At 49.0% G+C, this 71746-nt stretch overlaps 2 protein-coding genes across 3 annotated transcripts in view; one reads left to right on the top strand and one right to left on the bottom strand.

Annotated features, from left to right (window-relative positions):
- The window catches only part of cyp27a3 (cytochrome P450 family 27 subfamily A member 3), a 110175-nt gene extending 102985 nt beyond the window's left edge, over nt 1-7190 (top strand). For both annotated transcript variants that reach the window (XM_085986816.1, XM_085986815.1), the window contains one exon: nt 2722-7190. In XM_085986816.1, the coding sequence (XP_085842942.1) occupies nt 2722-2838 (117 nt within the window). In that variant the 3' untranslated portion in view covers nt 2839-7190. The remainder of the gene's footprint in view (nt 1-2721) is intronic.
- Nucleotides 7191-16187: 8997 nt separating this feature from the next.
- cyp27c1 (cytochrome P450, family 27, subfamily C, polypeptide 1) lies at nt 16188-68558 on the bottom strand. Its single transcript, XM_085986814.1, has 9 exons — nt 68137-68558; nt 60843-61033; nt 51913-52112; nt 37279-37488; nt 35213-35376; nt 33548-33714; nt 23070-23148; nt 19315-19518; nt 16188-16804 (listed from the first exon to the last, which is right to left on the bottom strand). The coding sequence occupies exons 1-9, from the start codon at nt 68428-68430 to the stop codon at nt 16688-16690; spliced, it is 1626 nt and encodes a 541-aa protein (XP_085842940.1). The 5' UTR covers nt 68431-68558; the 3' UTR covers nt 16188-16687.
- Nucleotides 68559-71746: the final 3188 nt, after the last annotated feature.

The raw sequence follows: 71746 nt of genomic DNA, 5'->3' as shown, positions 1-71746 counted from the left end.
TCACACAAAGTCCAGTGGAAATCTGGAACTCTCCCATCAAAAAGCTATTGAGGGTCAGTTGAAAAATGTTAAAACTGAGATTGCTAGGTTTTTGTTAAGGGTTACGGAACCGAGACGGGTAGATGGAGTTAGGTCGCAGATCAGCCGCGCTCTAATTGAATGGCGGAACAGGCTCGAGGGGCTGAATGGCCTCCTCCCGTTCCGCTGCAGGGACAAGCAAACCCGGCGCGATAGTTCTCTCCTGCTCCTGGAGGTTCTAACGTTTCGCAAGGGCCAGCTTGTTTCCCTGCCCCCAACCCCCTCATGTAGAGCCGAGGCCCTGAGCTCAGGAACCCCCTCCCTAAACCTCTCCGCCTCTCTCTCTCCTCCTTTAAGATGCTCCTTAAAACCTAACCTCTTTGACCCAGCTTTTGGCCATCTGCCCTAATATCTCCTGATGTGGCTCGGTTTAAAAATGTTTGTTTTATACCCCTGTGAGGCGCCTTGGGATGTTTTACTATGTTAAAGGCATGATATAAATACAAGTTGTTGTTGTGTTGACTGGCTATTCAACCACAAGAGTCATCGCAACCAAACCCCGATCCTGTTTTTAACTGACGTGCGCACACACACACACACGAGCTTCCAGCATGGGGTGGCTGGATAGCAGTCCCTCCTTCCCTAACCCAGGACCGCAGAGATCTCTTGCACGCACCCTACTAGCTCCCTGGCTGCGATCACTAACTCCTCACATCCTGAGGATTGAACCCGCGACCTTCCAAGAGCCATCGAGGGAGCTGAAATGATTGGGACAGATAATCCTGAGTGAATTCAAATCCCACCCTGGCAGTTTGCGAGTTTTAGAAGGCTAGGCTGGTGGGGTTAGATGACGAGGGGTGGGGGAGGGGAGGCTCGTGTGGAGCATAAAGAAAAAGACGTGCATTTATATAGCGCCTTTCATGACCTCAGGACGCCCCAAAGCGCTTTACAGCCAATTAAATATTTTTTGAAGCGTAGTCACTGTTGGAATGTAGGAAACGCAGCGGCCAATTTGTGCACAGCAAGCCCCCACAAACAGCAATGAGATAATGACCAGATCATCTGTTTTAGATGTTGGTTGAGGAATAAATATTGGCCAGGACACCGGGGAGAACTCCCCCTGCCCTTTTTCTTATTTGTTCATGGGATGGGATCCCTAATTACCCTTGAGAAGGTGGTGGTGGCGAACCGCCTTCTTCGAAATAGTACCGTCCACCTGAGAGAGCAGACGAGGCCTCGGTTCAACGTCTCATCCGAAAGACGGCACCTCCGACAGTGCAGCACTCCCTCGGTAGTGGCACTGGGATTGTTATTGTCAGCCTAGATTTTTGCCGATGTAGTCAGAAGATTAAGTTACTCGGAGTTGAAGAATTGTGTCCTACACAGTCGGAAAAATGGGGGAGGGGTGGTGGCCGGGGGAGGGGTGGTGTCCAGGGGAAGGATAACACTCATTGGGGAGAAATTGGGTGAGTAGCGCCACCTGTTAGCGCCTAAAGAGGCAGTCAGTGGCTATAGCGCCACTGGCTGCGTCTCCCGCGATATTCAGTAGGGGCGCTAATGGTGGCGTTAGGCATTTGCGCTGCGCCGCCACCGATGACGTCATCGGTGTGCGCAGCGCCCCATTCGTGGCCCGTTCGCGATATTTGGTAGTGAACGCCGCAGTTGCGCCGTTCGCTACCCACGCCCGGTTCACGGGGCCTTACTGTGCCGGCAGCGGCGCAAGTTAAGGTGGAGGTGCGGGGCGGCCGCTTTTTTGGCGGCCGCCTGCCAGCACCTCCGTCCTCGGCCTCCTAACCACCCCCCCCCACCCCCCGCGGCATTGCCGGTTGTTTCCCGAGAGCCCGGCACTTCTCCTTGGTGCCGGGCTCATTTGCCGGCACTCGCGAGCGGGGATCGCGCTGTTGCAGGCACCTCCCCCTTAACAGTGGGAGGAAGGCCTGCAGTACCGCAGCGTGCCGTGCCGCAGCATGTGGCGCTGCGGCCCGTTACGCTGCGATAATCAGTTTCAGCACCCTAAGGGACGCGGAGCGCCTCGAGCCTCGCCCCGTCTCCCTCGAGGGGCACTGAAACTGAATTTCTGGCGATCGGTATCACTCCGATCGCTGCGCTAAATCCTGCGCTCAGGCGACTTTGGCACCACTTTGGCGCCCCAACCCAATTTCTAGGCCATTGAAACTTATAAAATTCTAACAGGACTAGACAGACTAGATACAGGAAGGATGTTCCCCACGGCGGGGGAGTCCAGAACCAGGGGTCACACTCTAAGGATAAGGGGTAAGCCATTTAGGACTGAGATTAGGAGGAATTTCTTCACCCAGAGAGTGGTGAACCTGTGGAATTCTTTACCACAGAAGGCAGTTGAGGCCAATTCATTAAATATATTCAAGAAGGAGTTAGATATATTTCTTAAGGCTAAAGGGATCAAGGGATATGGGGAGAAGGCAGGGACAGGGTACTGAATTTGGATGATCAGCCATGATCTCATTGAATGGTGGAGCAGGCTCGAGGGGCCGAATGGCCTACTCCTGCTCCTATCTTCTATGTTTCTAACATGAGGGACAAGAACTGTACCACCGGCATTGCAAATAATACGTCGGATAATAAAAGTATTCTCCCTTTAATTGGGAGCGTGAATGAAGCTTTGTCAGTGCTTGGCTTTAGTTCCTGTTCCTGACCTCCTTTCTTTCTTTGCCTTCTCTTCAGCTAATCAAACACTTCGAAGTCAGACCAGACCCTTCCGGAAAAGTGGTCACGGCCAAAACCAGGACGCTGCTTTTCCCTGGCGCCCACATCAACTTGCAGCTCATCGACAGGAAGTGACCGTCCGTCCGCCCGCCTCACCAGTCCCGCCCCATTAACACCGCCCGGCGGTCCTGCTCTGGAGACAAAGGAATTACCCTCGGCCAAATTGGTGAACAAACACGTCAAGGGAGGGGAGGGTGAGGGTGACGAATTCCCTCGAGGGATTCCTCCGTTCATCGTTCCCTCCCTTCCCCCTCCACCCCCCCCTGTAACTTTCATAGAACCTCATAGCACAAAAGGAGGCCATTCGGCCCATCGCAACTTTAGCAGCGGTTTTTTCCCTCCGGGTCGAGCGGGAGAACCTTATTTGGGGCAGGAACAGCTGGGCTCACTCATCCGTCCATCACAGACATCTTCTCTCGCTCTTATAGGAGCAGGAGGGGGCCATTCGGCCCCTCAAGCCGGTTCCGCTCCATCCGATTAGATCAGGGCTGATCTGCGACCTAACTCCATTTCCCCGTCTTGGCCAAGACACCACGATAGCAGCACAGATTACATAGAAACATAGAAGATAGGAGCAGGAGTAGGCCATTCAGCCCCTCGAGCCCGCTCCGCCATTTAATGAGATCATGGCTGATCATCCAAATTCAGTACCCTGTCCCTGCTTTCTCCCCATATCCCTTGATCCCTTTAGCCTTAAAAAATAGATCTAACTCCTTCTTGAATATATTTAATGAATTGGCCTCAACTGCCTTCTGTGGTAGAGAATTCCACAGGTTCACCACTCTCTGGGTGAAGAAATTCCTCATCTCTGTCCTAAATGGCTTACCCCTTATCCTTAGACCCCTGGTTCTGGACTCCCCGACCATCGGGAACATTCTCCCTGCATCGAGTCTGTCTAGTCCTGTTAGAATTTTATAAGTTTCAATGAGATCTCCTCTCATTCTTCTAAACTCCAGCGAATATAAGCCCAATCGACCCAATCACAACGCAGCAGGAGATACACTCGGCCCATTGCACCCAGGGTCGGGCAGTCAGTACACCGGGGCTATCCCACTCCCTGCCCTGCCCTTTTTCCCCCCTATCCTTTTTATACTCTTCCATTTCCCGAATACTTACCCAGTTGCCTTTTTGAATGGCGGCGTTGTACCTGCCTCGACGCTCACTTGCAGCAGAGTCCTTCCGTGTTTTAATAACCCTCGGTGTGCGCGCGCGTCTCAAAAGAAGCTCGAACGATAGTCGGTTGCCATGGTTACGAGCGTTCGGGCTAAATGGCACCTTTTAACACTTTTTACGTCCGTGTTTCCGCCAGCTGGTTCGCGTCAATAAAAACCGTGGCTCAGCTTCCAAGTGCCATTTTAGCTTCGCCGGAATCACAAGATCTTAGGCCCTGTCAGTCACGCCGTCTGGGCATGACTCGCCCAGTGTCGGCTTAATACCTTAACCACTAGCCACACGTGGCTAACCGGGAACCCCGATGTAGCTCATTGCATTTCTCATCGAGTAAATAAAAATAATGAGTAATCGATACTGTCGTTTGGCTGTGTGATCTCTGCGCTCCGATTCGCACAGCCTATGCATGTGGACTTTCACCTTTCGGTGCATCGGTTGGCAGAAAGCGCGAGTGTGACTGTTTTTAAAATCATTGTGAGTGCCTTACTTCCTCGGTTACTGAACGATGGCAGATGTTTGTTAAGCAAATATACACGTGTGTGAAGTACATTTACCTGTATTGTGTGAGAGGCGTTTTCCACTATAATTAATGCCGGTGGATCAAACGCTGTCGCCGTAGCAACAACCTGTGGTTAGTCAGCGATTACTGCTGGACAGCACAGGACTCGGGCTGCAGGCTGCAAAATTGGGGACCAGAAGAAGGAACTTGCCTTTATATAGTGCCTTTCATGACTTCAGGACGTCCCAAAGCACTTTCCAGCCAGTGGCGTACTTTCTGAAGTATAGGGAAACACAGCAGCCAATTTCTGCATAGTAAGGTCCCACAAACAGCAATGTGATTAACACAAACATCGGAACAGGAGTTAGGCCATTCAACCCCTCGAGCCTGTTCCGCCATTCAATGAGATCATGGCTGATCTGTGACCTAACTCCATGTACCCGCCTTTGGCCCCATATCCCTTAATACCTTTGGTTAACAAAAATCTATCAATCTCAGATTTAAAATTAACAATTGGTCCAGCATCAATTGCCCTTTGCTGGAGAGTTCCAAATTTCTACCACCCTTTGTGTGTAGAAGTGTTTCCTAGCTTCACTCTTGAAAGAACAATAGAAAACGCTGGAAAAACTCAGCAGGCCAGGCAACATCCATGGAGAGAGAAATAGAGTCAATGTTTCAGGTCAAAACCCTTCGTCAAGACTGAAAAAACACAGGAAATGAAACAGATTAAAAGGCCAGTTTGGGGGCTGGGAAATGGGGGATGAGAGAACAAGAGAGAAGTGAAGAGACATTCAGAGGTATTCAAAAGCAGACGAGATGGTGATAGGACTAGTGGAGACAAAAGACGGTGTGAAATGCGCTGGCAGAATGAGAGACAGCTGCCATGTGGGAGAGAAAAAAAGGGGGAAGGGCACAAAACAAAGGTGTGGATAAAAAATATATAAAAATGTAATAGGGGCCGAGGTTATGATCTGAAATTGTTGAACTCGATATTGAGTCCGGAAGGCTGTAAAGTGCCTAATCGGAAGCTGAGGTGCTGTTCCTCGAGCTTACGCTGGGTTTCCGTGGAACATCGCAGGAGCCCGAGGACGGTGAGGTCTGAGTGGGAATGGGGCGGTGAATTAAAATGACAGGCGACCGGAAGCTCGGGGTCACCCTTACGGACTGAATGGAGGTGTCTGGCTCTAATTTTTAGGCTATGTCCCCTCGTCCAGCACTCCCCAACCAGCGGAAATAGTTTCTATCTACAAAAGCAACTTGAATTTATGTAGTGCCTTTAATGTAGTAAAATGTCCCAAGGCGCTTCACTGGAGCGTTATAAAACAAAATTTGACACAGAGCCACATAAAGAGATATTTGGACAGATGATCAAAAGCTTGGTCAAAGAGGTAGGTTTTAAGGAACATCTTAAAGGTGGAAAGAGAGGCGGAGAGGTTTAGGGAGGGAATTCCAGAGCTTAGGGCCTTGGCAGCTGAAGGCACATCAACTAATGGTGGAGCGATTTAAAATCAGGGATGCTGAAAAGGCCAGAATTGAAGAAGCGCGGAGATCTCGGAGGGTTGTGGGGCTGGAGGAGATTACAGAGATAGGGAGGGATTTGAAAATGAGAATGAGAATTTTAAAAATTGAGGCGTTGCTTAACCGGAAGCCAAGGTAGGTCAGCGAGCACAGGGGTGATGGGTGAATGGGACTTGGTGTGAGTTAGGACATGGTCAGCCGAGGTTTGGATGACCTCAAGTTTCCGTAGGGTAGAACGTGGGAGACCAGCCAGGAGTGCGTTGGAATAGTCCAGTCTGGAGGTAACAAAGGCTTGGATGAGGGTTTCAGCAGCCAATGAGCTGAGGCAGGGGCGGAGTCAGGCGATGTTCCGGAGGTGGAAATATGATGGTGCAGACATGTGGTCGGAAGCTCATTTCAGGGTCAAATACCCAGGTTGCGAACAGTCTGGTTCAGCCTCAGACAGACAGTAGGGAGAGGGATGGAGTCTGTATCAGTTCCCCTTAATAACTTGTAAACTTTGATCAAATTGTTTCTTAACCGTCTAAATTCTAGGGAATACAACCTTAGTTTGTTTCATCTCGCCTTGTAATTTAAACCTCGGAGTCCAGGTATCATTCTGGTAAACCTACGCTGCACTCCCTCCAAGGCCAATATATCCTTCCTAAGGTGTGGTGCCCAGAGCTGCTCACAGTGCTCCAGGTGTGGTCTGACCAGGGCTTTCTTTATATAACCGTAGCAGAACTTCTACCCCCCTGTGTCTAGTCCTCTAGATATAAAGGCCAGCATTCCATTAGCCTTTTTGATTATTTTTTCCTATTCATGACATTTTAATGATCTCTGTACCTGGACTCCCCCCAAGTCTCTTTGGACCTCCACTGTTTCTAGGTTTTCACCATTTAGAAAGTATCCTGTTCTAGCCTTTTTAGGTCCAAAGTGGATGAACTTTCACGTGCCTACATTGAAATCCATTTGCCACAGTTTTGCCCATACACTTAATGTATTAATGTCTCTCTCTAATTTTATGCTTCCATCTACACTGCTTACAATGCTTTGTGTCATCGGCAAACTTGGATATGTGGCTCTTGTAGTGTGTGTAACCTGTACCACCTTAAGAGGATACCTTAAGGTGATGGACTACTTTTAGATGGCTCCTGTACATTGTAGTACCGGTGGTGACCACACCGGTCTACAAACCCTGTGGAGCAAAGTGTATCCCAGTTCAGCCCTGACCCTCAACCACTAAAGACCTGTTTAATTATTTCTGTAGTCTGTGTCCAGTTATTCAGCATAACTACATTTGAAAACACAGACTCAACAGTGGCGACGAGTCTGATCTTACCTAGCGGCAGTTGCATCAAAGGAAGCTTCGACTCTGAGACGGGCATCGAACAAGGACATCCACCCTCAACATCCTGCTGGGCACTGCATAGCACGGGAGGCCATCGGGAACCCGGGTTGGTTTCTGGCCACGAAGTCTAACATCAGTGAACATCCCTTCGATGACAGCGGCGGGTAAGCCCGATCGAGCGGCACGGGGGGGGGGGGGGGGGAGGTCGGCCGAGTTGTCAGTAAGAGAAGGGGAGGGAAACGACGAAAAAGGCGGAGAACACGACCGCAGCCGGTGTCAGGGGCAATCGGGGCAGAGACGCGCAGCAGCCAGAAAGGCGTTTATGTCCACAAGGACCACGGGAGCGGCGGGGAACAAGAGCAGCAGCATCAGGGAAAATAAAGGACCACTGGGAGGCGAGAACGGCAACAGCACGGTAATCACCATTTTGAGTCGGCGCGGGAAGAAGACAAGCGCGGGAAAAGCCGCCAAGCGCGGGAAGCCGCCATTTAAAAAAAATAAAAATAAAATAATCATCATATCCGAAGGAAAGGAAACTCAACAAGGATGCCAAAAACGGGTAACATCACGGCTTTTGATAGCGATGTGGAAGATTGGGCCACTTATGTGGAACGCATCGAAGTTTACTGTACAACGAATGAGGTACCGGAGGATAAGAAAGCACTAACCCTATTAAACTCGATGGGTGCGAAGACGTACGGGTTATTAAGGAACCTTGTAACACCAGATAAACCGGTAGGAAAGAGTTTCGCGGATATTGTTACTATCCTGCAAGAGCATTTAAACCCCACGCTGCTGCTGATAGCGGAACGATTTAAATTCTACAAAAGAATTCAACTTAAAGAAGAAAGCAACGCTGAATTCTTAACCGAACTGCGCAAGTTATCAAAGTACTGTCAGTTCGGTACAGGACTAGCAGACGCACTGAGAAATAAGTTTGTGTGTGGGCTCCTAAGGGAAGGTACCCAGAAGCGACTGCTAGAGGAAAAGGATCTTACGCTGGACAAAGCTTTCAGCATTGCAGCATCGCACGAGGCAGTAGCACGAGGCGCTGCAGAGATACAGCAAAGACCATTGGAATTCAGCACCAATGAAATGGCATTGGGCGCAGTAAAGTGCTATCGTTGCGGAAGGACAACGCATGACCAGAACCAGTGCTGGTTCAAAGATAAAGAATGCAGGCAATGTGGCAAACTTGGTCACATAGCGAGAGTATGCCGGTCAGGAAAGAAGACCAGCAGCAAATAGTCGCCACAGGAGAAGTACAAAAATGTACACAAGGTGACAGAGAACAGTTCGGATGAACAGAAGATGGATTCAGACTCCAGCAGTAAGGAACTGGGTTGTCTAAAAATACATAATGTGGGTAACGCAGCAGACCACCAAACTATCTGGGTCATGCTTCGGATAGCAGGAGTCCAAGTGAAGATGGAATTGGACACTGGATCGGCATTGACGGTCATGAATAAGCAAGATTACAAAAGGTTATTCTCGCACATTCCCGAGGGATACGGAGATTGTATTGAAAACATACACGGGGCAAATAGTATACCCCATCAGAAAGATAAAAGTAAATGTGGTCTACAATGGTAAAGAAAGTCAGGAAATGGACTTGTATGTGTTACCTGATGGAGGTCCGCCACTACTGGGATGGGAATGGATCCGGAGAATAAATGTGGACTGGCATTCCATACAAGCACTGACTGTAGATTCCTGTAAAGAGGACGACGTCAAACCTAAACGACTGTCCAAAATATTGGACGATGCTAAGGAGGTGTTCCAACAGGGACTGGGAACACTGAAAGGAATTACGGCAAACATCAAGGTTGAAGAACATGCAAACCCAAAATTTTTCAAAGCCAGACCGGTACTTTATGCGATACGACCTGCTGTGGAAGCAGAGCTGGAAGGGCTAGAACGTTCAGGAGTACTGTCAAAGGTGGACTGGAGCGAATGGGCCACACCCATTGTTCCTGTCATGAAGCATTCGTTGAGCAACAAGCTGGGGGAACCTGGGAAAGTTCGCATCTGTGGCGATTTCAAGATCACTGTTAATCCGGTTCTTCACACGGTGCAATATCCGCTTCCGTGGATTGAAGATATCTTTGCTTTGCTGTCTGGCGGGAAACACTTCACCAAGATAGACCTGGCGCAGGCTTACCTACAGATGGAAGTTGATGAAGCGTCACGCCAGTATCTCACGATCAACACACATAAGGGCTTATATCGGTATAATAGACTGGTTTTTGGAGTGGCATCGGCTCCAGCGATTTGGCAAAGGGCCATGGAGCAGGTATTGCAGGGAATTCCAGGCACACAATGCTACCTGGACGACATCCTGATTACAGGAGATGATGATAAGGATCACCAGATTGAAAGAATATGGGCTCAGAGTTAATCGCCAGAAATGTGAGTTCTTTCAAAAGCGAATCTCGTACTGCGGCCACGTCATTGACCAGGAGGGGCTCCATAAGTCACCTGACAAGATCGAAGCTGTTGTGAAAGCTCCTGCTCTGGAAAATGTATCCCAGTTGAGGTCGTTCCTTGGGTTGGTTAACTATTACCACAAGTTTCTTCCAAATTTATCCACGGTGTTACACCCGCTGAACACTCTTTTGCAAATGGGAATACCATGGAAGTGGAGCGATGATTGTAAGCGGGCTTTTCAAAAAAGCAAGGCACTGATCACCTCTAAGGAAGTGTTGGCTCACTTTAACCCAACGCTACCTATTCGCTTAGCTTGTGATACTTCTCCATATGGTATTGGGGCAGTGCTCTCACATAAATTTCCAAATGGCTTGGAAAGGCCAGTCGCGTTCGCATCCAGATCATTGACCTCCGCAGAGCGCAACTATGCTCAGATAGATAGGGAGGCTCTCAGCCTCGTGCGGGGAGTTAAGAAATTTAACCATTACCTGCAAGGCCAAAAGTTTACGCTGCTGACAGATCACCAGCCGTTGGTTTCCATTTTTAACCCTAAGAAGGGTGTTCCAGTAATGACGGCGCAGAGGCTTCAGAGATGGTCCCTTTTCCTAGGGGCACATCAATATGATATCGAATTCAAAGGTACAAAGCAACATGGTAATGCTGATGGGCTGTCGCGCCTGCCACTACCTACAGCGCAAGAGGCACCGGCAGTTGACCCTGTCGAGATATTTCACTCGACCATCATCGAATGCTTACCAGTCACCAATGCGGGTATTGAGAGAGAGACCCGAAACGACCAGACACTGTCTCGGGTCTACGACTTGACAGTGAAGGGATGGCCAGCACATGGCGACCTACTGTTACCAGCATTCTCAGCCAGACGAGAACAGCTGTCCGTATGTCAAGGAACATTGATGTATGGAACAAGGGTGATTATTCCTCCTAAATTAAGGGAGAGAGTTCTGAAGGAATTGCATGAAGGTCATCTGGGGGGAGTCAAGATGAAAAGCCTTGCTAGGGCTTATGTGTGGTGGCCAGGTATCGACAAATAGAGGATAAGAACATAAGAACATAAGAAATAGGAGCAGGAGTAGGCCAATCGGCCCCTCGAGCCTGCTCCACCATTCAATAAGATCATGGCTGATCTGATCCTAACCTCAAATCTTCTATCACTCTGCATCCACCCGAACCCATGTGATCTCCCGGGAGAGGCGAAAAACCAGATAAAGACCCAATGGCCAATTTGGGAGAAAAAAATCTGGGAAATTCCTCTCCGACCCATCTAGGCGATCGAAATTCTTCCAGGAGATCACTCTGTCCCTATATTTTCTACAGTACTTACCTTCTGTAAAGGCGATCTCCACCCCAGCCAGGAACAGGAATAAAACCATCTCCTGAAATCTAACAGAATTAGAACACAGTAGGAGCAGAACAAGGCTACACGGCCCCTGGGGCGCTCCACTACCCACAGGGCCATGACCATTCCGAACCCAGACTCATGTCCAATTTCCTGCCCGCTCCCCGTAACCCTTAATTCCCTTTACTTCTAGGAAACTATCTGATGCGCTATCAATTACTCATAAAAGACTGAGAGTTAGAAGAGTAACTAAAGGCTTTTATTAACAACAGAATGGAGGTCTGCCTCGAGTGGTCGACCGGTCCAGGATACAAGGGCTGGGGAGCAGTCACCTTTATACTAGGACCTGTGGGAGGAGTCAGCCGAGGCATGTCCAGGCATGTACACAGTGGAATACAAACAGGACAAACAGGAATACAAACAGTGGTTTACCACACTATCTATTTCTGTTTTAAATTTATTTAATGATGTAGCTTCCACAGCTTTCTGGGGCAGCAAATTCCACAAACCTACCACCCTCTGAGTGAAGAAGTTTCTCCTCATCTCAGTTTTGAATGAGCAGCCCCTTATTTTAAGATTATGCCCCCTAGTTCTAGACTAAAAGTTGCTCGGTGCCAAAAAGTTCAAAACGCACCTCCAATTGCACCGCTGCATCCGTGGGAATGGCCTTCAACCCCATGGCAACGTGTGCATATCGACTTTGCAGGTCCATTCATGGATTCCATGTTTTTGATAGCAGTAGACGCACATTCTAAATGGCCAGAAGTGATTAAGATGTCGACCACTACCTCGGAGAAGACGATCGCAGTTCTAAGAATCATATTTGCAAGGAATGGGTTGCCGGAACAAATATGTTCAGACAACGGACCACAGCTCGTGTCAGAATTCCAGAAATTCATGAAAAAGAATGGGGTGAAACACTATACATCTGCCCCATATCATCCGGCTACAAATGGGTTGGCCGAGAGATTTGTACAAACGTTCAAAAAGGCGATAAAGGCCATGAGCGAAGACCATATTCCACTACAACACAAGGTGGACAATTTCCTGATGGCATATCGAAACGTCACGCATGCAGTGACAAATCAAAGCCCTGTCATAATGTTCTATAACAGGAGGTTGCGGTCCCGGTTGGATTTGTTAAAACCCAATGTGCGTAGGGAAGTCGAAAACAAGCAATTCCAGCACGTAAATAACAAGGCCACTCGGAGTTTCGAAATAGGACAACCAGTGTTGGCCAGGGACCATAGGAATGATAAATGGCAATCCGGAACAATTCGTGCCCGACAAGGACCCTTGATGTACACGGTAGACGTTGGAGAGAACGTAATACGACATCATGCTGACCAACTTGTGGAATCGAGAACAAGGGTCGACCCCATGTCTACGGCAGAGACACCAGTTGAAGAAGTTATTGAGCCTGTAGCATCTACCTCAGACTCGAACGTACATGATGATGTTCAATCCATAGGAGATCAAATGGATGAGTCACCCCAGCAACGAGAACCAGAGACCCCTGAAAGGCGTTATCCGGCCCAGATCAGGAGGCCTCCTCAGAGACTGAATCTTTGAACAGTTTTGTGTGAAAGTTGTATATATGTTATCCATGTAATGTTTAAATTGGGGTGTACACTGTTAAGCTAAAAGGGGAGGAATTGTAGTGTATGTAACCTGTACCACCTTAAGAGGATACCTTAAGGTGATGGGCTACTTTTTGATGGCTCCTGTACATTGTAGTACCGGTGGTGACCACACCGGTATATAAACCCTGTGGAGCAAAGTGTATCCCAGTTCAGCCCTGACCCTCAACCACTAAAGACCTGTTTAATTATTTCTGTAGTCTGTGTCCAGTTATTCAGCATAACTACATTTGAAAACACAGACTCAACAGCTCTCTATCCCATCATCTAAGTTGTTAATAAACACAGTGAATGGTTGAATAATGACCAAATAATCTTTTTTAAAGTGATGTTGGTTGGGCGATAAATATTGGCCAGGACACCGGAGAGAACTCCCCTGCTCTTCTTTGAAATAGTGGCTGTGGGATCTTTTACATCTACTTGAGGGGGCAAATGGGGCCCTCGGCTTAACATCTCATCCAGAAGAAGGTACCTCCGACAGTGCAGCACTCCCTCAGTACTGGATTATGTGCTCAAGTCCCTGGAGTGGGACTTGGAACCCACAACCTTCTGACTCAGGAGGCGAGAGTTCCACCCACTGAGCTATGGCTGACATGTAAAGAGATAACGTAAATTTATATAGCGCCTTTCACATCCCCAGGACATCCCAAAGGGGTACAAGAGTAAGATCTTGCTGCAAATGCGCATTGCTTTTGTGAGACCTGGAGTACTATGTACAATTTTGGTCTCCGTACCTAAGGAAGGATATACTTGCCTTGGAGGCGGTGCAACAAAGGTTCACTAGATTGATTCCTGGGATGAGAGGGTTGTCCTATGAGGAGAGGTTGAGTAGATTGGGCCTATACTCTCTGGAGCTTAGAAGAATGAGAGATGATCTCATTGAAATATACAAGATTGAAATAGCCATTCAGGGAGATTGACAGGTTAGATGCTGAGAGGTTGTTTCCCCTGGCTGGGGAGTCAAGAACTAGGGGGCATAATCTCAGGCTAAGGGGTCGGCCACTTAGGACTGAGAAGAGGAGGAACTTCTTCACTCAGTTGTGAATCTTTGTAATTCTCTACCCCAGAGGGCTGTGGATGCTCAGTCACTGAGTATATTCAAGGCCGAGATCAATAGATTTTTGGACTCTAGAGGAATCGAGGGATATGGAGATCAGGCGGGAAGGTGGAGTTGAGGTCGAAGTTCGGCCATGATCTTACTGAATGGCAGAGCAGGCTCGAGGGCTGAATGGCCGACTCCTGCTCCTATTTCTTATGTTCAAAGCTTTCACAGTCAATGAAATCAGTGACGAGAGTGCTACCCAGTGACCCACAGACAATGCCTAAAAGCATTGATGCATTTTCTCAACAATTGACGTAGAGCGCTTTTGAGGAGTTGGAAAGAGAAATGATTTCCATCTATCAAAAAAAAGTAATGACCTATATCCCCACGGAATGTTTATTTACCATGGCAACCAGAAGGCATTGAATATGCAATATTGTTTCTGCAGATTTTAATCAATCAACTCAGCAAGTTCAATATCGGCTCTGACTTTTGTTTGCGTTTACCTAAATGGACTGTGGACCTCTTCTCGGTTCATGTAGTCTCATGTTGTGAGGCGTTTGTGCCACTGTACTTCAAGCTTGCAAAAAGGGCTCTTCTGCCATCTAGCGGTTGCTGCTTTATTTACTCTAACACTTCTGAACAAGAAAACCACTTCCCTTTCGTGAAGTGGAACAGAAAGGATCTGGAGATCACAAGAGGAGGGAGGACATTCGGTCCATCCAGATACAGTACAAAATGGCAACAAGTGACATGCTGGCAGTAACACACTAAACTCAGAGGGGTGGAGCCCTCGGTCATCTTGACTAAATGTTTATGCCCACAGGCAGGGGTAAAGAATGGCGAGAAGGTAGGTAGGTAGGAGACTCCTCTTTAAGAGTCAAATTGGCTGGATCACATGACTGACCGGCAGATAAGATATTGGAAGTGAATCAGTCTTCGGCCAGAGGCCCTGTGATTGGTGTCCCAGTCTGGCAGGTCTGTAATACCTCAGGACGCTACCAAGGATTGGCCAACCAGCTCACTGATGGGGTCTCGGTAAAGGGTCCAAGGGTGGCGGTGGGGGGCAGAGCGGGGAGGAGGTAAGTGGGGTGTAGGCCCATCATTGGGAACTGGAAATCTTCCTGCTCCGCTCCAGGGAACCCTGCAACCGATAATCCCCAATGTGGAGGATGATCCTCACCGGACAAGGAGATGGCGGCTTATCAGAACTCTTGGTTTTAGTTCATTAAACTTCAGCAGCACCTAGGGACTTGCTCAACCTCCAGGATTGCCCTGGAGTCACCAGGAACTAAAAAATTAATGTTCCGGGACACGGCTGCAAGCAAAACCCGGGAGAAAAAAAATCAGAGAGGCATAAAGATTTTTTTCTCCCCATTTTCTTTGACACTTATTAGATATAAAAATATTGGCGATGGGCAGAGAGGGTTTTTTCCAAATATTTGTTCCTGGGATGTGGGCGTCGCTGGCAAGGCCGGCATTTATTGCCCATCCCTAATTGCCCCTTGAGCAGGTGGTGGTGAGCTGCCTTCTTGAACCACTGCAGTCCGTGCGGTGAAGTCCTGTTTGACCGGGTGGAGGCATAAGGTCATGTGATAAGACCTCCAGGAATATGTCCAATCAGATTGGGCAATCCTAGCCGTAGCCCTTTGTACACTTGGGGTGGAGGGGGGGGGGGTTCCCAAGCCAAGGATTAAGGCAAGTGGGGTACAGTCACTCGAGGAAAGTTTACACCCAGTGTCGGGAAACTCTCGGTTTGGACACACTTACGCACGGCGATAGGTTTCCGCAGGTGTCTAGACACCCGGCTAGCCAAAACAAAACAAAAAGGGGCAAATCTCAAAACAGGTCGAGTTTCACGTGACCAGATTAACCCGCAACTTCTGCAATTTCCTCAGGAGTTGACTGCAGTGAAATATGATGGGTGAATATAATGCACAGAGGGAAAGGAGAGGCGTAGCCAGCTGTCAAATGGTGGAACTCGGGGTCCCTGCATAGACCCTTCAAAAGGAATCTTCTGTCGTCGCTGGGTCAAAATTCTGGAACTCTCCACCTTCACCTCACGGCTCAGGAAGAAGGCCCAGCACCACTGCCTCAGGGCAACTAGGGAATGGGCTGATGAATGCCGACCTTGCCAGCGACGCCCACAAACCCGAGAATTTATAAAAATGAAGAGAATTCTTATGAGGAACGGGGCGGCTCCCGCCTCTGCGGGGGTTCCAGGCGTCCTCCGACCGGCAGGACCTCCTCCCCACCACCAAGAGACAACCTCCCCATGGGCACCCACCTTGGGTATTTCAATGAAGGGACCCCCCCAACGAACTTTGACCCCCAATCCCACCCCACGAACTTTGACCCCCCACTGACCCCATGAACTTTAACCCCCACCCCACCCCACTGACCCCATGAACTTTGACCCCCCCCATCCCACCCCAAAGGTTTGAGGCCGCTACAGTACATAATCTCACATGTAGGGGGAGATACTGGAAGGCTGATAGCACCTTTAAGCCCAAACTCCAGCAGTCACAAGTACATTCAAAGAAGGGGAGGGGAAAAATGCTGGAGAAGTGGCAGCATGTAAAGTTATGACCGGACATGGTTAAAAATATTCTCGGCCCAGGTAGTTTAGTGGACGACGAGGACCTTTAGCATCGATTGAACGTTGAACTGGAAACAAGGAGATATAAATTGGGTTGAACGCTCTCCGCACCAACTTGTACGTGCCTCTAAAATCGAGTTGGATAAAAAGCCTTTTTTTGTCACTCCTCGTAGCCTGTCGCTGTCGCACCTGGTTGCGTTACCTCGAAAGCCTCGTCGTGTACTCGTAATCGAATCCATTCACAACAAATATTGAAAACAGTTTCAGCCGGTTCCCCGGGTGTCCACTTCATGCCACACAGGCCCTCGGCCCTCCTCGCCACCCACCCCCGTTCCTGTGACATTACTTCCTGTCCACAAATTTCAGGTCGATAGGCTTCCCGGGAGCCAGCAGGCCGTGGGTTTTGGCAGGAACATGTCCAGTGCTGGGGGCCACCTGTATCTCAAACGCTTGCAGGAGCTGAAGAAAGCGGAAGTTAAAAAGGTCAGTACAAGTGGATACAGGGTAAATGCCCGCAACAACAACTTGCATTTATACAGCGCCTTTGATGGAGTTAAAACATCCCGAGGCGTTTCACGGGAGAGATTATCAAACAAAATTTGACACCGAGCCACACAAGGAGATATTAGGACTGGTGACCAAACACTTGGTCAAAGGGGTAGGTATTAAGGGGTGTCTTAAAAGGAGGAGAGAGGCGGAGAGGTTTAGGGAGGGAATTCCAGAGCTTAGGGCCCAGGCAGCTGAAGGCATGGCCGCCAATGGTGGGGTGAAGGAAGTGGGGGGGGACGCGCAAGAGGCCAGAATTAGTGGAGCGCAACGATCACGGAGGGTTGTAGGGCTAGGGGAGGTTGCACAGAGATAGGGAAGGGGCGAGGCCACGGAGGGATTTGAACACGAGGACGAGAATTTTTTTTTAAACTGAGGAGTTGGTGGATCGGGACCCAATGCAGGTCAGTGAGCACGGGGTGGGGGCGATGGGTGAATGAGACTTGGTGCAGGTTTGTGTGGGCTTTTCCCTCCTCCTTTCCCCCCCGCCCCACCTTTAGGGAGTCATGAAATACAGTTCCGTGAGTCCACCACCCCCTCATGAGGCTGTTCCTCATTCTTTTGTACGGATGCTGCATCCATTTTTTTTTACATAAGACGTAGGAGCAGGAGTCGGTCATTCGGCCCCTCGAGCCTGCTCCGCCATTCAATGAGATCATGGCTGATCTGATCTTGGCCTCAACTCCACTTCCCTGCCCGCTCCCCATAACCCTTGACTCCCTTATCGTTCAAACACCTGTCTATCTCCACCTTAAATATATTCAATGACCCAGCCTCCACAGCTCTCTGGGGAAGAGAATTCCAAAGATTCACGACCCTCAGGGAAGAAATTCCTCCTCATCTCCAATTTAAATGGGTGGCCCCTTATTCTGAAACTATGCCCCCTAATTCTAGATTCCCCCACGAGGGGAAACATCCTCTCAGCATCTACCCTGTCGATACCCCTCAGAATCTTATATGTTTCAATAAGATCCCCTCTCATTCTGCTAAACTCCAATGAGTATAGGCCCAACCTGCTCAACCTTTCCTCATAAGACAACCCCCTCATCTCCGGACAGCCCCTTCCTCTCTTTTGAATGTCAGATTTGCAGCTTTCTCTTTCCCAACTCCAATCCGAGTTAGGACCTCTTGCCTGTTGAACCACAGCGAGGGTCAGCTGAATTCAGCAGCGTCATTGCAACAGTGGCCACAACCTCAAAGAATAAAAATACTTCATTGGGCCGCAAAGCGCTTTGGGACGTCCGGAGGTCGTGAAATATATTTAAGGTGGAGATAGACAGATTTTTGAACGATAAGGGAGTCAAGGGTTATGGGGAGTGGGCGGGAAGTGGAGTTGAGGCCAAGATCAGATCAGCCATGATCTCATTGAATGGCGGAGCAGGCTCGAGGGGCCAAATGACCAACTCCTGCTCCTACGTCTTATGTAAAAAAAAATGGATGCAGCATCCGTACAAAAGAATCCGTACAAAATGCAACTTGAGCCTACAACCGTCTGACTCGAGGGCTACCAACAGAGGCGAGGCGGACACCCGCATTCCTGAGGAGCGAACGGGTTACTTCTGAATTGCTCGCTGGGCCACTTCAGAGGGCAGTGTGGCTGACTCCCATTCCCTGAAGGATGCTCGAAGGTGGATTTTTATGCTTTACTGGTCACCGTTGCCTGGTGCCAGCTCACAACTGACCCGATTAGAAAGTTATGGGGAGATTTAATAGGAGGTGATTGGCATTAGGAAGGGGTTTTGAGAGGGTAAATGAGGAGAAAGTGTTTCCAGTGGCAGGAGGGTCGGTAACCAGAGGACACACAGATTTAAAATCATTGGCAAAAGAACCAGAGGGGACATGAGGAGAATTTTCTTTTACGCAGCGAGTTATGATGATCTGGAACGCGCTGCCTGAGAAGGTGGTGGGAGCAGATTCAATTGTAATTTTCAAAAGGGAATTGGATAAATACTTGAAAAGGAAAAAATTTGCAGGGCTCTGGGGAAAGAGCAGGGGGGAGTGGGACTAATTGGAGAGCTCTTTCAAAGAGCCGGCACAGGCACGATGGGCCGAATGGACTCCTTCCGTGCTGTACGATTCTATTGAATTCAGTTTTTACTGGGATTATGAACTTTCAACCTCTGGGTTGTTGGTCTAATACCGTGACCATTATGCCGCTGTACCAGATAGCCTGCTATCATCTCAACCGCAAGAGCATGTTGTGTTTCCTGTCAGATGGAGGGGGGGGGGGAAACTGATGTATCCAAGCCCATTACAATGCATTAAAGGTCTTCAATCTACTGTGGGTCCTCCAAGAAATCTACTCCCTCAAAATGCTGAACAGCCTGTGCTATCAGCCACTCTCTCCTGTAAAAGCAACAAATTCTATCCTGGCGGAAGAGCCAACTGACCGACCCCCCCACCCGATGAGCAGCAAGACCTGCCTGTACGAGCGCCAGGTGAATCTCCAGCTCCGCGATCCTCCGTCCCACGCAGCTCCGCACCCCGTAGCCAAACGGGATCGCTCCGAAGTTATCCACTCTATCGGTGTCGGTCTTCCTCAGCCAGCGGTGCGGTCGGAACTCTCCGGGCCTTTCGAAAACCTCGCTGTCATGTGACGTGGTGTAGTGGCAGAGAGCAAGCTGAGTCTGGGGAGGGAGGGGGGGCAAGAAAATGAAGGAATTATTAGGTCCGCAGCCCCCATCAGGGCAAAGGCTTCGTTGACAGTGCAGTTTTTTTTGTGAGAAACCTGGATGAGAGGGTGAAGGCTCGTTTAGTGCAGGATGCCAAACTCGAATAGGGGAGGAGAAGACAAGAAATCAAGTAGAGGTAGCGAGTTAGCACAAAGCCTGTAGATTGCCAGAGGAAGAGAAGACGGAGGGAAGACAGGAGTTTTGAGGTGCTGGGAAAGATTGTGTTAGCAGTAGGAGATGGTGTAAAGAGTCAATATCAGGGAGAGTGCAAGGAAGAGGAATCATAGAAATTTACTGCACAGAAGGAGGCCATTCGGCCCATCATGTCCGTGCCGGCCGACAAAGAGCTCTCCAGCCTAATCCCACTTTCCAGCTCTTGGTCCGTAGCCCTGTAGGTTACGGCACTTCAAGTGCATATCCAAGTACTTCTCTGTTCCCTAGCCATTGACTCCATCCCTCTCCCTAACATCTGTTTGAGGCTGAACCACATTGTTCGCAACCTGGGTGTCATATTTGACCCTGAAATGAGCTTCCGGCCACATATCTGCAGCATAACTAAGACCGCCTACTTCCACCACCATAACATCGCCGGTCTCCGCCCCTGCCTCAGCTCTTCTGCTGCTGAAACCCTCATCCATGCCTTTGTTACCTCGAGACTTGACTATTCCAACACACTCCTGGCTGGCCTCCCACATTCCACCCTACGTAAACTTGAGGTCATCCAAAACTCGGCTGCCCATGTCCTAACTCGCACCAAGTCCCGTTCACCCATCACCCCTGTGCTCGCTGACCTACATTGGCTCCCGGTTAAGGAGCGCCTCGATTTCAAAATTCTCATCCTTGTTTTCAAATAATAATAATAATAATTCAACTTTATTGTCATTGTACAATGCACAAGTACATGAACAACGAAATGTGATCTTGCAAGCTCCCATGAGTCCAGTACAAATAACATTAACATTAAACGTAAATAGCACCGTCCTGGGAGGAGCAAAGCCGCTGCGTCTGTGCGCGCCGCCATTCCATTTCCACCATTCCTCCTGTCCGACAATCTTCAGCCCAACGCCCGGCCTCGCCCCTCCCTATCTCTGTAATCTCCTTCAGCCCCACAAACCACCCCCCACCCCCGGAGATCTCTGCGCTCCTCTAATTCTGCCCTCTTGAGCATCTCTGATTATAATCACTCAACCGTTGGTGGCCGTGCCTTCTGTTGCCTGGGCCCCAAGCTCTGGAATTCCCTGCCTAAACCTCTCCACGTCTCTCCCTCTCTTTCCTCCTTTAAGACGCTCCTTAAAACCTACCTCTTTGACCAAGCTTTTGGTCACCTGCCCTAATTTCTCCTTATGTGACTCGGTGTCAAATTTTTTTGTCTTATAACACTCCTGTGAAGCGCCTTGGGATGTTTTACTACATTAAAGTGGTCATCTTTTGTTTCTTAATTTGTCCCAGTACCATCTCCTTTTGCCGTGCACCATCATCCCTTTTTGTCTTTTAATCTCTCCTGCCTTCCATCCGATCACAGACCTTCCCTTTTGTTCTTTTCCCCCCTCCCCCCTTTCCCTGTCCCTACACTTGCTTAAAAACCTGTTACTTCTCTAAATTTTTCCAGTTCTGACGAAGGGTCATCGACCTGAAACGTGAACTCTGTTTCTCTCTCCACGGACGCTGCCTGACCTGCTGAGTGTTTCCAGGTCAGAGAAGGTTAAGAGGTGACCTAATAGAGGTTTTCAAGATGGTGAGAGCTTTTGATAGAATAGGTAGAGAAAAACGATTCCCTCTGGCGAGTGGGTCAATAACCAGAAGTACAATAGCAAAATACTGTGGATGCTGGAAATCTGAAATAGAAACAGAAAAATGCTGGAAACACCTCCGTTCAGTCCGTAAGGGTGACCCCGAGCTTCCGGTCGCCTGTCACTTTATTCTCCGCTCCACTCCCACTCTGACCTCTCGCTCGTTGGCCTCTTACACTGTTCCAATGAAGCTCAACGTAAGCTCGAGGAACAGCACCTCATCTTCCGACTAGGTACTTTACAGCCTTCTGGACTCAACATTGAGTTCAACAATTTCAGACCATAACCTCTGCCCCTATCATTTTTTTTCCCTCTCTCACATGGCAGCTGTTGATGATTCTGCCATTGCCATTTACACTTCATCTAGACTCATCTTTTGTTTCTTAACTTGTCCCAGTACCATCTCCTTTTGCCTTGCACCATCATCCCTTTTGTCTTTTAATCTCTCCTGCCTTCCATCCTATCACTGACCTTCCCTTTTGTTCTTTCCTCCCCTTCCCCACCCCTGCACTTGCTTAAAAACCTGTTCCATCTCCAACTTTTTCTCAGTTCTGACGAAGGGTCATTGACCTGAAACGTTAACTCTGTTTCTCTCTCCACAGATGCTGCCTGACCTGCTGAATAACCAGAAGTCATAGATTTAAAATCATTGGCAAAAGATCTAGAGGGGAGATAGAGAATTTTTTTTCCACTCAGTGCTGTCGGGATCTGGAACGCTCAACCCGAAAATTGGTGGAAGTTGATTCCATCAATAATATTAAAAGGGAGGTTGACGGGTACTGGAGGATGAGGAGCTTACAGGATTACCGACAAAAAGCAGGGATGTGGGACTCAGCCCGACGGGCCAAATGGCCTCCTTCTGTGCTTTAAGGTTCAATGATTCTATAAATATTGTTGTTACGTACATACACATTCTTCACACCGATGGAGATTGACGTACGAAAACTACTAGGCACTTGGTCTGAGTATTAAACACGGCTTTAATCAACTGTTTTTCAACATGGAGATCTAGTTGTGTCCTTCACTAGTTCCTGTTAAAGAATGTCCTGAGCAAGCTGGGCCCATGCCCGAGTATTTATACTCTCCCTGGACAGCGCCACCAGCAGGCCGCCCAGTATCATTTCAGAAGTCAGTTCCACATGAATGACAAGATTCATGTCAGAGATTAATTTTTTTTTAAAGTTATTAAAGTCCACAGTACAAAGTTTATCAGCTGTGTTTTTTTTTATTTGTTCACGGGATGTGGGCGTCGCTGGCAAGGCCGGCATTTATTGCCCATCACTAACTGCCCTCGAGAAGGTGGTGGTGAGCCGCCTTCTTCAACCGCTGCAGTCCGTGTGGTGAAGGTTCTCCAAATGAGTGTACCAAACCGCTACATTTCAGAGGGGCGGTTAAGAGTCAACCACATTGTTGTGGGTCTGGAGTCACATATAGGCCAGACCGAGTAAGGACGGCAGATTTCCTTCCCTAAAGAACATTAGTGAACCAGATGGGCTTTTACGACAACCTGGTAGTTTCATGGTAACCATTACTGATACTAGCTTTTTATTCCAGATTTAATAGTAGAATTTAAATTCCCCAGTTGCTGTGGTGGGATTTGAACTCATGTCTCACAGATCACCAGTCCAGGCCTGCTAGAAAACTAGTCCAGTAACATAACACTATGCTACCATACCATTACTAAATGTAGTTCATCAAAATAAATGTTCAGCTCACTCCGCTTGGGATGAAGTACCCTCCGACAATCATGTCCACTTGGGTGACTCGCCCATTCCCGGGAAGAACAGGAAACAGCCTGCGGTGGAAAGCAAGAATTTCTCAGTTTACAGCTAATGCTTTGCCCATTTAACTTCCAAGTTATTCCAAATCAAAACAAACACTTTCCCAGAGGGGCTGGCTCATACTTGGATGGTTTAAAAAAAAAACTTGCATTTATAGAACACCTTCCACAACCCCAGGGCGCCCCAAAGCACTTTACAGCCAATGAAGTACTGTTTGAAGTGCAGTCACTCCCACAAACAGCAATGTGAGAATGACCGGATAATTTTATTTTTAAGTGATGTTGGTTGTTGGCCTGGACATCAGGGATACCTCCCCTGCTCTTCCTTGAAATAGTGCCATGGGATCTTTTACATTCACCTGAGAGAGCAGACGGGGCCTCGGTTTAAACATCTCATCCAAAAGACAGCACCTCCGACAGTGCAGCACTCCCTCAGCACTGCACTGGAGAAGTGTTAGCCTAGATTTTTCTGCTCAAGTCTCTGGAGTGGGACTTAAACCCATGACCTTCTGACTCGGAGGCAAGAGTGCTACCCCACTGAGCCACCCTTCCTCCAACACCTCACACATACTCTTCAGGTTAAACGTTTCGACGGTGAGCGCAAGGAAGCTATTCTACTGCAAGGGCATTCACGGGACCAATCCCGTCTTCACCAGACATACAGGAAACTCTTTATTATCCGGCACCAACAGGACCGGCGTGGTGCCAGTTTATCAAAAAGTCCGGATTACAGAGAGGTATAGTTTTAAAAGGTATGAGAGCTCCGAAAACAGCAACAAATCCAGGCTTCCCTGTTGCTTAGCAACAGGTGCAGGAACTCAGGCCACAGACCAAGCGTCCCTGTTGCTTAGCAACAAGTGCACGAACCCCAGTTACACAGCCACAGATCCAGGAACTGCCACTAATATGAAGTAAAACTTACCAGAACCTACTCCTGAATTTTGCCGGTTAACAGAGAGTTTCCTATGTACTTTCCAACAAGAGTAACCGGAGAGCAATTAGGAACAAGAACGATGGCTGATTTCCTTCCCCCCCCTACCCCGACCTTAGGCTGAGCGGACTGAAGCAGTCTGCGCGAGATCAGCTAATTTAGGGCATCCCAGGGATTAAATCTGGGACCTTCCTGGTCTTGTGGGGCTTTACTGACTAGCTCCCCAAGTGGCTCAAGTTGTTATTAAATTGGACCGCAGTAAGTTTACCCACAGAGCACCGGGGTTGAAGTTAGTCGAGGGACTCCAACCCTGAAATAGATATAACATCTTCGTAGACGTCATCTAATCACATTGGAGGGATACCATAAACGAGCTGAGGTCCAGAGAAGAAAGAATAAAGACTGCCATAGAGACCAGGAAAGTGGCAGATTAAAGCCTGGTCCTCATCTGGGCAATGACAAGGTTAGTGAGATTGACCTCAACGCCATGGACTATGGAAGGAGATTATCAAACCGCTAGGGTCCTACTCCAGATCAGTCTCCAGTGACTTATGCTGGAAAGTGGATGTCAGAGGAGGAAAGGAAAGGAAAAGACTTGCATTTTATATAGTGTCGTTCACGACCTCAGGCTAGCCCCAAGTGCATTACAGGCCAATGAGGTATTTTTGCAGCGTACTGTTTGTGTTGGTTGAGGGATAAATATTGGCCCAGGACACTGGGGAGAACTCCCCTGATCCAGTTATGCTGAACCTTTATAAAGTGCTGGTTAGACCACAACTGGAGTATTGCATCTGTAATGATATCAGCAAATAGTGATGGTATTTGCCTGTTTGATTATTATGCCTTACCAGCATATTTGCCTGTTTGATTATTTATGCCTTACCAGCAGAGGGCATGTGAGAGAGACAGTTTAGTTTTAGTTTCGTTTTAGATGGATCTCTAAGATGGTGTCTCCTGTAATGCTGTTAACTGAGTTGAACATACTTTAGATTAAAAGACATTCTCTTTCATCAATGTGTCGTCATTGAACCCACATAGAAATCAATACATGGTGTCAGAAGAAGTGATTGAAAGAGATGAAGAGGAAAAATCTGAAGTTAAATCAGCTCTCCACATATTAGCAAGCCAAAAGAGAACATCGTTACTTACCATTGGAGAATAGCTAACGACGTGAAAAAATGGTAGGATTACACCCACCGGCGAAGCTTCAGTTGACAGGTAATGTGGCTGAAAATTGGAGGAGATTCAAACAACGTTTGGAGTTGTATTTAGCAGCAATCGGAGCTGACGAGAAAAGTGATAAAATGAAAGCGTCAGTGTTCTTACATGTCGTGGGTGATGAAGCGCTGGAGGTGTATAATAACTTCACATTCGCTGCTGATGGAGACAAAATGAAGCTGGATAAAATAGTGGAACAGTTTGAGGCCTACTGCATACCTAAACGTAACGTGACGTTTGAGAGGCACAGATTTTTCACATGTGTACAGAAAACGGGAGAGACTATTGATCAGTATGTGACTGAACTGAGAAACAGAAGCAAAACGTGTGAATTTGGGGGACTGACAGACTCACTGATAAAAGACAGACTGGTGTGTGGTATTCCAGATAATGGTCGAAGGGAAAGACTGCTAAGAGAGCAAGATCTAGACCTGGGAAAAGCCATAGCACTGTGTAGGGCTACAGAGATGGTGAAGTCGCAGGCAAAGGAGCTGTTCAGTGACAGTAGCTGCAACGTGGATGCAGTGAGAAAGAACGGACACAAGCCGTTTAACAAAAAGAGCGCCAATGTGAAAAAAGAGGCGTGGCCAGCGAACAAAAATGAAAGGGGCAATCGAAAGTCATGTAGTCGATGCGGTACACAGCATACACCAAAAAAGTGTCCAGCATATGGTAAAACATGCAATAGTTGCAACAAAAACAACCATTATGCCCGTTGCTGTAAGAACCAAGCGCAACAAAGCAAGGTCCATGGGCCTAGAAATTCAGTAGGCTTAGCGCCCCATTTGGGGCGCTGGAGGGCCTAGCGCCGGAGTTATGGCCAGTTGGCAAATTCAGTGGGGCCCTTCCGTCGGCGTTACACCGGTTGCGCTGCGCCGGCACCGATGACGTCATCGGTGTGCGCAGCGTCCCGGTTGCCGTGGTGACGGGCCCCAGCGCTGAAATTGAGTTGCGACCGCCTCGCCCGTGGCAGCCGCAACTAAGACTTTGGCAACCGAGTCTTGCAGGAGTTAGCGCCGGCGCATTAAGGTCGCGCGGCGGCCGGCCGCTTTCCCGCCGGCCGCCTGCCCGCACCTCCCTCCCCGGACTCCTCCACCCCCCCCCCCGCGGAACAGATGCATCTGGCCTGCAAGCCCGGCACTTGTCCGAGGTGCCGGGCTCATTTTTCTGAACATTTGAACGGCCAGCGGGTGGGTGCAGGCAGCTCCTCCTTAACTGAAGGAGGAGGCCTGCACTTCCCCAGCCTGCCGCACCGCATCGGGTGCCGCAGCGCCGGAATTGCGCCGCAATGCGGCACTCAGCGCCCATTTCGAGGCGCTGACACCCTCTAGTAGCGCCGGCAGCCGTTTGGGCGCGGCGCTATTGAATTTTTGGCGCGCGCAGGGGGACTTAGCGCCGGCGCTAAATTTCCGGCGCTAAAGCCCTGGCGAACCCACAACCGAATTTCTAGGCCATGCAGTAGATGAAAGCGGGATAGAGGAGTTCTATGTGGATGTTGTGTCTGAAAACAAAAAAGAAAAAAGAGACTGGATGTTGACACTAAAAGTGAATGACATACACATTCCATTTAAATTGGATACTGGAGCACAAGTTAACGTGATATCAGAGACTGATTTTAAGAAAATTAGACCCAGACCAAAGATACATGGAATCAAAGTGAAAGTGACAGGATACTCAGGTACTGATATACCAGTGAAAGGAAGATGCATTGTCAAAGTGACACACAAGGACAGAGAGCACACGCTAGCATTAATCGTGGTGCCAAAGGATGTGCAAGCCATACTAGGTTTAATAGCCTGTGAGAGACTGAACCTGGTAAAGAGAGTCCTCGTTGTGGAAAGCGAAGGAGAGACAGTCTATGATGAACTCATGAAAGAGTACAACGACCTATTTAAGGGTCTAGGCTGCCTTCCAGGAGAACACACGATCAGAGTAGATAAAAGTATGCCAACGGTCATACATCCATGCAGAAAAGTTCCGTTTGCTCTTCAAAAGCAACTGAAGGCAGAGTTGGACAGGATGGAAAGCCTGAACGTGATTCAGAAGATAGATGAGCCAACTGAGTGGGTGAGTTCCCTCGTCGTTGTGGACAAAAAGAATGGAAAGCTCAGAATTTGCCTGGATCCAAGAGATCTAAACAGAGCAATAAAGAGAGAGCACTTCAAGCTTCCTACACGTGAGGAAATCATGTCACAGTTTGCAAATGCAAAGTATTTCAGCAAGTTAGATGCATCATCAGGATTTTGGCAGATGAAACTGGACGAGGCAAGTTCAAGACTGTGCACATTCAACAGTCCATTTGGCAGATACAGATTCCTAAGGGTACCATTTGGCATTGCCTCAGCTCCTGAAGTGTATCACAAAACTATTCATATGATCTATGAGCACCTGAAGGGAGTTGATACATCAATGGATGACATCATAGTGTGGGGAACCACGAGAACTGAGCATGACGAGAGACTGAAAAAAGTGCTGGAAGCAACAAGGAAAACAAACCTGAAGCTGAATAGAGAGAAATGCCAGCTCGGGGTGACAAAACTGACATTCGTGGGAGATATCCTTAGCGGTGAGGGCATCAGACCAGATCCCAGAAAGGTGTCCGCCATTGAGAATATGCCAAAGCCACAATGCAAAAAGGACGTGCAGAGGTTTAATGGAATGATCAACTACATGGGTAAATTCATATCCAACCTCTCAGAAAAGATGGCGCCACTGAGACGACTAACTGAAAAGAACATAGAATGGGAATGGAATCATGAGCATGAGAAGTCATGGAGCGATCTAAAGAAACTGCTCACAGAGGAACCAGTTCTGAGGTTTTATGACCCAGTGAGACCCATCAAGATATCATCAGATGCATCACAGAGTGGGCTCGGTGCCGTTCTTCTGCAAAAATATGACTACTGGCAACCTATTGCAAATGCATCGCGCTCAATGACAGACGCGGAGACGCGATGTGCTCAAATAGAAAAGGAGCTGCTCAGCATCACATACGCCTGTGAAAGATTTCACCAGTTTGTGTCAGGACAAGCAATCAGTGTAGAGACTGACCATAAGCCCTTGATTGCATTGTTCCAAAAGCCACTAAATGGGTGTCCGCTTAGAATACAAAGAATGATGATCAGGCTGCAACGCTATACACTGAATGTTGCGTAAACACCGGGTAAGCTGATGTATACAGCAGACACGTTGTCCAGAGCTGTTGACCCAAGAGAGCCCGCAAACACCAAAATGGATGAAAAAATGAACGCCTACGTGGACATGATCACAAGTGCACTGCCCATAGCAGATGCAAAAATGGAGCTCATAAAGACTGAGACAAACAAAGATGAAACAATGAGACGACTGAGGAAAAGCATCTTGGATGGATGGCCCAACATGAAGCAAGACTGCTCACCTGACATGGCAGAGTACTGGAACTGCAGGGCGGAACTATCAGTGGTCGAAGACATCATCTACAAAGGAAGTAAAATAGTTATCCCAAAGAGTCTGAGAAAAGAGATGCTAAAAAGGATCCATGGAGGACATCTGGGAATCGAAAAGTGTAAGAAAAGAGCACGACAGGTGATGTACTGGCCACGAATCAACCAAGATGTGACAAATGAGGTGTCAAACTGCACAATATGCCTGAAATATCGAGCAAGCAATCCGGTAGAACCACTAAAGCCACACCCAGCGCCAGACAGACCTTACCAGAAGGTAGGCGCTGACCTATTCGTATGTCAAGGGAAGGACTATCTTGTAGTCACAGACTATTACTCCCTGTATCCAGAGGTTTGTAGACTGTACACCACCACTGCAGATGCTGTGATAACATGTATGAAAGCCATATTCTCCAGACATGGCGTGGCAAGCGAGGTCTTCACGGACAACGGACCCCAGTTTTACAATGCAAGTTTCTGACACTTTGCCAAAGAGTGGGACTTTGTCCACACAACGTCAAGTCCTCACTTTCCAATGGACTAGTGGAAAAATCGGTCCAGACAGTGAAAAGACTGATGTACAAGGCAAGAGACAGTGGAACTGACTTCTACCAGAGCATGCTTGTATACCGCACAACGCCGCTCGAGTGTGGTATGTCACCAGCCCAACTCCTTATGGGACGTCTGCTAAGGTCAAACCTACCCATCCCGGAGAACCTCCTGAAAACAAAAGAGGGGGAGAAAGTGAGGAAGTTCAAAGAACAACAGAAAGAAAAGCAAAAGTACTACTATGACAGAGGAACACAAAACCTACCTGAACTCCACACTGGTGACCAAGTAAGGTTCAAAGACAAAACAAACATATGGACTCAGAAGGGAACTGTCCTGAGTGAAGTCCAACCAAGATCATACACCATTCAGACAGATGAGGGTGCTGTTCTGCGAAGAAATCGTCGGGATCTTTTCATGGGACCAGCCACAGCAAGTCAAAAGACTGATACTGTTGAACAACCTGATCACACAGCAGGTCAAAAGACTGATACTGTTGAACAACCTGATCACACAGCTGAGAAATCATCATCTGAGGCAACAACTCAGATTCAAGGACAATCAATCAGAAAATCCTCAAGATGCGTGAAGCCTCCTGAGAGACTCATTGAGCAAGTTTAAGGACTCTTGTTATGGAAGGAAGTAATGTTATCTTATTCTCTCTTCAAGTTCTAGTGTATTTACATATTTCATGTGAACACACAAAACAAGGTTAAAAAACCTTGATAATGATAATGTAAGTTCATTAAGTGTTACAGTTAAAATGCAGAGTAATACAAAGAAAACATGTTGTTAGATAAAAGTAAAATACTTTTGTTTTAAGAAAGGGAGATGTAATGATATCAGCAAATAGTGATGGTATTTGCCTGTTTGATTATTATGCCTTACCAGCATATTTGCCTGTTTGATTATTTATGCCTTACCAGCAGAGGGCATGTGAGAGAGACAGTTTAGTTTTAGTTTCGTTTTAGATGGATCTCTAAGATGGTGTCTCCTGTAATGCTGTTAACTGAGCTGAACATACTTTAGATTAAAAGACATTGGGCTAGAAATTGACTTTGGGGCGGCCAGCTCGCTTGCGCCCAGAAATTACCGCTGCGCGCGGAGCCACTTGCGCCCGCCGGAAATTCAGTTTCAGCACCCCAAGTCGAAGCCGGCTGCAAATCAAGGGTTTCGGCGCCCCCGCTTGGGGCTCTGAAACTGAATATCGGCGTGCTAAGTGCCGCAGCGCCACCTGCTGCGGAGCGGCAGGCTGCGGTACTGCAGGCCTTCCTCCCTCTCTTAAGGGGGAGGTGCCTGCAACAGCGCGATCGCCGCTCGCTAGTGCCGGCAAATGAGCCCGGCACCACGGAGAAGTGCTGGGCTCCCGGAAAACAGCCGGCAATGCCGCGGGGGGGGGGTGCGTGGAGGAGGCCGGGGAAGGAGGTGCGGGCAGGCGGCCGCCGAAAAAGCGGCCGGCCGCACATCCGCCTTAACTCGCCCCACTACCGCATCAGGTAGGCCCCGTTTTCTGGTCGCTGTTTGCGGCCGCCGCGGAAGAGGCGGCCGCAACTCAATATGGCGGTCGGGCCGGTAGCGGGGCGGTAGCGGGGCACTGAGCACACCGATGACGTCATCGGTGGCGGCGCAGCGCTACTGGCTAACGCCGCCATTACCGCACCGCTGAATATCGGGGGAAGTTTAGCAAGTGGCGCAAAAGCCCTCTTTGGGCGAAAACTGGGCGCAAAGCCAACCGAATTTCTAGGCCATTCTCTTTCATCAATGTGTCGTCATTGAACCCACATAGAAATCAATACAGCATCCAGTTCTGGTCACCACACTTTAGGAAGGATGTGAAGGCCCTCGAGAGGGTGCAGAGGAGATTTACCAGAATGGTTCCGGGGATGGGGGGATCTTGGCTACAAGGACAATTTGGAGAAGCTGGATTTGTTTTCATTAGAGCAAAGGAGGTTGAGGGGTGATTTGATGGAGGTGTACAAGATTATGACGGGTTTGGAAAGGCTAGACGGGGAAAGGCTGTTCCCACTAGTTGATGGGACAAGGACTAGGGGACACAGATTTAAGGTTTTGGGCAAGAGATACAGGGGGGGAATGTGAGGAAAAACTTTTTTACGCAGCGAGTGGTGATGATCTGGAACTCGTTGCCGACGGAAGTGGTGGAAGCGAAGACACTCAATGTTTTCAAGGGGAGACTGGACAGACACTTGAGGGAAATAAACTTGCAGGGCTATGGGGATAGAGCGGGGGAATGGGACTGACTGGATTGCTCTACAGAGAGCCGGCACGGGCTCGATGGGCCGAATGGCCTCCTTCTGTGCCGTTATGACTCTAGGACTCTTCAAAATAGAGCCATTGGATCTTCTACATCCACTTGAGAGGACAGACAGGGCCTCGGTTTAATGTTTCATCCAGAAAACAGCACCTCCAACACTGCAGTAGATTGACTCATGTCTCTGGAGTGGGAGTTGAACTCCCAACCGTCCGACTCAACAGGCGAGGGTGCGACCCGCAGAGCCCCGGCAGACACACGAGATCTCCTAACAGCACTGAGATTCCAATTAAACCAAAAGCTGGATTCGCCTCGCATTAACAACGGCGACTGGGGAGTCTCGGGAGTTGAATGGCTGCGCGAAGGAATGGAAAGTGGTAGACAGATGGGACAGATCTCTGTTCGGACTTTGCTCCCCAAACCCCTTGAGAGGCCTGAGAGAGGGCCCGTAAAACATTCTCAATACGGCTTTACATGTTGGGGTCAATGTGAAGACTGCCCTTGACATTTCTTCTTTCAATAAGTGGATTTAAACGGTGCCCCACAGAGATCGGAATTGAATTTATTACATTAAACAGTGCAGCTCAATGCCAGCGAGTGTAACCATCTCCCGCTGCCACTGGGGCAGGCTGAACATCTGTTTGAATAGGATTAAAAGACTGACAATTAAGTGAATGTGCCTGTGGTTTGCCAATATATCAGGATTACAGGGAATTGAAGGGTTTGCTTCTATGTAGAACAATGTCATACACAAACGTCTCAAAAGACCTTCACATACAATGAAGTACTTTTAATATTCAGTGAATAATGCTACAGGCAAGTTAGTTGACACGCATAGCAATAAGATGAATAAAAAGGAAAGACTTGCATTTCTATCGCGCCTTTCACGACCACCGGACGTCTCAAAGCGCTTTACAGTCAATTAAGTACTTTTTGAAGTGGAGTCGCTGTTGTAATGTGGGAAACGCGGCAGCTAATTTACGCATAGCAAGCTCCCACAAACAGCAACGTGATAATGACCAGATAATCTGTTTTAGTGATGTTGATTGAGGGATAAATATTGGCCAGGACACCGGGGAAAACTCCCCTGCTCTTCTTCGAAATAGTGCCTTGGTTTAACGTCTCATCCGAAAGACGGCACCTCCGACAGTGCAGCACTCCCTCAGCACTGCACTGGGAGTGTCAGCCTAGCCTTATGTGCTCAAGTCCCTGGAGTGGGACACAATTCACAATAACCAGTTAGTCGATGTCATTTTTTTTCTGGTGGTGGAGGTTGAGGAAGAAATGCTGGTGAGCATGTGGGAGAACTCCCCTGCTCTTCTACAAGTACTGCCATGGAATCTTATGTCCCCCTGAACTGGCAAAACGGGGTCTCCTTTTTAACGCCCCTCGGCGGCGAGATGGCAGCTCCAGTACTGCAGCGCTTCCCTCAGTGCTGTGTCGGGCCATAACAAGCAACACTTCGGCCCCTTCTGGTGTGGAGGCATCGTCCGCAGTGGGTGACACGGTTTCCTGAGGGGGGCCGGTTCTGGTGTGCACCCACCCTCACCGCCCCGCCCGCCACCAGGCGAGCGAGGGTTTACACCACAGACTCCCCAACACTTGGACTCCTCGACACAGGGGAGAGAGCGGGGCTTACAGGAGGAGAGCCGGGCTTACACTGGGGGCCCGCTGCTGAAGAATAGATGCTCTGTAAAGTCATTTTGTGGGTAGAACAATTCACAATAAAAGCACCGTGCTTGAAAAGAATACCCCAAAACCTTGTGCAATGAATGACTATTTGTAGTGCAGCAATTATGAATGGGCGAATTTACCCGTTCAATACTAACACTGCCTTGCCTCAAAACAGTAACAAGATGGCGACAGTCTAATGAGGGCTCAGTTCAGTGTCTTATCAGTCCATTATATCCAGCACAGGTGGAGAGAGATCACATGACAGCAAACCCCTCCCCACCTTTCCCACGCATCTTAAAACAAATTGGGGAGAGAGAGAAAAAAAAGGCAACTTTTGCCACAAGTATTTACCTTAAGGTTTCCTTGAGGACGCCCCGGACCAAAGGCAACTTGGACAAGTCCTGGGCTGTCGGGGTCACGTCCCTTCCGAGGTTCTGAACAATCTCTTGGTACACCACACTTTGAACGGCAGGATATCTAGCCAGTAAGTATGTGCTCCAGGACAACGTGAAAGAGGTCTGTGAAAAAGAAAGCAGAGTGCTTATCCACCAGACAGGAGGGCTCCCCCCTCCGCCTTGAAAATCCTGCACGGAATTAGCGAAAACTGCCGACTCCCAAAGTGTCTCACCATCCCAGCATGTTGGACATTCTTTAGGGATCTTTCCCATTTGAATGCCTTTTTGGATTTGCATGAAATTCAGTGATCAATCCAGATGTTCTGCCACCCTTTCTGAAATTTGCTTTTCAATTTAAATTTAAAGTCCTCTTGGCCTAACCTACCTTGAAGTAATATTCTGGGTTGACCGTATCTATGCCTGCCAGTGTTGTTCTCCAATTCACCTTGTTCTCTCTAGATGGTAGAGGTTAAGCTTTCTCTGTAGCTCATTCTCTTGGTTTTCAATTGTAGCATCTCCTAGCCTGGTGGTACATGGAGCCCAACTGTAGAACCCCCCCAACCAACTGTAGAACCACCCCCTCCCCCCCGCCCCCCGCCCAACCCTCCCACCCCCTCACTGTTCATAGCTGATGTCAGCCAGTCACCACAGTGCAGGCATCAAAATTAGGCTCTTTCTAGTCCACATGTCTCAATAATTACAACGGTGAGCTATTGAGGGAATCCATTCTGAATACAAGAAGGGAGTTACTCTATTTGGTGTGCAATGTGTGTCAGCCGTGGCTCAGTGGGCAGCACTCTGGCCTCTAAGTCAGAAAGGTTGTGGGTTCAGAGTCCCCGCTCCAGAGACTTGAGCACAAAATCTAGGCCGACACTCCCAGTGCCAGTGCTGAGGGTGTGCTGCACTGTCGGAGGTGCCATCTTTCGGATGAGACGTTAAACCGAGGCCCGGTCTGCCCTCTCAGCAGATCCCATGGCCACTGCAAAGAAGAGCAGGGGAGTTATACCCAGTGTCCTGGGACAATATTTATCCCTCAATCAACATCACTAAAAAAAAAATTATCGAGTCATTATCACATTGCTGTTTATGGGAGCTTGCTGTGCGCAAATTGGCTGCTACATTACAACAATGACTACACTTCAAAAGTACTTCATTGGCTTTGGGACATCCTGAGGTCATGAAAGGTGCTATAGAAATGCAAGTTTTTTTTTTTAAATTCCTTCTCGATTATCTCTACATGATTCAACTTAACTTTCCCATGGTCTTCAATAAGAAGGAGTTGGATATATTTCTTAAGGCTAAAGAGATCAAGGGATATGGGGAGGAGGCAGGAACGGGGTACTGAGTTTGGATGATCAGCCATGATCTCATTAAATGGCGGAGCAGGCTCGAGGGGCCGAATGGCCTACTCCTGCTCCTATCTTCTATGTTTCTATGTTTTGGGGGTTTCATCGGTGAAGTAGTTGGTCAAGGAATTTGTGCATTACGAATCCTACTCACATCTCTGAATTTAGAGAGAATTTAGAGAGAGAGAGAGAGAGAGAGGAAACTCAGATCTCGAGTTTCTCACAGAGGGTCCCCTACCACAGAGAGGCGACCTTGACTATGGTCTTTGATTTACCGTGTCGACGCCAGCCAGCAGCATCTCCGTCATGTTGGCATAGATCTCTTGAAGGGTCATCTCCCGATTGACCAGCAAGCAGGTCAGCAGTCCGCCCTGGACCTCCTCCCCCTGCTCCAATTGCCGCTTAATCTGAGCCATTTTTCTGTCAACATGGATCTCACCTAGGTTTGATGGGCGGGGATGAGGAAATGAGCGAAGGGAATAGAGGGGGGCAAAAAAAAAAGTCACAAATTTTTTTAAAACTCATGACTACATTTCATCGATTTATATTATAGTGTTGGAGTCGCTAGAAATCAACAGGCTCTGAGGCTTTTGTTGCAGCAAAGGCAAAACGCGTGTTACTTTATTCACCCTCCATGAGGACTGAGCGTCTCAGCCTCGTTGCAGGGCTATGATGTCATCACGCTACCGACACATGACGTCATCATGCTACCGACGCTCTTAAAGGGACCCTGCCCCGATAACCCAACCAAGTACGTACATATAACAACATTGGCTATACATAGTGAATTGTGTTTAGGTACATATAACAACATTGGCTATACATTGTGATTGTGTTATTGTCCCTATGTGGTCTCCGCCACAATAGCATGCTTGCCCCCTAAAGTTTGAAAATTATTGCAAAATGGAACCAGTCTAAAACTATGACTGCTGCTATATTGACAAGTCAGAGTGTTCGATTGAGCTTTTGGTCATCTGTCCTAATATCTCCTTGTGTGACTCGGTGTCATATTTTATTTGATACATCGCTCCTGTGAAGCGCCTTGGGACGTTTTACTTCGTTAAAGGCGCTATGTAAATGAAAGTTGTTGTTTATTTTCTGCAATTTATCCGGGACCTCACTAGATACAATCGAAGTCCAAATATTCAGTCTTAAAAAGCGTCCGAACACCTCAATTTATACTCACCAAAGGAGTCGAATAACCCTTTTACGGCCAGCAGCATTGTGTGGGAGTACCTTCACCACACGGACTGCAGAGGTTCAAGAAGGCGGCTCAGCACCACCTTCTCAAGGGCATCTAGGGATGGGCACAATGTGCCAGCCTTGCTAGCGACGCCCACATCCCGAGAATCATTTTGAAAAAGACATATTAATTTGGAATATAATTTAAGGTAACTTAATTTTTGAAGGTTATCAAGGCAAAATGACAAAAGTGATCCAGGTAAATTGGTGGTTATGACAAAGAGTTCAAATAGCAGAGAACACAAGTTGAAGAATAACCGAGCACCCAGTGTCGGAGCAGTGAATGACTGACCACAACTTCAGGATTTCGATGTTTAGATGCGCACGTGCTAAATCTTGCTGGTGCGGTCAGTTTCAGAGGGGTAATAACAGCAAACACTGACAGTTTCGCCGTCATTACCCACCGAAAAATCCGGGCCATTGACTGTTAGGAACAGGAAAAAGGTCAATAAGCCCAACATGCTGGTTCCTTTTTGATAGAACAATCCACCTGCTCATCACATCCCTCAATCCACCTTCTCTCTCCAGAACTCCCATCTAATGACCTCTTCATGCAGTCCGGTTCAATGGTCCCCAGTAACTTATTCCACACTCTTATGTTTTGGCTGAAAAACGTCCCCAATCCCCAATTCCCTCCTTATTGTGGACTTCCTCGATTCTGGTTTGTGTTTCCTGGTATTTGAACTCTTGAGCTAACCTTAAACTGATAAAGTCTCTTCCTTTCCAAAAAGAGAAGCAGAACCAATTCTTGCTGCTCAGAATGATCTGCCTGTGCGCCCGAACAAGAGCTACAATACCTGAAGGAGCAGGCAAGCCGCCGATAGATTGGAAAAGGTTTACAGTCGCCAGCGAAGCGACGATGCTTACTGTTATAAATCTCATCATCAAGAAACTACTTATGAAATAACGCTGGACGGCCAGCTGGTGGCGCCGTCCAAGGAGTATAAATACTCGGGCGTCGGCCCCATCTTGCCAGGGACATTTTGTAAGACAAGGAACTAGTGAAGTACAACTAGACCTCCATGTTCTGAAACAAGTTGATTAAAGCCTTGCTTTATACTCAAACCAAGTGCGTAGTGAGTTTTATTACGTCACTTACTAAATCGGAAAAGTCCATCCCACGATCGGCAGAACTCGTTCCAAGGTTTGGGGATGAACGGTCGGAGCCACTTGGGAATGGCCCCTGCGTACATGGTGGTCTTGAACATGCTGAACATGAGCTCCAGGGCTTCCATGTACTCCTTAGTTTCTTGGCAGATCTGATTTTCTAAACATCCAAGCCGAGCTTCAAAAAGGATAGTGGCAACACCTGAGTGTAGAAAGGAGAGGGTCATCACCACAGTAAGGTTGGGAAATCAAGAGATGGAAAAGGAGCACCCTCTCCTGATTTTACCATCACAGCACTCTGATCATGTTGCTCCAACCTCGGCTCATCCTTCTGTTCAACTCCCTCCATTGCCTCCCCATCTCTGTAGCCTCCTCCAGCCCTACAACCCTCAGAGGTCTCCACGCTCCTCCAATTCCGGCCCCTTGCGCAACCCCAATTTTCATCGCTCCACCATTGGCGGCCGTGCCTTCAGCTGCCTAAGCCCCAAGCTCTGGAAGTCCCTCCCTAAACCTCTGGGGGAGCCAGAGTGGCAGAGCACTTTAAAAACAACAAAAACCATCACAGGACAGCAGGTAGGCGATTGGCTGGTGAGTATTACAGCGTTTTCTCTCTCTAAGCTAGGGCAATGGTTTAAACTAGGAGCGGGAAACTATAACGAACTTTATTAAAATTAAAAACTTAACTAGATAAACTAATTAATATAACTATAAATAATTGTTGAATAAAGATTTTAACTAATTAAATAAATAAAACAAGGTTAGACTAAGTCATGGCAGAGCAGGTTGTGTGTCTGGACTGCAGTATGTGGGAGTTTGTGGACAGTGAGACTGTCCCGAGCGAACACGTCTGCAGGAGATGTCTCCGTCTCGAATCTCTCCGGCTCAGAGTCATTGAGCTGGAGTGCGAGTTGGAGACACTCCGACACATAAGGGAGGGGGAGGAGTATCTGGGCAGTTTGCTCCAGACTTCGGTCACACCTCGTAGAGAGGTGCAGTTTCAGAACGGGGTTGGTGTGACTGTTGGTGTGCAGAGTAAGGGGAACCCAGGTAAGAAAGAGAACGAGGATCAACAGAAATTGATCCTATCCAACACCACCACCTTCTCAAGGGCAACTAGGGATGGGCAATAAATGCTGGCCTTACCAGCGACGTCCACATCCCATGAATAGATAAAAAAAAGGTACAATGTACTTGCTACCTGTGAGGATAAGGATAAAGACTGTCGGAAGGACAGCCAGAAGGCGGACCATGGCAACTTGGAGCAGGAGGCCTAAGGGGGGAGGAGGAGGAGGAGTGTAAGCGTAATGTGGTAGTTGTTGGGGAGTCTATAATTAAGGGGACAGATAATGAAGCAGTCCATGTCTGCATGCAACAAGACCTGGACAACGTTCAGTCTTGGGCTGATAAGTGGCAGGTATCATTTGCGCCACACAAATGCCAGGCAATGACTATCTCCAACAAGCGAGAGTCTAACTGTAATGTATGTAATGGATATATACCTTGAGGGAGAGAACTACTTTTTACAGCTCCTGTATACTGTAGTACCGGCAGTGACCACACCTGTATATAAACCCTGAGAAGTGATCTGTACATTTAGTTCTAGAGTAACCCTCATTCAGTAAACACCTGTTGAATTGTTCCCTGCAGTCTGTTGTCTCATTATTGAAGGACACAACATTAAGATACATGGACATAACATTGGCGACGACGCAGATTCGAACCTACCTGCAACTCTGCATCACCTCCCAGGGATTCGCTCCTGGAGAACAGTGGAAGAAAGTCGAGTCCAGAAGCACGGGCGTCGACCACGGGCAACCGCCCAGTCATCCAGCGGAGATTTGAGCATTGCAGGGGAGGCTGTCGAGAGCCAGGCTTGGCTTTCCAGTCACGGTGGTCCAGCGAAACGGGCTGGCAACAGGTACTGCACAGACACTTCCCAGACAGCGGCGGGCTAGAGCCCGACCGAGCGGCACAGATAAAGGCCGAGCAGCATCGACGGGGGAGAGAGGGCAGAGCGCACAGGGCGCAGCCGGTGTTCAGGACCGAGCGGCGTCAACGGGGGAGAGAGACGAGAGAGAGCAGAGCGCAGCCGGTGGTCAAGGGCCGAGCAGCGTCAACAGGGGAGGGAGGCGCGCAGGAAAACGTGAGGCACTGCCATTGCCACGAGGACCGCAGAGAGCGGCGTTGGCAGCAGCGCAGGAGCAGCGCACGAAACCCACAGGGCGTCGCCATTTGCCACGAGGACCGCCGAAAGCGGCGTTGGCAGCAGCGCAGAAGACGCCATTTTAAGCCACAGCGGGGAAGAAAGGAAAGCGTGGGAGACGCCATTTTAAGCCGCAGCGGGGAAGAAAGGAAAGCTTGGGAGACGCCATTTTAAGCCAGTCTAACCACACCCAAAAATGCCGAAGAGTGGCAGTATCACAGCGTTCGACAATGAAGTCGAAGATTGGATGACATATGTCGAACGCATAGAAGTATACTGCAAGGCGAATGAAGTGCCAGATGACAAGAAAGCGCTGGTATTGTTGAATTCAATGGGTGCAAAAACATATGGCTTACTGCGAAACCTAGTAACCCCAGAGAAGCCAGTAGAAAAGGATTTTGAAAACATAGTGTCAATCCTACAGGACCACTTAAACCCCACACCGCTGCTGATAGCAGAAAGATTTAAGTTTCACAAAAGGAACCAGCATAAAGATGAAAGTAATGCTGAGTATTTCACAGAACTGCGCAAGCTATCGAAACACTGCCAGTTTGGAACGGGACTAGCAGATACTTTAAGGGACAAGTTTGTGTGTGGGCTTCAAAGTGAAGGAACCCAGAAATGGCTTCTATCAGAAAAGGATCTTACGCTGGACAAGGCTTTCAGCATGGCAGTATCACATGAAGCAGCAGCACGGGGCACTGCAGAGATACAACGGAGACCGCAAGAATATGGCACAAATGAAATGTCACACGGAACAGTGAAGTGCTATCGCTGCAGCAGAACAACACACGACCATAATGATTGCTGGTTCAAGGACAAAGTGTGCAGACAATGTGGAAATGTAGGACACATAGCAAGAGTCTGCAGGTCGGGAAAGAAAACCGGCAGCAAGAAATCTCCACAGGAGAAGTACAAGAAGGTACATAAGGTGACGGAGAGTAGTTCAGACGAACAGAAGAGTGATACAGACTCCGGAAGCAAGGAGCTGGGTTGTCTGAAACTACATAATGTGATCAAAACGGAGGATCACCAAACTATCTGGGTCATGCTCAAGATAGCAGGAGTCCAAGTGAAAATGGAATTGGACACAGGATCAGCCCTAACAGTCATAAACCGAAGGGACTACAAGCGGCTATTCCCACATATACCCTTGAGAGATACAAAGATTGTCTTGAAGACGTACACGGGGCAAAAAGTCTACCCCAAAGGAAAAATAAGGGTGAACGTTATATATAACGGCAAGGAAACACCAAAAATGGACCTATATGTATTGCCAGATGGAGGACCACCACTACTAGGACGTGAATGGATCCGGAAGATACAGCTAGATTGGCATGCCATACAAGCACTGACTGTAGATGCCAAAAAGGATGATGACGTCACACCTGGACGACTGTCAAAAATGCTAACTGACGCACAAGAAGTGTTCCAGCAGGGACTCGGAACACTAAAAGGCATAACAGCGACGATCAAAATAGAGGAAAATGCAAGCCCAAAGTTTTTTTAAGGCCAGACCGGTACCTTATGCGATCCGCCCAGCCGTCGAAGCAGAGCTGGAAGGTTTGGAATGTTCAGGAGTACTGTCCAAAGTGGACTGGAGCGAGTGGGCTACACCCATCGTTCCTGTAATGAAGAGGTCGTTGAGTAATACGCCTGGGGAACCAAAGGAGGTTCGCATCTGTGGGGACTTTAAGGTGACAGCGAACCCAGTCCTTCACATGGTACAATATCCGCTTCCACGGATTGAAGATATTTTCGCCTCGCTATCTGGAGGGAAACGTTTCACTAAGATTGATCTGGCCCAGGCGTACCTGCAAATGGAGGTAGAAGAAGCCTCGAAACAGTACCTCACGATCAACACTCATAAAGCTCTCTACCAATACAACCAGCTGGTGTTCGGGGTAGCATCAGCTCCGGCTATTTGGCAAAGGGCAATGGAACAAGTCCTGCAAGGGATTCCAGGGACCCAGTGTTATTTGGACGACATCCTGGTCACGGGCGAAAATGACAGTGATCACCTCGCCAACCTGGAACAGGTGCTCACTAGATTGAAGGAATATGGGCTCCGAGCTAATAGCCACAAATGCGAGTTTTTCCAGAAGCAGATCTCGTATTGTGGCCACGTTATTGATAAAGCGGGGTTACATAAGTCCCCATAAAAGATTGAGGCAGTAGTCAAGGCTCCAGCACTGGAAAATGTGTCACAACTGAGGTCGTTCCTCAGGCTGGTGAACTACTACCATAAGTTCTTGCCAAATTTGTCTACCGTACTACACCCACTGAACACCCTACTGCAAACGGGGGTACCATGGAAGTGGAGTGACGAATGTAAACGAGCTTTCCAGAAGAGCAAAGCATCGATCACTTCAAAAGAGGTGTTGGCTCATTTCAACCCAGCACTACCAATTCGGTTGGCGTGTGATGCATCACCCTATGACATTGGAGCGGTGCTGTCGCACAAATTCCCGGACAGCTCGGAGAGGCCAGTAGCCTTTGCGTCTCGGTCACTAACCTCAGCCGAGCGTAACTATGCCCAGATTGACAGGGAGGCCTTCAGCCTAGTGTGGGGAGTGAAAAAGTTCAATCACTATCTGCACGGGCAGAAGTTCACCTTGCTGACTGACCACCAACCACTTGTCTCCATCTTTAATCCAAAGAAGGGCGTTCCGGTGATGACTGCGCAACGGCTACAAAGATGGTCCCTTTTTCTAGGGGCGCACCAATATGAAATCGAGTATAAGGGCACGAAACAGCATGGAAATGCTGATGTGGGCTATCACGCCTGCCACTGCCTACTGCGGAGGAAGCACCAGCAGTGGATCCTGTCGAAATATTTCATTCGACTATAATTGAATGCTTGCCAGTAACTAACGCTGGTATAGAGAAGGAAACCCGAAATGACCCGACACTGTCTCGGGTATATGATTTGACGGTGAAGGGATGGCCAGCACATGGTGACTCACTGTTGCCAGCATTCTCATCCAGAAGAGAACAGCTGTCAGTATGCCAGGGGACCTTGATGTGTGGATCCCGAGTGGTAATTCCACCCAAGTTAAGGGAGAGAGTGCTCAATGAGCTTCACGAAGGTCATCTGGGAGGGGTGAAAATGAAAAGCCTTGCTAGGGCTTATGTGTGGTGGCCGGGGATCGATCAGCAAATCGAGGACCTGACAAAGAGCTGCTCAGGATGCCAGAAGGTCCAAAATGCAGCACCACATGCCCCTCTACACCCATGGGAGTGGCCCTCATCTCCATGGCAACGGGTGCATATTGATTTTGCTGGTCCATTCATGGACTCAATGTTTTTAATAGCCGTGGATGCGCACTCGAAATGGCCTGAGATGATCAAAATGTCCTCCACCACCACGGAGAAAACTATTGCAGTCCTACGGACCATTTTTGCCAGGAACGGCTTGCCAGAGCAGATTTGCTCTGATAACGGACCACAGTTTGTGTCCGAAGAGTTTCGAAGATTTATGAAAAGGAATGGGGTAAGGCATTACACATCCACCCCGTATCATCCAGCCACAAATGGATTGGCTGAGAGGTTCTTACAAGCCTTTAAAAAAGCAGTAAAGGCCATGTGCGATGACGACATTCCACTGCAGCATAAGGTGGACAATTTCCTGTTAGCCTACAGAAATGCGACACATGCAGTCACCAACCAGGCCCCGGCCATGATGTTCTTTAACCGAAGGTTGAGATCTCGTCTGGATGTTGAGAGTAAGCAATTCCAGCACATCAATGAGAAGCCGACAAGGAGCTTCAATGTAGGGCAACCAGTCTTGGCCCGCGACTACCGAACAGAGAAATGGCAACCAGGAACGATATGCACACGGCAGGGGCCACTAATGTACACAGTGGATGTTGGGGAGAACATTGTGAGACGCCATGCTGACCAGATCCTAGAGTCACAGGAACGAGTCAACCCCATGTCTCGGCCATACGTACCTGGTGAGGAACCCGACGTACAGGTCGCATCTACCTCAGAAACAATAGCATTGGAAGCTGATGAATCAACTGACGACAGGGTGCTAGAATCACCTCCGCACCAAGAGCGAGACACTCGGGAAAGGCGTTATCCAGAAAGAATCAGGAAGCCTCCCCAGATACTGAATATATGAATGGACTATTTTCATATAACATTGTATATTAAAAATGTTAATTGTTAAATGAGTATTATGGTACTGTTAATCTAAAAGGGGAGGAATTGTAATGTATGTAATGTATATATACCTTAAGGGAGAGAACTACTTTTTACAGCTCCTGTATACTGTAGTACCGGCAGTGACCACATCTGTATATAAACCCTGAGTAGTGATCTGTACAATTAGTTCTAGAGTAACCCTCATTCAGTAAACACCTGTTGAATCGTTCCCTGCAGTCTGTTGACTGATTATTGAAGGACACAACATTAAGATACACGGACATAACACTAACCACCGCCCCTTGACATTCAACGGCATTACCATCACCGAATCCCCCACCATCAACATCCTGGGGATCACCATTGACCAGAAACTTAACTGGACCAGCCACATAAATACTGTGGCAACAAGAGCAGGTCAGAGGCTAGGTATTCTGTGGTGAGTGTCTCACCTCCTGACTCCCCAATGCCTTTCTACCATCTACAAGGCACAAGTAAGGAGTGTGATGGAATACTCTCCACTTGCCTGGATGAGTGCAGCTCCAACAACACTCAAGAAGCTCAACAGCATCCAGGACAAAGCAGCCCGCTTAATTGTCACCCCATCTACCACCTTAAACATTCACTCCCTCCACCACCGGCGTACCGTGACTGCGATGTGTAACATCTACAAAATGCACTGCAGCAACTCACCAAGGCTTCTTCGGCAGCACCTCCCATACCCGCGACCTCTTCCACCTAGAAGGACAAGGGCAGCAGACGCATGGGAACACCACCACCTCCAAGTTCCCCTCCAAGTCACACACCATCCTGACTTGGAAGTATATCGGCTGATCCTTCATTGTCGCTGGGTCAAAATCCTGGAACTCCCTCCCTAACAGCACTGTGGGAGTACCTTCACCACACGGACTGCAGCGGTTCAAGAAGGCTGCTCACCACTACCTTCTCAAGGGTAATTAGGGATGGGCAATAAATGCTGGCCTTGCCAGCGACGCCCACATACCATGAACGAATAAAAAAGATAGCATCCTTTGTAAGCAAGATAGAGTCCCACATGGTATGTTGCCTACCTGGTGCCAGGGTGAGGGACATCTTGAATCAGCTTGAAAGGATATTGGAGAGGGAGGGGGAGGATCCAGTTGTTGTGGTCCATGTTGGGACCAACAACATAGGGAAGCATAGGCAAGAGGTCCTGTTGGGGAGTACCAGGAACTAGTAGCTAAATTAAAGAACAGGACCCCAAGGGTTATAGGCCTAGAAATTCAGTGGCCTGCGCCACCAGTTTGCGCCCAAAGAGGGCTTTTGCGCCACTGTCCAAACCTACTGCGATATTTAGCGGGGCGCTAATGGCGGCGTTAGCCTGTAGCGCTGCGCCGCCACCGATGACGTCATCGGTGTGCGCAGCGCCCTGCTATCGCCACGCTGGCCATATTTGGTTGCTGCCGCCTCCTCCGCGCCGGCCGCAAACAGCGACCGGTACACAGGGGCCTACCTGTGCCGGTAGTGGGGCGAGTTAAGGTGGAGGTGCGGCTGGCCGCTTTTTCGGCGGCCGCCTGCCCGCACCTCCGTCCCCGGCCCTCCTACACACCCCCCCCCCCCCGTGGCATTGCCGGCTGTTTCCAGAGAGCCCGGCACTTCTCCTTGGTGCCGGGCTCATTTGCCAGCACTCGCGAGCGGGGATCGCGCAGCTGCAGGCACCTCCCCCTTAAGAGTGAGAGGAAGGCCTGCAGTACCGCAGGCTGCCGTGCCGCAGCGGGTGGCGCTGCGGCATTTTGCACGCCGATATTCAGTTTCAGCGCCCCAAGCGGGGCGCCGAAACCCTTGTTTAGCGGCCGGCTTCCACTTGGGGCGCTGAAACGGAATATCCCGCTGGCGCAAGTGGCTCCGCGCGCAGCGGTAATTCCGGTACCCAGGCGAGCTGGGCGCCCCTAACTGAATTTCTAGGCCATAATCTCTGGATTATTACCTGAGCCCCGTGCAAATTGGAGTAGAGATAAGCTGATTAGGGAAGTAAACATGTGGTTAAAGGAGTGGTGTGGGAAAGAGGGGTTCCATTTCATGGGGTGCTGGCACCAGTATTGGGACAGGAAGGAACTGTACCTTTGGGACAGGCTCCACTTGAACTGGTCTGGCACCAGGGTCCTAGCGGAAAGGATAAATAGGGCGGTCACAAGGACTTTAAACTAGTACATGAGGGGTGGGGGGCTCATCGGGAAATTGCAGTACAAACAGTAGGTCAAAAACAACCGAAAGGGAAGAGAGTAGAGCAACAGTCAGAAATTGTACTTTAGGCACTAAAACTAAAAGATGCAAAGCGATTAAACCAGGAGAGAGAAATAGGAAACGTGAATAAAGCATCAGAGCTGAAGGACAGGTTAGGGCGTGTGGCCCAAATAAGCGTTCTTTATACAAACGCACGGAGTATAAGGAATAAATTGAATGAACTGCAGGCGCAAATTCAAATTGAAGGGTACAACATGGTAGCCATTACTGAGACATGGCTGCAAGACGGTCAGGACTGGGAACTAAATATACCAGGTTATAAGGTCTACGGGAAAGATAAGAAAAATGGTAGAGGGGGAGGAGTAGCCTTAGTGATTAAGGATGAAATCACTTCAATGATGAGAGGGTATAAAGAGAGGTAAGCAGACAGTGGAGACTTTATGGATAGAATTAAGAAATAGGAAAGAATTTAAGACTGTAGTGGGAGTTGTGCCTAGGCCCCTTGGTAGCAGCTGTGAAGTGCTAGATTGTATAAATGCAGAGATTAGACAAGCATGTAGTAAAGGCAGAGTGGTTTTAATGGGGGATTTTAACTTTCATATAGATTAGGATACGCAGACTAGCACCCGTCAGAAAGGTCGTGAATTTCTCGAGTGTGTCTGGGATAGTTTTCTACAACAATATGTCCTAGAGGCAACAAGGGGGCAAGCCATATTAGCTTCAGTAATGAGTAATGAGCCAGATTTAGTTAACAGCCTAACTGTGCGTGAATATTTATCCAATAGCGATCATAACATGATTGAGTTCAACATAGCGTTTGAAAGGGAGAAATGCGAAACAGCTACAGTACTAAGATTCTAGAGTTAGGTAAGGCCGACTCAACGGGATGAGACAGAGACTGTCCATAGTAAACTCAGCAAATCTGTTAATGGGTAAAACGACTGGAGATGTTTAAAAAATAATTCAAGGTGATACAGAACCAGTTTATACCCTGAGGGGCAAGAGCTCTGCTTGCTGAAAAACCCCAGCCATGGACGACTAGAGGTGAGGGACAGCAGAAAACTAAAAGAAAAAGCATACAAAATGCAAAAAATAGCACAGATCCTGATGAATGGGAAAGATACAAAGAACCACAAAGAGTCACAAAAGAGATAGTAAGAGCTACAAAAAGGGAATATGAAAATAAACTTGCAAGCGATATCAAAATCAATATGAAGAGTTTTTATAGTTACATTAGGAAAGAGAGGGTAGTCAGGAGCAATGTTGGCCCCTTAAAAACTGAAAGCAGTGATACTGTCAATGATAATAAGGAAATGGGGGACATGTTGAATAATTACTTTGCGTCAGTATTTACAGTAGAGGAAGAGGATAGCATGCCAGAAATCCCAAGGAAACTAATATTGAATCAGGGACAGAGACTTAATAAAATTAATGTAAGTAAAATAAAATGAATAAAGAAAGAAAATAATGGCACTAAAGAGTGACAAATCCCCAGGGCCAGATGGTTTCCATCCCAGGGTTTTAAAGGGAGTAGGTGAGCACATTGCAGATGCCCTAACTATAATCTTCCAATGTTCTCTAGATTCAGGAACCGTTCCTTTAGATTGGAAAATTGGGCATGTCAATCTGCTATTTAAGAATGAGAGAGGGAAACCAAGGAATTAGAGACCAGTTAGCCTAACATCTGTTGTCAGGAAATTGCTAGAGTCTATAATTAAGGATAGGGTGAGTGAACACCTTGCAAATTTTCAGTTGATCAGAGAGAGCCAGTATGGATTTGTGAAAGGTAACACCTGACACCTGACAAACTAGATTTAATTTTTTGAGGAGGTGACTAAAGTCTGGACAGGAGAATGTCTATGGATGTTATTTATATGGACTTCCAGAAGGCATTTGATAAAGTCCTACATAAGAGACTGTTATCTAAGGTAGAAGCCCACAGAATTGAAGGCAAATTATTGACCTGGTTAAGAAATTGGCTGAATGGCAGGAGACAGAGAGTAGGGATAATGGGCAGGTACTCTAATTGGCAGGATGTAACTAGTGGTGTCCCACAGGGATCTGTGTTGGGGCCTCAACTATTCACAGTATTTATTAAGGGCTTAGATGATGGCACAGAAAGCCACATATCCAACTTTGCCGATGACACAATGATAGGCGGCATTGTAGGCAGTGTAGATTAAAGCATAAAATTACAAAGGGATATCGACAGATTAATGAATGGGCAAAACTGTGGCAAATGGATCTCAATGTAGGCAAATGTGAGGTCATCCACTTTGGACCTAAAAAGGATCGAACAGGGTACTTTCTAAATGGTGAAAAACTAAAAACAGTGGAGGTCCAAAGAGACTTGGGGGGTCCAGGTACACAGATCATTAAAATGTCATGAACAGGTACTGAAAATAATCAAAAAGGCTAATGGAATGCTGGCCTTTATATCTAGAGGATTAGAATACAAGGGGGTAGAAGTTATGCTGCAGCTGTACAAAACCCTGGTTAGACCACACCTGGAGCACTGTGAGCAGTGCTGGGCACCACACCTTAGGAAGGATATATTGGCCTTGGAGGGAGTGCAGCGTAGGTTTACCAGAATGATACCCGGACTTCAAGGGTTAAGTTATGAGGAGAGATTACACAAATTAGGGTTGTATTCCCTAGAATTTAGAAAGTTAAAGGGTGATCTGATTGAAGTTTCCAAGATATTAAGGGGAACAGATAGGGTAGATAGAGAGAAACTATTTCCGCTGGTTGGGGATTCTAGGACTCAGGGGCATAGTCTCAAAATTAGAGCCAGACCTTTCAGGAGTGAAGTTAGGAAACACTTCTACACACAAAGGGTGGTAGAAGTTTGGAACTTTCTTCTGCAAATGGTAATTGATGCTAGATCAATTGTTAATTTAAAATCAGAGATTGATAGCTTTTTGTTAACCAAAGTTATTAAGGGATATGGGCCAAAGGCAGGTGTATGGAGTTGGGTCACAGGTCAGCCATGATCTCATTGAATGGCGGAACAGGTTCGAGGGGCTGAATGGCCTACTCCTGCTCCTATGTTGTTCCTATGTTTCTCTAACTCTTACTCCTCCTTTAAGATGCTCCTTAAAACCGACCTCTTTCTTGTCCGAATGTCTCCTTATGTGGCTCGGTGTCAAATTTTAATCAGATTACCCTCCTCTGAAGCGTCTTGGGGAGGTTTTACTATGTTAAAGGTGCTAGATAAATGCAAACTGCTGTAGTAGTCAGTTAATAGAGCACCTGTACAATATGAATGAGTTTTGATAAGAGTAAATAAGGGAAAACTGTTTCCACGGGCAGGAGGGGCAGTAACCAGATGACACAGGTTTAAGTTGATTGGCAAAAGAACCAGAGGGGAGAGGAGGAGCAATTTATTTCACGCAGCGAGTTGTTGTGATCTGGAACGCGCTGCCTGAAAGGGCGGTGGAAGCAGATTCAATAGTAACTTTCAAAAGAGAATTGGATAAACATTTGAAACGGAAAAATTTGCAGGGCTACGGGGCAAGAGCAGTGGAGTGAGACTAATTGGATATCTTGTTCAAAGAGCTGACGCAAGCACGACGGGCCGACTGGCCTCCTTCTGTGCTGTGCTATGATTCTATAAGAAAATTACTTCCAAGTACTTTCCAAAGCTAACGGTGGTGCTCACAAGGTGTGAGTCTTTCACACTTGTTCCCTATCCTACAGTCAACATCAACAACAACTTGTATTTAGATAGCACCTTTAACGTAGTAAAACGTCCCAAGGCGCATGACAGGAGCGTTAGAAGGCAAATTTGACACCGAGCCACATAAGGAGAGATTAGGGCAGATGATATAGGTTTGAAGGAACGTCTTATAGGGAAAAAAAAGAGGCAGAGAGGTGGAGAGGTTTAGGGAGGGAATCCCAGAGCTTTGGGCCTAGACAGCTGAAGGCACGGCCGCCAATGGTGGAGCGATGAAAATCGGGGATGCGCAAGAGGCCAGAATTGGAGGAGCGCAGAGATCTCGGAGGGTTGTGGGGCTGGAGGAGATTACAGAGATAGGGAGGGGCGAGGCTATGGAGGGATTTGAAATCAAGGATGAGAATTTTAAAATCAAAGCATTGCTTAACCAGGAGCCAATGTAGAGCGAGCACAGGGGCGATGGGTGAACGGGACTCGCTGCGAGTTGGGACATGGGCAGCAGAGTTTTGGATGAGCTCAAGTTTATGGAGGGTAGAACGTGGGAGGCCAGCCAGGAGTGCGTTGGAATAGTCAAGTCTAGAGGTAACAAAGGCATGGATGAGGGTTTCAACAGTGGATGAGCTGAGGCAGTGGCGGAGTCAGGCGACGTTACGGAGGTGGAAATAGGCGGTCTTAGTGATGGCGTGGATATGTCAAACATCAGCCATTAAGGAGCAGAAAAAGGCTATTCTTCTTTCGAGAACATGCTTTAGGTGAACATGGTTAGAATCATAGAATGGTTACAGCACAGAAGGAGGCCATTCGGCCCGCCGACTCTCTGCAAGAGCACTTCAGCTGGTCCCACTCTCCCTTTCTCCGTAGCTATGCAATTTCACCCCCCCCCTTCAGGTACTTATCCAATTCCCTTTTGAAAGCCACGATTGAATCTGCCTCCACCACCCTTTCAGGCAGTGCATTTCAGATCCTAATAACTCACTGCGTAAAAAAGTCTTTCCTCACGTCGCCTTTGGTTCTTTTGCTAATCACCTTAAATCTGTGTCCTCTGGTTCTCGACCCTTCCGCCAATAGGAACAGTTTCTCTCTATCTACTCTGTCTAGATCCCTCATGATTTTGAACACATCTATCAAATCTCCTCTCAGCCTTCTTTGCTCAAAGGAGAACAACCCTAGATTCTCCAGTCTATCCACGTAACGGAAGTCTCTAATTCCTGGAACTATTCTAGTAAATCTTTTCTGCACCCTCTCGAAGGCCTTCACATCCTTCCTAAAGTGCGGTGCCCAGAATTAGACACAATACTCCCATTGAGGCCGAACCAGTGTTTTATAAAAGGTTCATCATAACTTCCTTGCTTTTGTATTCTATGCCTCTATTCATGAAGCCGAGGATCCTGTATGCTTTTTTAACCGCTTTCTCAACCTGCCCTGCCACCTTCAATGATTTGTGCACATATACCCCCAGGTCTCTCTGTTCATGCACCCCCTTTAGAATTATACCCTTTAGTTTATATTTCCTCTCCTCGTTCTTCCTACCAAAATGCATCACTTCGCACTTTTCGGTGTTAAACTTCATCTGCCGCGTGTCCACCCATTCCACCAGTCTGTCTATGTCCTCTTGCAGTCTATCACTATCCTCCTCACTGTTCACTATACTTCCAAGTTTTGTGTAATCTGCAGATTTTGAAATTATGCCCTGTACACCCATGTCCAAGTCATTAACATATATCAAGAAAAGCAGTGGTCCTAGTACCGACCCCTGGGGAACACCACTGTCTACCTTCCTCCAGTCCGAAAAACAACCGTTCACCACTACTCTCTGTTTCCTGTCACTTAGCCAATTTTGTATCCATGCTGCCACTGTCTCTTTTATTCCATGGGCTTCAATTTTGTTGGCAAGCCTATTATGTGGCACTTTATCAAATGCCTTTTGGAAGTCCATGTACACTACGTCAACCCTCTGTGTTACCTCATCAAAAAACTCAATCAATTTAGTTAAACATGATTTGCCTTTAACAAACCCGTGCTGGCTTTCCTTAATTAATCCACACTTGAAAGGGACTGTCCCGGTCCGCACTCAACATCCATGTGGACACAAGCATCACACGATAGCATTCAGATCAGGGATTGAACGATGGCTGATATTTATCCTCCTTTTCCCAGGGACACTTTGATCAATTGCAGCCCCACCCCACCCCCCACAAACGCCCCCCCGCGCTGAGATCAGCTGTTACAGAACAGACCAAAGATCGAAGCTGGAATTTCCCAGTCTGGATGGTTTCAGGTCCATGCCAGACAACGAGTGGCTCAAGCGAGCCATCCATCGGATGGGAAGACCTTGGGTTAAAAGCACCCGGTGGGGTCCGGATGAAGGATCTCACCTTCCATTGCAAACTTGAAGAACAAGCTGCTCACATCGGTTATCTTCTCCGAGGTGCCTTCCTGCACCTTTATGTACTTCATCCTTTTGATTAGGTCGGCAATGACATCAGTCACTCCTTCCGAAAACATGGCCACGTCCTTGGGCTTCATGATCCGCTGCTTCAGAACGCTCCTCATTTTGAACCACTCCTCGCCCTCTCTGAAATTAACAGCAGTACCGTCAGCCAGTGAAACGAGAATTTTAGGAGCGGAAAATGCGTCCAACAAAACGTGTCCCTTTATGATGCATCAACCCACCACCGCCGCCACCACCACGGGGACATCCAACTGTCTCTTGCAGTGTTTAATACGGTTTGATTCAATGACCTTCTTCGGTAACGTATTCGACACCTCGATCACCCCGTGCGCGAGAAGGTTTGCTCTGACTTCCCTCTGAGCTTTTAAACTCATGTCCGCTGGTGTTGGAAATCAGCACAAAAAAGGGAGAAGGGTTTCTTGGCCATGAATGGGCAAAAATCTGGACATGGTCACAAAAAGGACTTGGTAGTATTACTTTATGTTAAGCAACGTGGAGCAGAATGTTAGGTCACTTGCTAATATTATGATTTCAATTTACCTTCAGCAGCTGGTGGCAAGTCCCTTGATGTCTCAGTGGGTAACTGTACTGCCCAGGTGATCCTGAGCCAGAGAGACCAGGACAGTCCTAGATTAAAGCCTTCTCCTCCTCTTCCTCGGGGGCAATGACAAGGTTAATGAGATTGACCTCAATGCCATAGACTATAGAAGGAGAATGTCAAACCGTTACCTACCTCTGATCAGTCTCCAGTGACTTATGCTGGAAAGTAGATGTCTAATGAGGAAAAGGAAAAGACTTGCACTTATATAGCACCTTCCACCACCTCATAAGAACACAAGAAATAGGAGCAGGAGTGGGCCATTTGGCCCCTCGAGCTTGCTCCGCCATTCAATAAGATCATGGCTGATCTTCTACCTCAACTCCGCCTTCCCACACTATCCCCATATCCCTTGATTCCCTTAATATCCAAAAATCTATCGATCTCTGTCTTGAATATACTCAACGACTGAGCCTCCACAGCCCTCTGGGGTAGAGAATTCCAAAGATTCACCACCCTCTGTGTGAAGAAATTTCTCCTCATCTCAGTCCTAAATGGTCGACCCCTTATTCTGAGACTGTGACCCCTGGTTCTAGACTCTCCAGCCAGGGGAAACATCCTCCCTGCAGCTACCCTGTCAAGCCCTGTGTGGTAAACCACTGTAGTTCACTGTGTTCACTGTTGTTGTTGTTGTTGTTGTCATTCACTCTTGTTTCACTGTTGTGCCTGACTATGCCTCAGCTGACTCCGCCCCTGGGCTACCGAGTATAAGAGCGGCCGCATGGCAGCTCCTGGCATTCGGTCGTCCACTAGAGGCATAGTCCTGATCTGTCTGAAGTGCAATTCAGTAGTTAATAAAAGCCTGTCGTTCTGAACTCTGCCCAGCCTTTTATTAGAATTGATAGCGCATCAATTTTATTAACTACTGAAAAAAAAAAACGATGCTGCAGATTCTTAAGATCAAGTGCCTGGAACTCGACCCGCAAGAACCGGACTCGACTGCTAAGTTCTCGCACTGGCTGCACTGTTTTGAGTCCTTTCTGACTGCATCCGGCGAGACCGTCGCCGCCGATGCCGACAAGCTCAGGGTGCTGAACTCTAAAGTAAACCACCGAGCTTTTGCCCTTATCCGGGACGCTACGAGCTACCAGGGGGCTATCGACATCTTGAAGGAGCAATACGCACGCCCGGTCAACTATGTTTACGCAAGACATCTCCTGGGGTCTCGCAAACAACAGCCCGGGGAACCCACAGAAGCATACATACGGGCGCTGAAGGAACTCGGCCGAGCCTGCGAATGCAAGCAACAGCCACGGAACATACGGAGGAGCTCATCCGGGACGCCCTCGTGGCGGGCCTCAGGTCCACTCACACACGGCAGCGACTGCTGGAAAGTAGCGAGCTCGACCTGAAGAAGGCGATTTCACTCACCCTCTCGTTGGACGTAGCCCACCGGAACATGGAGGCCTACTCCCCGGACCGCGCGGCCGCCTCATGGATGCCGCAGCCGCCGCCACCTTGGGATGTGGCGCCGCCACGGGCCCTGGCCTCAACTGCTGCAGCGATGTCCCGCCCGAGCCAGAAATGTTATTTCTGTGGCCAAACCAAACACCCCAGGGCGCGCTGCCCGGCGAAAAACGCGGTCTGCTCTGCCTGCGGTAAGAAGGGACACTACGCTGGCGTCTGCAGAAGTCAGAAGACCCCTACCTCCAGCAGCGCCGCGTGCGATTCGTGGGAGCGGCCATCTTGCCTCCCTCCAGCCTCGTGGGGATCGGGATTGTCATGGGCGCCGCCATTTTGTCCTTCCTCTCCGACGCCGCCATCTTGTCCGCCATTCTGCCAACGGGCCCCCGACTCACCCACCACCGCCTCACCGGGGTTCTACAGCGACGCTACCGACTCCACAGCGGCCTCCATCATGCTGGATCAATCCAGACCCCACCAGCTAGCCAGGTCCACGATGGACATCCAGGTAAATGGCCGCGCCACAACTTGCCTTTTTGATTCCGGGAGCACGGAGAGCTTCATACACCCTGATACAGTACGGCGCTATTCCCTCTCGGTCCGGCCAACGCGCCATCGGATCTCCATGGCCTCGAAATCCCACTCAGCAGACGTCGGCGGCTACTGCGTAGTGACCCTCTCGGTGAAGGGCTCCGTATATAAAAATGTAAAGCTATTCGTCCTGCCACATCTCTGCGCTGCCGTTCTACTGGGGTTGGACTTTCATTGTCACTTTAAGAGTGTCACCTTGACATACGGTGGACCTCTTCCCCCGCTCACTGTCTGCAACCAGCAGTTTTTAAATTGCCCGCCGCGCCCCACCTGTAGTCTCTCCACCCTCAAAATCACACCCCCCCCCCCGTTCGCCAACCTCACCCGCGACTGCAAGCCTATCGCCACAAAGAGCAGGCGATACAGCACCGGGGACAGATCCTTCTTAAGATCTGAGGTGACGCGGCTCCTGAAAGAGGGGATTATTGAGGATAGTACCAGCCCCTGGCGAGCCCAGGTGGTAGTCATTAAGACTGGCAACAAGCAGCGCCTAGTCATCGACTACAGCCAGACTATCAACAAGTACACCCAGTTGGACGCATACCCCCTCCCCCGCATAGCCGACATGGTTAATAAGATAGCGCAATACCGCGTTTTCTCGACCATTGACCTCAAGGCAGCATACCACCAAATCCCTATCCGCCCTGAGGACCGCCAGTACACAGCTTTCGAGGCAAACGGCCGCCTTTTTCACTTCCTCAGGGTTCCTTTTGGCGTCACCAACGGTGTCTCCGTCTTCCAGAGGGAGATGGACCGGATGGTCGACGAGAATGCGTTACAGGCCACGTTTCCCTACCTGGACAACGTGACCATCTGCGGCCATGACCTGCAGGACCATGACGCCAATCTTGATAAGTTCCTCCGCACGGCCAAACTCCTAAACCTCACGTACAACAAGGAAAAGTGCATATTCCGCACAGCCCGCCTCGCTATCCTTGGTTGCGTGGTGAAACACGGAGTCATCAGTCCTGACCCTGACCGGATGCGCCCGTTGATGGAACTTCCCCTGCCCCACTGTCTCAAGGCCCTCAAAAGGTGCCTGGGCTTCTTTTCCTATTACGCCCAGTGGGTCCCTCATTATGCGGACAAAGCCCGTCCACTTATCAAGTCCACTTCCTTCCCCCTGACGGCGGAGGCCCGCTTAGCCTTTCACCGTATAAAAGATGACATTGCCAAGGCCACCATGCACTCGGTAGACGAGTCCATCCCCTTCCAGGTGGAGAGCGATGCATCCGACTTTGCCCTGGCCGCTACCCTTAACCAGGCGGGAAGACCCGTGGCCTTCTTTTCACGAACCCTCCAGGGCTCCGAACTCAGACACTCCTCTGTGGAAAAAGAGGCCCAGGCCATTGTGGAGGCGGTGCGCCACTGGCGGCACTACCTGGCTGGAAAACGATTTACCCTGCTTACTGACCAGCGTTCAGTTGCTTTCATGTTCAACAACAAGCAGAGGGGTAAAATCAAAAATGACAAGATTTTGAGGTGGAGAATCGAACTTTCGACCTACAATTACGACATCTTGTACCGGCCAGGGAAACTCAACGAACCCTCAGACGCTCTATCGCGAGGCACATGCGCCACCGCGCAGATCGATAGACTACGGGCTCCACAACGACCTCTGCCACCCGGGGGTCACCAGGTTCTTCCATTTCATTAAGGGCCGCAACCTGCCTTACTCCATCGAGGAGGTCAGGACCATGACCAGGAGCTGCCCAGTCTGTGCAGAGTGCAAGCCGCGCTTCTATAGGCCTGACAGAGCAAACCTGATCAAGGCCACCCGCCCTTTTGAGCGCCTGAGTATCGACTTTAAAGGGCCCCGCCCCTCGTCTGACCGCAATGTGTACTTCCTCAACATAGTTGATGAGTACTCCCGTTTCCCTTTTGCCATCCCCTGCCCAGACATGACCACCGTTACGGTCATTAAATGCCTGCACAACCTCTTTGCTCTGTTCGGTTTTCCCAGCTATATTCATAGCGACCGGGGCTCGTCCTTCATGAGCGACGAACTCCGTCAGTACCTGCTCATGAGAGGTATTGCCTCAAGCCGGACCACCAGCTACAACCCCCGGGGGAACGGACAGGTTGAAAGAGAGAACGCGACGGTCTGGAAGGCGGCCCTCCTAGCCTTAAAATCTAGGGGCCTTCCGACCTCCCGTTGGCAGGATGTCCTACCCGATGCGCTCCACTCCATCCGGTCACTGCTGTGTACAGCCACCAACGCAACCCCCCATGAGCGAATGTTTGTTTTTCCCTGGAGGTCCACATCCGGTAACTCACTACCACACTGGCTGACATCCCCAGGGCCCGTCCTGCTGAGGAAGCATGTAAGGTCCCACAAAACGGCTCCCCTGGTAGAGAAGGTTCACCTCCTCCATGCCAACCCCCAGTACGCCTACGTGGCATACCCGGACGGGCGGGAGGATACAGTCTCCATTAGAGATCTGGCACCCTCGGGGTCCACTGACCCGCCACCATTGCCCCCCACCACGACCCCCTCCGACACGGCCCAAAATTCAGTAGACCCAATTCTCACCCCTGTCCATTCCACCCCAGTAGACGGCATGCCGCGCCCCCAGGACCAGCTGGAGTCCACTCGCCCACCCAACACCAAAGGGGACGATACGCCGGTGCTGGACCCCGCTCAAGACGCGTCGTGGGAAGCTGTACCATCGCAACCGTCGCCACGAAGATCTCGACGGCAAACGAGGCCGCCCGACAGACTCGCCTACTCAAACTTTTGATACACTTCACCCCGCCGGACTTAATTTTAAACGAGGGGTGAATGTGGTAAACCACTGTAGTTCACTGTTGTTGTTGTTGTTGTTGTCGTTCACTCTTGTTTCACTGTTGTGCCTGACTATGCCTCAGCTGACTCCGCCCCTGGGCTACCGAGTATAAGAGCGGCCGCATGGCAGCTCCTGGCATTCGGTCGTCCACTAGAGGCATAGTCCTGATCTGTCTGAAGTGCAATTCAGTAGTTAATAAAAGCCTGTCGTTCTGAACTCTGCCCAGCCTTTTATTAGAATTGATAGCGCATCACCCTGTAAGAATTTTGTATGTTTCAATGAGATCACCTCTCATTCTTCTAAACTCTCAGGACACCTCAGGATGTCCCACAGCGCGTTACAGCCAATGAAGGGATTTTGAAATGAAGTCACTGCTGTAATGTAGGAAACGCAGCAGCCAATTTGTGCACAACAAGCTCTCACAATCAGTAATGAGATACATAACCAGATAATCTGTTTTGAGTGATGTTCACGGAGGGATAAATATTGGCCAGGACACCAAGAAATCTCTCCTGCTCTACTCTTAATCAACAGCTGCTGTCATTGAGACAGTTCTGCAGATGGTCTAAAGGGACCATTGCTTTAAAAAGATTTTGGTACAGGACGAATTGGGTTGATAACTTGCGGGGGGTGGTGGGGGCGGGGGAAAGGAGGCTGGAAAAGGTTTAATTTTGCAGCCAGTTCTCACAGCTTAATTGTTTTGAGACCTGAATTACCGTCGTCACTCTTCTCTGGACCTCCTGCAATGTGCTAATTGGCTGCTGCGTTTCCTACATTGCAACAGTGCCGACACTTCAAAAGTACTTCACTGGCTGTAAAGTGCTTTGGGACGTCCAGAAAGGCACAATGGGCTGGATATTCCGATCCCTACGGGTGTGTACGCGCTGTGTACTCACCCGTAGGGACATCAGAAATGCTGGTTTTAGGCATGCACTGTGCATGTGCTGGAAACTGGCATTTCCGATCTGTCAAGAAAGCTCTTGACAGATCCTCTGGCTGCCCGGAAGCAGGGCCTCTGCGGGTGGATGGTTCCACTTTTTGGAGATCCTCCGCCTGCAGAAAACACTTACAATTCTTGCGCCTGGTAAAAGCAGGTGTAAGGCTTGCTTTTACCAGGATAAGAGTTGAAAAAAGTAAAAAAAAAAAAAATTCCACTGATTTATCATTTAAAAACTTTAAAAAAGGTAAATTTATTTTTAGCCCCGTAAAAAACTTTAATTATTTTTTTCAAAAGTTTAAAGTTTAAAATAGTTAACGTGATTTTTTAAAATTTATTTGAAGTTTTACTATGTTTTGGGGGTGATCTCCATTCATATATTTGACAGGTCTTCCTGTGTGCTGAGCCCCCTCCTCTACTCCCTCTTCACCCACGACTGTGTGGCTGTTCATGGTTCCAACACCATCATCAAGTTTGCGGATGACACCACGGTAGTAGGCCAGATCACCAACAACGATGAGTCAGCCTACAGGGAGGAGGTCCAGCATCTCGTGAAGTGGTGCGCCGATAACAACCTGGCCCTGAACATCAAGAAAACCAAAGAAATCATTGTGGACTTCAGGAAGTCTAAAGGCGGAAGTCACACCCCCATCCACATCAATGGGGCTGTGGTGGAAAGGGTGGACAGCTTTAAGTTCCTCGGAGTCCACATCACGGAAGACCTCTCCTGGTCCCTCAATACCTCCTCTCTGGTGAAGAAGGCCCAGCAGCGCCTATATTTCCTAAGGAGGCTGAAGGGATGTAACCTGTCACCCCTGATCTTCTCTAACTTTTACTGCTGCACAATAGAGAGCATCCTGACAAACTGTATCACAGTATGGTATGGCAGCTGTAGCTACTATGACCGGAAAGCCCTGCAGCGGGTAGTCAAAACTGCCCAACGCATTACTGGCACCCGGCTACCGACCATAGAGCACATATACCAGAAACGCTGTTTACGGAGGTCACGGTCCATCATCAAAGACCCTACCCACCCCAGCCACAGTCTGTTCGCCCTCCTGCCATCTGGGAGACGCTACAGATGCATTCGCACCCATACGACCAGATTTAGGAACAGCTTCTTTCCCAGGGCTGTCATCCTACTGAACTCCACAAATAAACTCTAAAGCCTGCACATCTGCCAATGCACTTTATTATGGTTATGTTTATGTTAATGTATTACAAGCCAAATGTATGTTGAATGTTTAAATGTCTTAATCTAAATGTACACTCTCGGGAGCCGCAAGCCTACATTTCGTTGTACTGCACTTGTGCACTAACAATGACAATAAAAGTTGATTTGATTTGATTTTGATTAGAACTAGGGGACACAGTGTAAAAGTTAGAGCCAGGCCTTTCAGAAGCAAAGTTAGGAAACACTTCTACACACAAAGGGTGGCAGAAGTGTAAAACTCTCTTCTGCAAACAGCAGTTGATGTGGGGTCAATTGTATTACTGTTAACCAAAGGTATTAAGGGATATGGGGCAAAGGTGGGTATAAGGAGTCAGGTCACAGATCAGCCATGATCTCACTGAATGGCGGAACAAGCTCGAAGGGCTAAATGGACGCCTCCTGTTCCGATGACGAGACACTACAATTGCCTCGAATGTCTTTTGAGGTTTGCGCTTGGTGAGGGGCGTAGGGGGGTGGTGAAAAGAGATGGTTCCCTCTTCAAATTCCTAACTAGTGACCCCGCTTGGAAAGCATCCATACATTGAGTGATGGGCGGGTCTGGGCTTCCTGTGATGCTTCCTCTCCCCATGGTCGAATAACCTGCCTAAACTAAGACCAGGCTCACACTCGATGAATGCTCACCACAAAACCGCTGGTGCCAGTGCCCTCAGGAGAGGCAAAACAGACAGACTTGCGTATAAAAAAAAACGGTCAGTCACAAACACTGCATTACTTCACTGTTGTTCGCTTTTGACGTATGAGGAGAGATTGGGTCGATTGGGTTTATACTCGCTGGAGTTTAGAAGAATGAGAGGGGATCTCATTGAAACTTATAAAATTCTAACAGGACTAGACAGACTAGATGCAGGAAAGATGTTCCTGATGGTCGGGGAGTCCAGAACCAGGGGTCACTGTCTAAGGATAAGGGGTAAGCCATTTAGGACAGAGAGGAGGAGGAGGAATTTCTTCACCCAGAGAGTGGTGAACCTGTGGACTTCTCTACCACAGAAGGCAGTAGAGGCCAATTCAGTAAATATATTCAAGAAGGGGTTGGATATATTTCTTAAGGCTAAAGGGATCAAGGGATATGGAGAGAAGGGTACTGAATTTGGATGATCAGCCATGATCTCATTGAATGGCAGAGCAGGCTCGAGGGGCCGAATGGCCTACTCCAGCTCCTATCTTCTATGTTTCTATGTTTGAACCATCTTCCCTTAATTGCTTAAATTGAAAGCCTATCATAAACCCCACCCCCCATCAAGTCTGGTTCCGCTGCGTACTCCGAACGCAGCCACCACTTGGCGCCCACCCAGGTTCAACTTACGCAGATATCAGTCCCGTAGCCCTTCCTCGTAATTGTCTGTACTCCTGCCATGACTCCATGTTGGCCCTCTGAGGGGCCTTGCCCTCTGCCCTCAACACCTGGGCCACCATGTCCCGGTCAGCAATGGAGACAACAAACTGCGGTCCGAAGCGAGATTTAAATATCTTGCCGTATTGCTGCGTGTGCTGGAGCTACAATTAGAAAAAAAAGAGACATTCCTCGGAAGGTTAGTAAGAAACTTCACCAGTCACATGCGGCCCTCGTCTCCGTAAACTTGAGCTCATCCAAAAACTCTGCTGCCCATATCCTAACTCACGCCTGTAAAGTCCGCGCCTCAATAATACACGGACTTCGGGAGAACAGTTTAACAGGTACTTTACTGAACAAGAGGCAGCTTGAAACTGAAACTACAGAAGCCTGCTAGGGCCTTTTATACAGGGGTGGTCACTGCCGGTACTGCAGTCTAAGACCAGTTATTCCCTTAAAGGGACATACACAACAACGCCAAGTCTTGTTCACCGCCTCACCTCCTTTGCTTGCTGACCAGCAACACCTCGATTTTAAAATTCTCATCCTGGCTTTCAAATTGCTCCGTGACCTCGCCCCTCCCTCTCTCTCTCTCTCTAACCTCCTCCAGCCTTACAACCCTCCGAGATATCCGCGCTCATCCAATTCTGGCCCCTTGCACATCCCCAATTTGAATCGCTCCACCATTGGCGGCCGTGCCTTCAGCCGCCGAGGTCCTAAGCTCTGGAATTCCCTCCCTAAGCCTCACTACCTCACTCCTCCTTTAAGACACTCCATAAAATCGACCTCTGACCAAACTTTGTCACCTGTCCCAATATCTCCATGTGGCTCGCTGTCAAGTTTTGTTTGAGAACGCTCCTGTGAAGCGCTTTCGGACATTTTTATGAACTTAAAGGCGCTATATAAATGCAAGCCGTTGCTGTAGTCTACTGATGACCATAGCGCACTGGTTCTGGGCCAGGGTGAGCTGAAGAGTCATGAGGCGCTCGTTTATACTGCTAGGGGAGTCTCTGAGATGCCCAACTAGCTAATTTTTTATGGCGAAGCCTACCCATTGGAGGCGGCGTTCTTCTTCTGGAAAGGCAAACCTAAAGAAGGTGTAGCCACCGCCTTGCTCCTTGAGCTGGCCTTCCCCTGCCCGCCGGGTCTCACTTAGGGCGGCGATGTCAATGTCGAAACGTCTGAGCTCCTAGGCAATGATAGCAGTACAGCGTTCCGGTCTGTCACTGTTGGGTTGTCCATGAGGGTCCTGACGTTCCAGGTCCCGAACTTCATTTTAAAGGGGTGGAAGATGCCTGTGCGTGAATTATTTTAGCGTGAGGTGGCCGTTGCACACCAGCTACCACACGGGCTTGACAGAGCGAGGTCTTGGTCCAATGGCAAGGGGATCCAAGACGATTGGAGACCAGGCTCTGCTACAACGACCTAGCATGCACACACACAAACATACTGCTACTGTCCTCCTCCCTCCTTCCCGCAGGTCCTCTCTTCCTGGGTTTCGTAGGATGCATTGTGGTCCTCCGGACCTTGCTGTTGGCCCGTGCTGCACCTTCTCTGGACCCCAGTCCTGCTGCTGGTCCACGCTGCACCACTCCTGGGCCTTGACCTCACTGTGGGCTCGTCCTTGCTCCTGGGTCCCGGCCTCGGACATGAATGTTGTTGTCTTTCACAGCATGGTTTGAAGACCAGGACCTCAAACCCAGCACTACGCTCATGGTCTACAGAGCAGCAGTGATACCCGCCCTGCTGTATGCCTCAGAGACATGGACCATGTACAGCAGGCCCCTCAAAGTACTGGAGAGGTACCACCAACGCTGCCTCCGCAAGATCCTGCAAATCCATTGGCAGGATAGGCGCACCAACGTCAGTGTTCTTGCTCAGGCCAACATCCCCAGCATCGAAGCTTTGACCACGTTCAATCAGCTCTGATGGACGGGTCACATTGTCCGCAAGCCCGATTCGAGACTTCCAAAACAAGCGCTCTACTCGGAGCTCCGGTATGGCAAGAGGAAACGCTTCAAGGACACCCTTAAAAAGTGCAACATCCCCATCGGGACCTGGGAATCCCTGGCCCAAGACCGCACAAAGTGGAGGAGAAGCATCTGGGAAGGCGCCGAACACCTCGAGTCTCTTCGCCGGGAGCAAGCGGAAGCCAAGCGCAGGCAGCGCAAGGAGCGCACGTCAACCCAAGCCCCTTCAACCATCGTCTGCCCCACCTGTGACAGAGACTGTAGGTCCCGCATTGGACTCAGCAGTCACCTGAGAACTCATTTTTAATGTGGAAGCAAGTCATCCTCGGTTCCGAGGGACTGCCTAAGGAGAAGGGCCCCGGCCTCGGACATGAATGATGTTGTCTCTCACAGGATCAAATTAGCACAGATATTCTCGTGATCCCTGGCCCCGAACTCCACTCACGATCCACTAGATCACTGGTCTAGTGGAGAAACGTAGTCTTGACGGCAGAGGAGGTCTGGGAATTTGGGAGCTAAGTTTAAGTGAAGAGCCAGTGCTCACTGAGAACAAAGAACAGGCATGATCGGGGGATGGGCAGTGAGCTCAGGTAACTTTAACCTTGCAGCTTGAGCTTGCAGTTAGGGATAAAATGCACCCACTATTAGAGCCAGGGGAACTTAAACAGCAGAAGAGAGGAGACTGGGGGGGAAAAGAGCAAAGCATGGCAACGGATGGCCAAGGATGGCAAAAGAGCTCCCTAGGGAGCTGCCAGCACAGGAGCCATCTTTAACACCAGAGTTGGAACGGATACAGACCTCTGGGGAGGTGTGATCGGCAGAGAGGGGGTAGGGAAAGCCAACTCCAACAGTACCCTCCACCTGTCGAAATGCTTAGAACATGGCCTTGTCATAACCAACACCTTGTTCCGTCAGAGAGACAAGTACAAGGCTTCACGGCAGCACCCTCGCTCCAAGCACTGGCACCTGTTGGACTACATTATCGTCCGAGCGAGGGGCCGCAAGGATGTCCGCATCACCCGTGCCATGACAGGAGCTGACGACTGCTGGACAGACCACCGCCTAATCCGCCCTGTCACCTCCATCAATGTAGCCCCAAAACAGCGGCGGCAACAGAAACAATGCCACAGGAAAATCAACGCTGGAGCACTCAAAGACCCCGCTAAGAAGGCCCTATTCAGCCTGCGCCTCACAAACAACCTGACGACTCCCAGTGATTCAGAGACACAGAGTGCCCACAGTGCCTGGTCTGCATTCAAGGCCTCCATAATCAGCACCTGTGAAGAGACGCTCGGTCACGCAACCAGGAAACACCAAGACTGGTTCGACGAGAATGACCAGGAGATCCAGGAGCTGTTAAGCCGCAAGCGCAAAGCATTCCTGATCTGGGAACAGCAGCAGAACTCGAGAGCAAGAAAGCAGCTCTACAGACGCCTGAAGGCCGAGGTCCAACAAAAAACTTGCGACCTAAAGAACAGATGGTGGGTGGAGAAAGCGCAGGAGATCCAGCAGCTAGCCGACAACCACGATGTGTGTGGATTCTTTAGCGCAGTCATGACCACGTATGTCCCAAGCACCCAAGGCCCTACCCCACTGCGGGCCAAGAACGGAGAGGTACTCATCAAGGACAGAGAGGCAGTCAGTGCTCGCTGGAAGGAGCACTTCGAAGATCTCCTTAACCATGGCTCTGTCTTCAACGCGAATGTCCGCAACTCCATCCCACAGCATGCTACCCGCCACCATCTCAGCACAACCCCAGCCTGGCATGAGGTTGAAAAGGCCATCCAACAACTGAAGAACAACAAGGTCTCAGGAGCAGATGGAACCCCCGTCAAGGCACTAAAGCATGGCGGAGAAGCACTACTGGCACGAATTCATGAACTCATTTCTCTTATCTGGAAGGAGGCGAGCATGCCAGCGGATCTCAGAGGTGCCGTAATTGTGACCATCTTCAAGAAAGGTAACAAGTCCGATTGCGGTAATTACAGAGGAGTTTCCCTGCTGTCTGCCACAGGGAAAGTCATCGCAAGAATCCTCCTCAATCGCCTTCTCCCAGTGGCTGAAGAGCTCCTCCCAGAGTCGCAATGCAGATTCCGCCCACTAAGGGGCACAATGGACATGATCTTCACCGCATGTCAATTACAAGAGAAATGCAGGGAACAGCACCAACGGCTGTACATGGCCGTCTTTGATCTCGCAAAGGCCTTCAACACCATCAACCGTGAGCGATTATGGAGTGTCCTCCTCAAATTCGGCTGCCCTCAAAAGTTTGTCACCATCCTCCGCCTGCTTCATGACGACATGCAAGCCGTGATCCTGACCAACGGTTCCACCACAGACCCAATTCACGTACGAACCGGGGTCAAGCAAGGCTGTGTCATCGCACCAACGCTCTTCTTGATCTTCCTTGCTGCAATGCTCCATCTCACCCTCGGTAAGCTCCGTGCTGGAGTGGAGCTAATTTACAGAACAAATGGGAAAGTGTTCAACCTCCGTTGCTTCCAGTCCAGATCCAAGGTCGTCCCATCCACTGTCGTCGAATTACAGTATACAGACGACTCTTGCGTCTGCGCTCACTCGAAGGCTGAACTCCAAACCATCGTCAACACCTTCACCGAAGCGTACGAGAGCATGGGCCTTACATTAAACATCTGTAAGACAAAGGTCCTCTACCAACCTGCCCCCGCCACACAGTACCCGCCCCTCCAAAAATCCACGACAAGGCCTTGGATAATGTGGACCACTTTCCATACCTTGGGAGCCTACTATCAACAAGGGCAGACGTCGATGATGAAGTCCAACACCGCCTTCAGTGTGCCAGTGCAGCCTTCGGTCGCCTGAGGAAGAGAGTGTTTGAAGACCAGGACCTCAAACCTTGTACTAAGCTCATGGTCTACAGAGCAGCAGTGATAAACGCCCTGCTGTATGCCTCAGAGACATGGACCATGTACAGCAGGCACCTCAAAGCACTGGAGAGGTACCACCAACGCTGCCTCCGCAAGATCCTGCAAATCCATTGGCAGGATAGGTGCACCAACGTCAGTGTTCTTGCTCAGGCCAACATCCCCAGCATCGAAGCTTTGACCACGCTCGATCAGCTCCGATGGGCGGGTCACACTGTCCGCATGCCCGATACGAGACTCCCAAAACAAGCGCTCTATTCGGAGCTCCAGCACGGCAAGAGAGCCCCAGGTGGGCAGAGGAAATGCTTCAAGGACACCCTCAAAGCCACCTTGAAAAAGTGTAATATTCCCACCGACACCTGGGAATCCCTGGCCCAAGACCACACAAAGTGGAGGAGAAGCATCCGGGAAGGCGCCGAACACCTCGAGTCTCTTCGCTGGGAGCAAGCGGAAGCCAAGCGCAGGCAGCGCAAGGAGTGCACGTCAACCCAAGCACCGTCTGCCCCACCTGTGACTGAGACTGTAGGTCCCGCATTGGACTCATCAGTCACCTGAGAACTCATTTTTAGTGTGGAAGCAAGTCATCCTCGGTTCCGAGGGACTGCCTAAGAAGAAGATATTTCCTATTACGTTGGCTGTGTAAATTGTGTGCACCTTTGGTTTCCCGGTCTTATGCACTTGGGGACCGGGTCAAAGTAAAATCACTGAATATCCTCAAGACTGACACCAAGGAAGACTCTAACAAGCAAAGTGGGAATTGGTCGTGTAAGCACCCAGCTAAAGGCCAACATAAAAGCAGTTTAACTCTCTCTCTCTATTTTCATTCTCTGCTCCCACAGCCAATCAACAATTTGTGCCTTTAACGTGTTTAACTGTCCCAAGGCACTGCACAGGGATCGTTATCAAACTGACACCGAACCAAAGAAGGAGACATTAGGACAGGTGACCAAAAACTTGGTTAAAGAGATAGGTTTTAAGGAGCGTCTTAAAAAAAAAAGGAGGCGCGGAGATGTTTAGGGAGGGAATTCCAGGGCTTAGGGACCCAGGCAGCTGAAGGCACGGCCGCCAATGGTGAGGGCAGTGGAAATTGGGGGATGCGCAAGAGGTCAGAATTGGAGGAGCGCAGAGATCTCGGAGGGTTGTGGGGTTGGAAGAGGTTACAGAGATAGGGAGGTGGGGGGCGAGGCCATGGAGGGATTTGAACAGGAGGGTGAGAATTTGGAAAAATGGAGGTGCCGTGGAGCGACAGCCAATGTGGGTCAGCGAGCACAGGGGACTTGGCGAGAGTTATATGAGTTTTGGATGTTCTTCAGTTTAAGTAGGGTAGAAGATGGGAGGGCCTGCTAGGAGAACAAGGCTTCAATACTCTGAAATAACAACAGAAAATGCTGGAAAAACTCAGCAGGCCAGGCAACATCCGTGGAGAGAAAATAGAGTCAACGTTTCGGGTCAAACCCTTTGTCAAGACTCAGGGTTTTGACCTGAAACGTTGACTCTATTTTCTCTCCACGGATGTTGCCTGGCCTGCTGAGTTTTTCCAGCATTTTCTGTTGTTATTTCGGATTTCCAGCATCTGCAGTATTTTGCTATCCTCTGAACTGCGATGGGTTTGTAGATTGGGGATTTCGCTCCAACGACCTGCGTGGCTTTGAAAGTAATCCAGATGAGAAGAAAGAGACTGTTCATTTCTCACTGAGGTTATAGAATCCAGGAAGCGAGCTGCCGCCAGATGATATTTAGTTCACTCGTCTCAGAGGGAGAGCACTGTGTGAAAGAGGATGCCTTGGGCAACATCTTATGAAAGGGAATGGTGTCGACGAATCAAAGAGAGAGAAGTGTTGAAAAACTGTCTAACGCCTCCCCCCCTCTGTGTAAGGAGAGAAACTGAGAAGGGAAGGAGGGGAGGGGAGGGGAAAAGAGTTGCAAAGCCGTGCGAAACAACTAGTGATGGATTTCAGCAAATTGTGAGCTGTTGAAATGAATAACTTCACACCATCAGGAAAATAACAATCTCACGTTCAGCAAATCTCAAGGGCGCTGCTTCCAAAAAAAGTGAATAAAAAAAAAAGTTCCTTGACCTCTTCCTTAAGGGATCGAAAGTAGCAAGGGGTCCCCATTCGCCCCACCCCAGTCCAAAACAGCGGCTTGTGGTCAAAAGGAGCTAAACAGGCGTCTCTGGCGAAGTCTCTTTGCAGTCAGAGAGACAATGCCTAACTTTCTGCCGTCAGTTTTACTTTAACTTTTCCACCAACAAAAATGAATGAAATACCAAGCATTAATTTAAAAAATATATATATGCAATCCTTAAAACTGCAAGAGGTGCCTGCAAATACATTCGACACATCTTTGCCTTTGGGCAGTGAGCTTCACCACCCGCCCCCCCCCTTTACATACTTGAATGTCGTGTATTCTGCTGAATCCGTCTCGCCAAAAAAACTCCACCAGGTTACTCAAGGTGCCGGGTCCGGGCATTTCCGACAAGCTTTTCGCCCGCTGGGGTTTAGCTCCGGCCGGCGACGAATCTCCCACAAGGATCTCAGCAGCGCCCACATCTTTTGCCCCCTTCCACTGCGCCGCCTGGCTGGCTGAAGTGAGTCTTGAACTTTGGGGGAATCTGGCCGAGAGTGGAGCACGGGAGATAAATCCCTTCCCTCTGCTTCTGTTCAGCAAGATACCGAAGTGAGACATCGCTTCCCCGCCTTGTCTTCCTTCTCGCCTTGTTCCTCCTCCTCCTCGCTCTCACTCTCACTCAATGCTACAAATCTCTCTTTATCTAATAATAAGAACAAGCTCCCACATTCACTTCGTCAAATTTCTTCAGCTTCCAACTATTTCAGGATCAAGTTTCAGAAACACGCCTAGCTCCTCCCAGCTCTTTAAAGACACACTGCCCACCCACAATTTTTTTAACAACTTTTTTTTGGTCCTTTGCCTCTTTATTTTTGCCTGCCCGCACCCCCCCCCCCCCAAAACGGTCTTCACTCCTTTGCAAACCCACCGGTTCCCCTTCCTCCAGTACTTTGTCCCATTGGCTGTTCCTCACGTGCCAAGCAGTGAATGCTGGCAGGGTGATTGGGCAAAGGGGGGGTCGCAGCCGAGCCCGATCGATCCTACTCTCGCCCAACAGCCCTGCACGCACACTTCTAGCCGAACCTGCTAAAGAGCAACCAGGAGAAGGACCCAGGGCTGATCTTCACCCCACTCCCTGGCCCAGGGGTGGCTGAGGCCACTTTTTCCGACAGAGCCTTGGCCGGACTCCATCTGGAGTACTGTGTTCAGTTTTGAGCAATGAACATCAGGAAAGATGTATTGGCCTTGGATTCGCCAGAATGATACTAGGGCATAAAGGGTTAAAAAAAATTATGAGGCCAGGTTGCATAAATTTGGCTTGTGTCCCCTTGAGTTGAGAAGGTGCAGAGGGTGATCTAATCAAGGTCTTTAAAATGATGAAGGAATTTGATTCTCGTCCTTGTTTTCACATCCCTCCATGGCCTCGCCCATCCCTATCTCTGTAATCTCCTCCAGTCCTAAAAGTCTGCTCCAACTCTGGCCTCCTGAGCTGAATTCCAGAATTTTTTTAAATATTCATTCCTGGGATGTGGGTGTCGCTGGCAAAGCCAGCATTTATTGCCCATCCCTAATCACCCGTGAGAAGGTGGTGGTGAGCCACCTTCTTGAACCGCTGCAGTCCGTGTGGTGAAGGGACTCCCACAGTGCTGTTAGGGAGGGAGTTCCAGGATTTTGACCCAGCGACGATGAAGGATCGGTGATATACTTTCAAGTTAGGATGGTGTGTGACTTGGAGGGGAACTTGGAGGTGATGGTGTTCCCATGCGCCTGCTGCCCTTGTCCTTCTAGGTGGTAGAGGTCACGGGTTTGGGAAGTGCTGCTGAAGAAGTCTTGGTGAGTTGCTGCAGTGCATCTTGTAGATGGTACACACTGCAGCAACGGTACGCCGGTGGTGGAGGGAGTGAATGTTTAAGGTGGTGGATGGAGGTGCCAATCAGCAGGCTGCTTTGTCCTGGATGGTGTCGAGCTTCTTGAGTGTTGTTGGAGCTGCACTCATCCAGGTAAGTGGAGAGTATTTCATCACACTCCTGACTTGTGCCTTGTAGATGGTGGAAAGGCTTTGGGGAGTCAGGAGGTGAGACACTCGCCGCAGAATACCCAGCCTCTGACCTGCTGTTGTTGCCACAGTATTTATGTGGCTGGTCCAGTTAAGTTTCTGGTCAATGGTGACCCCCCAGGATGTTGATGGTGGGAGATTTGGCAATGATAATGCTGTGGAATGTCAAGGGGCAGTGATTAGACTCTCGCTTGTTGGAGATAGTCATTGCCTGGCACTTGTGTGGTGCAAATGTTACTTGCCACTTATCAGCCCAAGCCTGAACGTCGTCCAGGTCTTGTTGCATGTGGACATGGACTGAAGAGTTGTGAATGGCACGGAACACTGTGCAGTCATCAGCGAGCATCCCCATTTCTGACCTTATGTTGGAGGGAAGGTCATTGATGAAGCTGGTTGGGCCTAGAACACTGCCCTGAGGAACTCCTGCAGCTGTGATGATTGACCTCCAACCACCACAACCATCTTCCTTCGTGCTAGGTATGACTCCAGCCAGTGGAACTTTTTCCCCTGATTCCCATTGACTTCAGTTTTACTTGGGCTCCTTGATGCCAGACTCGGTCAAATGCTGCCTTGATGTTGAGGGCAGTCACTCTCACCACACCTCTGGAATTCAGCTCCTTTGTCCATGTTTGGACCAAGGCTGTAATGAGGTCAAAACCTGAGTTGTCTTGGAGGAACCCAAACTGGACATCACTGGGCAGGTTATTGGTGAGTAAGTGCCGCTTGATAGCGCTGTCGATGACACCTTCCATCACTTTGCTGATGATTGAGAGTAGACTGATGGGGCGGCAATTGGCCGGATTGGATTTGTCCTGCTTTTTCAGGACAGTTTTCCACATTGTCGGATAGATGCCAGTGTTGTAGCTGTACTGGAACAGCTTGGCTAGAGGCGTGACTAGTTCTGGATTACAAGTCTTCAGCACGACAGCCGGGATGTTGCCGGGGCCCATAGCCTTTGCTGTATCCAGTGTGCTCAGCCGTTTCTTGATATCATCTGGAGTGAATCGAATTGGCTGAAGACTGGCTTCTGTGATGGTGGGGACCTCAGGAGGAGGCCAATATGGATCCATCCACTCGGCACTTCTGGCTGAAGATGGTTGCAAACGCTTCAGCCTTGTCTTTTGCACTCACATGCTGGGCTCTACCATCATTGAGGATGGGGATATTCATGGAGCTTCCTCCTCCCGTTAGTTGTTTAATGGTCCACCACCATTCACAACTGGATGTGGCAGGACTGCAGAGCTTTGATCTGATCCGTTGATTGTGGGATCTCTTAGCCCTGTCTATAGCATGCTGCTACCACTTTTTAGCATGCGTGTAGTCCTGTGTTGGAGCTTCGGCACCTCATTTTTAGGTACGCCTGGTGCTGCTCCTGGCATGCTCTTCTACACTCCTTATTGAACCAGTGTTGGTCCCCTTGCTTGATGGCAATGGTAGAGTGAGGGATATGCCAGGCCATGAGGTTACAGATTGTGGTGGAATACAATTCTGCTGCTGCTGATGGCCCACAGTGCCTCATGGATGCCCAGTTTTGAGCTGCTAGATCTGTTTTGAATCTATCCCATTTAGCACGGTGGTAGTGCCACACAACACGATGGAGGGTGTCCTCAGTGTGAAGACAGGAATTCGTCTCCGCAATGGCTGTGCGGTGGTCACTGCTGCCAATACTGTCATGGACAGATGTATCTGCGACAGGTAGATTGGTGAGGACGAGGATTAAGTAGGCTTTTCCCTTGTGTTGGTTCTCTCACCACCTGTCACAGGACCAGACTGGCAGCTATCTCCTTCAGGACTCGGCCAGTAGTGGTGCTACCAAGCCACTCTTGGTGCTGGACATTGAAGTCCCCCACCCAGAGTATATTCTGTGCCCTTGTTACT

Source organism: Somniosus microcephalus, chromosome 4 (assembly GCF_052327205.1).
Source record: "Somniosus microcephalus isolate GS21.2 chromosome 4, FLI_Smic_1.0, whole genome shotgun sequence".
Classification (NCBI taxonomy): domain Eukaryota; kingdom Metazoa; phylum Chordata; class Chondrichthyes; order Squaliformes; family Somniosidae; genus Somniosus; species Somniosus microcephalus.
This window is presented reverse-complemented; position numbering and strand designations above follow the sequence as displayed.

What these genes read in the sequence shown, in the direction of transcription:
- cyp27c1 (XM_085986814.1), bottom strand. Translation starts at nt 68,430, where the DNA reads ATGTCTCACTTCGGTATCTTGCTGAACAGAAGCAGAGGGAAGGGATTT. An exon ending in GCTACGGGACTGATATCTGC is followed by an intron (nt 52,113 to 60,842) that starts GTAAGTTGAACC and finishes TGTTAATTTCAG; the next exon opens with AGAGGGCGAGGAGTGGTTCA. An exon ending in GGATGGACTTTTCCGATTTA is followed by an intron (nt 35,377 to 37,278) that starts GTAAGTGACGTA and finishes CATCAAACCTAG; the next exon opens with GTGAGATCCATGTTGACAGA.